Consider the following 72089-nt stretch of genomic DNA (forward strand, 5'->3'; position numbering starts at 1 on the left):
CGGGGATAATTACAGCGTGCTTCAATTTAGAGGGGAAGAAACCTCTCTCAATTGAAATATTTTTATGAGCGCCGCAAGGGGTTTAGCTATCGCGCACATTTCAACAGACGAGTTGGACAGGACCACAGTCCATGTGATTTGTTAGGCAGGGTCCTCAGGTTAATTCAACTTCAACTTCAACTTCGGTTGGAAGGACTGGTTCAAAAACAAAAGAGCCGTTACAATTAATTTTTGGTAAATAATGCGAGAATAGTTTATTGCTATTTGGGATACTTGATGCGAGTCTGGCCCCCACAGAGGCAAAGTGATCGTTAAGAACATGTTTGCGTGATCGACTGGATCTTGAGATAGTTGATCATAATGACGCCTAATTGAACCAATTGACTTTCGAGATCTCTTTTTCCTATTCATAATGCTGTTGACGCCATCCCACGTTCTTTTTGCATTGTTAATATTGTTTTCAAAATAACTGTGAAAATAAAGTTTCTTACTGAGACAAGCAAGGGTGAGAATTCTATTACTTATACGCAACCTTGTTTCCCTGATTGAAAAGTTTCTTTTTAATTTTAGATTTACGTAAGCCTTTGGTAATCCAACTTTTTGACACATCTTTCATTTTATGTTTGGAAATAGGTTTGAAAGGGGCATGATTATTGACAACTTTGTTTAGCCTGGTATAGAGGACAGAGAATAACTTATCAGCATTAGCTTCTCTCTTAAAAATTAAAGTCTGCCAATCAATCTGTGATAGGTCGTGTAAGAAATTTTCCTTTTAAAAGTGTGAGTAATCCGGTACGAATAAAGCATTTCATGTTATTACCAGAGGCCGCGAGAGAACGCACAATACAAAATTAAGTAAAGTGATTTGTAAAATATCCGAAAATACATTGCCACTGATGATATCACCAAGTTTAGTTGTGAATATGTTATTAATTAAAGAGAAGGAGTTGTTATGCACACGAGTAGGCTTGTCAATCGTAGCGATCAAGTTGTAGCACTAGAGGGAAAAAAGAAAGTTTTAAGCATAACTACAAGACGAGCAGTGTCTTAGTGTCACCCATTTGGATGATGCATTTATTTGAGGCGGACAAGTTTTCTAATGTTTCTTGAAAATAATTTTCAAAACGCTCTGGTAAGTTGTGTTGTCTGTAGATAACGCCACAAATTATGTTGGCTGTGTTAAGTCAAGTCTTAAAAAGAGTAGGGTGTTAAATTCATTTTTTAAGCAAGAAAATGCTAGTATTTTTTAATTTGTTTGTAGTGAACTAAAACTGAAAGACTGTTAGTAGACTTGGCTCAATAAAACAATGAAATGGAATGCGTTTGAGCCAAGTAGTTTGTGTGTCCGCTAGATTTTCTTTGTTGGGGAACTTATTAAATTGGCTGATGTAAAATTTAGAAAATAAAAAAAGTTGCTGGAGATGTCAAATAGAGAGACATAAGCTTTTGCCATACTGGATAGGAACTAATTGCCTCGGTTGATAACTATTAGTAAAGTAACTGCGCTTAAGTAAATTTTTTTGCGCTGTAAAGAAAGAAGACCTTATTTCCGTTTAACCTAATTTCAGCCAGTGAAAGATCGAAAGTTCTCTTTTATACCTATTGCTCTTTTTGTCACCAGGAGTAGGTAGGCCCAGAGCCACCCTTGATTCGCGGGTTAAATCCGACTTGTTTGCAAATTTAACGCGGCAGAAAAAGTGGGAATCTTTGCTTTTTCCATACAGAGATCACTTCTGAATCGCCTGTCTTTCTTTTTTATTTTGCGACAACATTGCTTACTTGTACACTATGATAGAACAATTTTTTAAACACCATGTTATCTTGATGACAACATAGTTAAGTTGGGAACCTCTTCTTTTTCTTTTGAAAAAATTACACATACTGTCAGGAATGAAAAAGCTCCCACGATCCTTTCTGTGGGACAGTGTGTAACAGCGAAAGCTAATGCTCGTTACACAGTTCGAACAAGCAGTAAACACTAGAAGTAAGGGTGTCCTGTAAGAGAGAAAAAAAAGGAAACTTCAAAGTTACTTTTTCGCTTCAAGGTGTACTGAAAAGGTATGGGAAATCGAAAAGCTTAATGCTGACCCCTTTCATCTAGCTGTGGTGACTACCGGTTTGTCTGTCGAGTCATCTCTGTTACAAAATTGTGTAGAATCGGAGAGTTCCGAACATAAACTGAACTGCAGCTCCTTTTTATCTAATCATGGAATTATTTTTCTTAGCACATCAACTATGTGTAAATTGGCGCAATTTACCCTTTAAACCCCCAGGAAAGACTGGCTTCTAATTTCTCCTCAAAGTGTCACCTCTGAATAAAATATAAAGGTCAAAATAATACAGAAGAACAACAAAGAGAATCTGGCTAACCTCGTTTCCAGGGCCTTTTTCCTTAGTTGGGGTGGAGTTGGGGGTGGCCCCACCCCAGCTAAGGGAAAAGGCCCTGGGAACGAGGTTGGAATCTAGCCTGTCTTGCCAACACTAAAGTAGGGGCGGGGAAAGTTTTTCAAATGGGAAACCACTTATCTCCAAGGTCTGCTGGAAGCTACACAGAAAGGACCCTTGTGTATTTTCTCATTCCACGCCTGCAACACTGTCTACGACAATTTGATTCCTACCTCAACATTTCAGAATTTTCCTTCAGGGCCTAAACGCACTGTTCAATCAGATAGGGAGGCTATCAATATGTCATCTTCATAGTATTTGTCAGTTTTCTTAGTCCTGTTATCATCTAGCTGAGGTACAAATTGTGAGAGAAGTTTTTTTTTTAAGTTTCTTTTAAAATAAAGAGACTTGCGAAGAATATAGACAAAGCAGTAAAGACTTGACTGAGGTCAGAGCTTCTTCTCCCGGCAAACAATTTCTTCTGATTATTTCTTTTACTGCTCTAAAAAAATTGTTTAAACTAAATGAGCCTGGAAACCTGCAGTTAGCGAAAATCACGCAATAAACTCTGATGATTTATTGTGCTTATGACAAGGGGGTCATGTGACGAAATGTTGAGAGAATGTTTGTTCGTGTTACACGACAACATTCCCGTTTGGTCCTGCGAGATGTATACGAATAGACCACTTTCATAAATGGTTGCCGGACTAATATTCTTTTGTTTAAATTTAAACTAGCCCTTCTAGCCTCGCTTGAGATAATGTATTCTTTTAAATTTTGTATTGGAGAACGAAGCGAGAAGGGCTAATTTAAATTTAGGCAAAAAAATAATAATCCGCCAGCCATTTATGAAAGTGGTCTATGGACTGAGGTTTGCGATCCGCAACTAAGATATTCAGGGGCGAAGAATATCGCAGATTTGTCGAAAAAATATTATAAAAATAATAACTAATTAATTTAATAATTATAATAACTAGGATACTCAGGGGCGAAGAATATCGCAGGTTTGTCGAAAAAATATTGATTTTCTTAAGAATAAAAAGAAGCCCTGAACATGCCTTGTTAATATGTATGTTTGTGAATGACATAAACTGTTATTGATACGGATAATTGCGTCTTGAATTTGCAATTCAATTTCAAGCGTGTAGACAGAGAAAAATTCATCGAATATAAAGCTAAAACCAGTTCAATCCTGTTGTTTATGTGACACCTGTCAGTATTTGAACATAACTGTTGGTAATTTTTAGCTTAAATAACATAAAAACGTTGCCTTCGGTGGTGTAGTTGTCCGTTGTGCACAAAGTCAGCTTTGTTTAAATGCCCAAATCACTTCTGCTTTCAGTTTCACGGTGAGATACGTATCCTTTCTCTTAAATACTTTTAACTGGAGTATCTTTAAGTAATTTCTGGAGAAAAAAAAACGCTTATTACCAATATTCTGATGTTTTGTAGCATGAATCGTGCTCTTTAGGGCAATCTTATTGACTAAATTATCAATGTTTGTTCGAGCGTGTTAGGCAAAGATATTCATATTCGTATTCTGGTTCGGCAGCTTCTTAAATCTCTCTGATCTGAATTTGTTACATCGTTGGATCGTTTGTCGCAATCTGTGGGAGACTTTATCACGTTTTCCAGAGCTGTTAAATTTATGGTAAAGCACAAATTAAACATTTTCATCCTTAATATGAGCCTGTATAATTATTTTGGATGGTTTTGCTTTAGCGTGAGTGTCAATAGTCGTATTACAAGAGACGTAGAAAGGGTATCGTGGTAGAAGGAAGACTCTTAATTCAGAATTCGTGTTTTCGTACGAACATAGAAGTCTCCGAGGTCACCTGCCGCATCGGGTTTGCTCCTGGCCTAGCCATCGTCGAGTGTGAATTTTAAGTTAAACAGCGACACATATGGACAAAAATTGATATCACTCTGAGTAATATGTGAAATTTTGAGGATTACGACTCAGTTTCGTGACTAGTGTCGAAATGTTTTGGTTGTGTTTTGATAAAAGGAAAGTTTAACTTTTTTATCTTTGAAATGATGTCAGTGTTTATTTTGTTTTTGCAGTTTTTTGTATGCCGTATCGTAAGATTTATTTTCAGCGATGGGCGTAATTCAGGAGGAGTGTTTACTTTGTTTTCAGAGGATAATGCTTTGGAAACTCAAGTTATTATAGGAGCACCGTTAGAAGTTGCGCAATGCTTTTCCTTCATAAGTTTACTTAACAAAAAACAAATTGGAAATGGTAAATAACCCTAAGCATATTACTCACACCCCAAAAGACACAACAAATCCATTGTAAACAGATCCAATGTAGGTCTATAAATTTGTGCTATAAATGTAGTCTTAAGCTCGTTGATATCGTTTTAAAGATTTTGGTACGAAGACGTGGTCGTAAATACCTGTAGATGGTAAGTGGCACCAATTCAGTTTAGTTTCAACTAGAAAGAATTAACAATCGTGGGAACCTCCACAGACAAGTAAGGCTCCAGTCACTTGAGTGAATACAGTACTTGTTTCATAACCCAAGTTGATGCTGAAAGGAAGTAAAGAAGTCGGTAGAATGTTTTCAAGTCGGTAGTTGCTAATCGATTTGTCTAGACATGCAATAGTGAACTCCGGTTTTATGAAACTGATTTTTTTGAAAGCGATCTTTGCGGCAATGAAGACTACCCAAGCAGTCTTGTTTTGGGTAGCTTTTTATTACTACAGAGAAGTGCAATCGCCAAATGACAGAATGCCAGTGCTGGTAGAAGACTCTGAATCATAATTGTCTGAAGTAACCGCAGGTTGTGTATGACCTGCAACATCATCAATATGCGAGATTTTTCATAAACTTAAAATTAATAAATCCTGATGCGCAGCAATAATCTTCTCTTTACTTCGTGTGAACAAATCTTGATCATGATTAAAGGCTTTTAAAGAATGCGGTACCTCCTTTGAGAAGTAGCCAAAAAAAAAAAAAAGAAAACACTTTAAATCTGTCGGATGAGAAAAATCGTATGCTTTTACTGGTTTATTTCTTCAGCCAAGCCTCTTTTTTATTCTCTCTGTGCCGGTTTAGTAACACCCCAGTCAATCATTTAGAGTTTTTCATGGTTAGTTTTCCTCCGCTTAATCCTATCATCATCCGACTAGGACACGAACTGACAGAAGTTTTTTTCTTGAATTTTTCTCTAAAAATGAGTTTACTTAGATTTAAAACTTAGAAAAATAAAACTATTCGGGCGAAGAAAGCACACAAAACAGACAAATCTTGACTGAGGCCAAAGCGTCTCCTCCGATACAATTCCTTCTAGTTTTTTTATGAGACTGAAAAGTGCAGACCTTCGGATTCCGCGCTCAGATTCGAAGGTTTGAGGTCCGAAGGTTGGATATTCGGTTCCTCGTGGGGACTCAGAATGTTTTCTTTGTCCCACGCTCACGACAAGACGAAAAAACATCTTCCTATATTCCTTTACCGTGCCCAAAACTTATCATCTTTCTCTTTCTCAAGTGTGGACACAATGAAAATGGTAAGATTATTTCTTGATTTATGTACAACTTCAGGTCTTGGCTTTCCTCCCACAAAGTGTTCAAGTAACAAATCTTGTCTGTTTTACTTCAGTTCAAAGGTATTTGACCTGAACTATGCCACTGAGGGATAAAAGTGCTTGGTGTGGCTTTCTGTGAAATATCTGTAAAGAGATATTTAGGATTTATAAAGACGAAACAATACAATAAGTCTTGGGAATCCAAAATAATAACATAAAATACATATCTTATCAGATGTTTTGTTGTGTAGTATCGCTGAATATTTTTACGGGCCCGTAAGGCGAGTCAAAATACAAATAACGAGTAAAATTACTCAGTGATACTACACAAAAAAACGTCTAATAAGTCATTTATCATCCAACACGCCAAATTGTTATTTCAGTGCGGGCGAATTTTTTCGATAATTATTTACGGGGAGTGCGTGACAGAAGTATACGAAGCGGCGGAACAGAATTGGCACCTTGTCGTGTCGCTGTTTCTATTTTCTTCAATAGCTGAAGAAATTTCCTGGTTGTCTATTTGTTTTTCTTCGTTCGATTCATCTAATAAACTTGCAGGTATATTTGTCAGCCATTCCGACTCTTCGTTGTCAGAAATATGATTCAAATTGTCCGCCATTGTTTTTCGTAACTTCAATAATGATAATAATAATAATGATAAAAGATTTATACCGCGCCAGTATCCTACAGTTCATAGGCACCTACAGAAAACTTTAACATTAAAACTTAAGACAGCTAATATTAATTATAAAAGGCTTTTCTAAAAAGAAAAGTTTTTAATCTACCTTTAAAAACAGACACAGACTGAGCATTTCTAATTTCACTTGGCAAAGCATTCCATAATGATGGTGCTGCTACAGAGAAGGATCTTGCGCCATATGTTTTCAGGTTATAGGATGGAGAAACCAGAAGGTGCTTCAATCCAATTCTTTGCGTGCGTGATGCTAGAAAACCTGTAGAACCGGTTCTCTGAAGTACAAATACCGCGGGATATTTGTACTTGTCTATGGCATTATTTGTGCTCTACGGACTGTAGTTGGATAATAACATATCATATTATAATTACACATAATTTATATAAAACTGTCAGTTAACTTTGAGACAGAGGTATACACAGCATGGTTGCTACAGAAATAGGTTTATGAAATTCCCTGACTAAATTTTACAGTTTCCCTTATTAGCTCCAACCATCCTCTCCTTCCAATTATTTATGCTTTCAGTCAGTTGCTTGCAAGGCAGGAGAATGGACACAACATGAAACAATAGGTCCGCAATGCGTACATGTGTGGATTACGAGATTGAGCTGCTCTTTAGTGTCTTGTGTCTTATTGAGTTTCTGTTTGAGGAGCTAATATCTGATTACCGTTAGATAGTCTTCAATATTGTTACTGTTCAACGATAAAATAATATAACTGGCATACAATAGCCTGAAATTGTTCATTTTCAAGGAGAGGGTTAATGGCCAAACTTTGTTATGGAGGCTTCATTTTGACAGCAAAGGTTGCACATGTAACCTGAGGATTTTAGGAACTAAAAAGTGTCTGCATCATCCCCCATAGTGTCTAATAGATCTGGTCATGATTTTGTTTACATAACTAAATGGAACAGAGTGTTGATATTTTTATGTGGTTTTCCTAGGCAAGTGACGTGAAATTAACTCTAGGGAAGCATTTCATATGAATATTTTTTTTAATTTTGTGTACCAGTACACGAGGACAGAACTTTCCAGAAGGGCTGTAACATTCGGAAAATGATGAAATCTACACTAGAGGCCATTGGGAGCTTGATTTGGTTTGAATGTACAACTAATTTTTGATAATACATACATGTAAAGTAACACAATGCTGAGTGTAGGTTTCTAGTATTCATTAAGGCACAAAGTTCTATTTTCAGTTGGTTGAGAGGAAACTGTTTACTCCAACTATTCTACTTGGGTTTTGTTGCTCTGTATTTTCAATAAAGAACAGAAAAATTTAGTTGAGGTAGATGGATATGGGGTTACAAATGGAAGAATCTAGGGAAAAAAGATTGGTACTTAAGATCAGAACAAATACAATATTTTAATGAATCATATGTTAGGTAGTACTCTGAAGTAACATTACATTAAAACTACTAATAATTTTTAACTCAATAAGATTCACAACTTGACCTGAAGGTTTCATTAAACAGAAAGTTCAATAGAGAGAATTAGTGTCACCATAATAGATTTCAGGAACAGTAATCAGAGACATAACTTAAACACAACAGAGTTCAATGCACAGGCAAATGCATGATGGTATCATGTAATTTAAAGTACCAGAATCTTTCAAGTTTTCTTATTATTGATATAATTGTTATTTCATGCCAGTGTGTTTCCCAAATTCAAACTATTTGGAGACATGAAATAAAAAGGTGAACTTCACATCATCGTGTAAAATGGTCAAGTTGACATGCTATCAAAGTTTGTCCTTCAGCTGAAATCTTACTCAGGAATGAAACTTTGTCAGTGTCTGTCAATATACCTAAAAAATTTAAGCTTTTGTTTAGTTTGGTCAGCAACTATGTATATCAAAAAAATTTGGATATATCAACAAAGTTGAAATGGTAAATTGGCCACCGTAACGATTACAAAAGCTGACGTTTCGAGCGTTATAGCCCTTCGTCGGAGCGAATAGAGGAATTATGGGTTGTGTGTGCTTTTAAAGGCAGAAAATGGAGCTACGTTATTGGTGGGAACATGGCAACGAGAAAAACAAGAATAAATTAGTGGAATGAAAAGCGTTCGTTGGGATTTAGACTGCCGGTTTGAAAGATGAGTTTTTGTTCAAGATTTTTACGGCTTTCCGTGCTACCTAAGTGTAAGGAAAGACCGCACATTGCCATATGTTGCTTAGAATGATTAGGTAAATTAAAATGTCTAGCGACTGGTTTCGATGTGTCCTTGTCATTCCTTTCCACGTCTCGAAGGTGTTCTCGGAATCGGTCACCTCACCTAGTCTTCTGCATGTTTCGCCGATGTATATCTTTTTGCAATAAGTGCAATTTATGCAACAGATTACATTGGCTGGGAGGTGCACGTGAAGCGATCGGTGATCTTAATGAGTCGTTTAGGTCCCGATATTTTATCAGTGTTGGGAATGAAAGGACACGTTTTGCATCGTGCACGAGCGCATTTAAAAGTGCCTGGTTGGTCATTAGTCTGAAAAGAACTTCTGACCCAAAAAACTGCCTATGTTTTTGTCGCGTTTGAATGAAATGAGCGGAGGCTGCACAACCTATTTCGGTGTAAATTTGATTGGTTTCTCATGTGATCTATTGTTGCTGAGCCTACCAGGGGTTTACGTTTGTACTTGAGTGGTTACTTTTGCACTAGTGATACATGAAAAAGACACCTAGCTATTTTCAGCCAATTAAGAGTGTAATTTTTCACGTATATCGGTATTGCGATGAATTAACCAAAACCAAAGAAGTAAATGAAAAGGAGTTGTCGTCTACCACATAAAGACCTAATACACATGTATTGTTGCCAATTTTAAATATTAATGACTTTGTTCATCTGAACCATTATGAAGAGAATTTAGAGGACTGCTAGCTTACAGGAAGTCCAGAAATGTTAAGGTCTGAATAATTTTAGGTATTACTTGGAAAACATAAGAATAACAATAATCACAATAATGATCAACATTAAACTACTTATAGCAATGGAATATAAGTATTGTAGAAAGTCATTTGTGAAAACCAAAACATCACATCATTCCACATTTTGTGTTATCCAAAACCTTGTTACAATAACTGGCAAGTAAAATATTTTTAAATAGAACATCATAAGCATTAAATTCCAAAAAATATCCTTAAAACATGATAAGATATCCTTTGTTTTTACGAAATTGTCATAAAAGCCAATCCTTGACCGGTTTTGTACAATCGAGATTCCCATACTTTCTTTCGTCGTTTTGAAATATGCCTCCGTGAATCCTCAACAGTGCAAGAAAAATGCAACTACAATACAACTTAATTCACTTTATGGCGCTTCCAGGAGGCTTCAGAGAGTTTCAAACACCTTCAAACTCTTTCAGAGACTGAGTGGTGCAACCCGCACCGATAGATCAAACCGATAGTTGCTGGCTTGCGAGAGTGCAACGACTCCTTTCAGTGTAGTCAACTCGTAACGAAGATTCAAGCTGTTAAATGTTGTCTTTTGAGAGCGTAAAAGCTCTTGCACAAGCTGCAGTGATAACGCAAGCCGGATCTAGGTGCGTTGGCCTGTGTGAGGAGAATTGACTAGTCAAACAATCACCTGAAAAAAATTACTCGAGACCACGCTTACAACCAAGATGGCAGACTCAGACGAGTACGCCTTACGACACTAGACCACGTGACATACGTTTGACTCTCGTCGACAAATAAATCAATCAATCAATAAATAAATCCGATCGTGCCATAGTGTGGCTACACACTTTGTGTAAGCCACACAAAAAGGATTGGTTTTTGTTACAAAACTTACACCTGCAACTCGTTAATTTTCCCAAAACAGGTATTTAAACACATTTCTTGCCCGGTTGTTCTAGATTGCAATTCAATCTGGAATTTGATAGATGAAGAGCCCCTAAGTGCATGTGCTGCCACTTACACCGTTTTTTTCAATTCATTAAAACCCAATTTAGTTTGTTTAAATTTCATGTCTTTAAAAACCCACCAAAGTACTTAAATTGATAAAAATAAATCTTTTTCTTTAACTTCCCTGAAAAACTTAAACTTTCCCTGTTTTAAAGTGAAATTCCCGACTTTTTCCTGACCTTAAAGAATATTTTTATTCCTGATCAATTCCTTGACCTTTGGCCACTAGTCAAGGTAAAGAAAAAGCTGTACTTGAGCAGTGCAGCGATAAGAAATCGTGATTTAGACTACAATGCTCGAATGACGAAAAAAGTTTAAAAGCATCGCGAAAGCACAAAATTGCGGTTGGCGACTAAATTAGACTTATATATATGAAGACCACCCCATAAACCTTTTTCTTGCAGCTTGCATCATGATAAATAACAGTTGCATCGAAAGAAAGTGGATTAAAAATAAACTTCATAATTTTTTTTAATTGCGGAAAAAAGCATTTGCTAATCTAAACTTAAATAGACTATGAGCAGTCCCTCCTTTTCGAGGAAGTCCGTCGCGGGAGTTTAAAAAATATCAGTTCAAAAAATAAAGAAAGTTATTAGTGCGCCGCGGAAAACTCTTGAAGTGATGCCGATGCGCCGTAAGAGCTCCATAAGTGAGGCGCTCGAACTACTTTTCGAGCGCCTCACTCACGGAGTTCCTACGGTGTATCGGCGTCACTTCGAGAGTTTCCTGTGGCGCGCCAACAGCAATTTTTTCCTTGAATTTTTTTTTTTAACTCGTGCGACGGTAGTCTACACTTAAGGGCTAATTTCAGCAACATACCTCAATGAAACCTGTCATTTTAACTACCCTGTTACTTCTCTGCCTATAATCTCGCCTCTATCATCCCCCGATGACCATTTTAACTACACAGGAAGGGCAGTTTCTAGTAATTAATTTATGATACAATTATTGGTACATACGACGAGTAATACGGAATAAACAGCGAACATTTCGAACTGGGTAATTTTCGATTTTTGAAATGGTAGTGATGTTTTGGGGTTACGTAATTTAATAACGTTACCGAGCTGTTAAGACATTTTGTTTGCAAAAAAAAAATAAGAAATACTTCTCTGCCCTTCAAAATTTTAACAATCCTAGTTGTCAAAACTAGAGTTATCTGACGATGAAATGCAGCTCGAACATTAGTGAATAAAGTTGATGAATCATCTGTTAGACTTTTTCGCATCTATCGTCAGCGCAAAGTTCGTATGTTTAGGATGAAATTTTTTAAGGGAAGGTCGGCTATATCATGTTTCATGTGATTGGTCACTAGAAGCTTCTGTTGTCACCTAATATATAATCACTTCACTTGCAAAGAACAGAACAGAAAATTTAAATTAACAAATACTTTGAAGGGACCCTACAAGTAGCTTATAGTCCATCGTATCATTGTTAATCTCTTAATTCGATGATATGCAAGCGTTTAAAGATATGGAAATATTGGGAAAAAAATTTTTCAAGAAACTATTGATTCGAATAAGTAAAGATTTGGTAAAACATTTGACAATGAAAAACTGCGATAAAATATTATAAAGCATGACACGACGTTTCGACGTTTCCAGAACGTCATTATCAAGTAAACTAAAATAATAAAATCGAGCATATATATAATGAAGCGGTGAATAAATTACAAAACGTTAAAAGTTAAACAAAGAGTTTAGCTCTAATGGAATCGCTCTGGGTGTTTAAATTGGGCCTTATTGTTCTTATGTACAACATTTCATAAACAAGACAATCCCATTTCGTGCCGCATTTTTTAAGCATTCTAAACTGGCTCTTGTGTTCGTAAACCTACGAACACGGGCCTTTTACTTCACTTTCAAAGTCACACCGATTTGCGCTACAAGAAGTGTCTTATCAAAACAATGGTTCATCGTGCAAAGGAATTGTCCTCTACGCATCAAGCATTCGTCGATGAGTGTAGGCATCTAAAATCTATGTTTCATCGCCTTGGTTACCCTAGTTCTTTGGTGAACTTTATTATCGACAAATGTGATTATTCCTCTACACCAGATACTAAGACAAAATCTGTTGAAACTTTATGAGTCAGTATTCCTTTCAAAGATCAAATCTCAGTGAACATTGCCAAAAGACAAATGCGCGATCTCAGTTCAAAAATTGGCATTGATGTACAACCAGTCTATACCAGTAAGAAACTTGAGCAGGACCTAAAGCTTAAAGAAATCAAGCCACGCATCTTAAATCAGCATAGTGTTGTTTACTGTTTTAAATGTGATTTGTGTGATTCAAATTACGTCGGATACACGACGCGCCATCTGTTTCAACGCATTGCTGATCATCGATACTCTGCCATTGGTCGCCACCTGAGAGATGCCCATGGGAACATTGACTTACTCAATGAGAGCCAGTTTAGAATGCTTAAAAAATGCGGCACGAAATGGGATTGTCTTGTTTATGAAATGTTGTACATAAGAACAATAAGGCCCAATTTAAACACCCAGAGCGATTCCATTAGGGCTAAACTCTTTGTTTAACTTTTAACGTTTTGTAATTTATTCACCGCTTCATTATATATATGCTCGATTTTACTATTTTAGTTTACTTGATAATGACGTTCTGGAAACGTCGAGACGTCGTGTCATGCTTTATAATATTTTATCGCAGTTTTTCATTGTCAAACTATTGATTATAAGCGAAAATGCACTTTCATTTCGTTACTTGAAGTGCTTTAAAAAATAACGCTGTAATAACATAAAGTGCTATAAAACGATTTTTCTTTTGTATTTTTGTGTCAAATTCGTAGAATTCGTTACGAGTATGGCGACAGCGTCTATTTCTACGTATACCAAAGAAACAGCCAACTACGCCCGGTTGTGTCGACTACTGGTGGATATAGGTTCGGAAGTACTAAGAGACACATTCGATAGACTGCGTCCAACAGGAAGCCTTGACAAAGTTTTGAGTACTCCTCCAGTAATTTCTAAGCTTAATGACTTAAGAAAGAAACGAGTTCTCAACCTGCAGCAGTTGGCAATAGTCACGTCATCGTTGGTGTCATCAAAGCAATTTGACATTTCCTTGCTAGCTGTCCTTCTTAAGAATATCTGTGGCCTTTCTCCTCCAGCTTCTGGCTGGAACAGTCTTCCGCATGTGGCAGACAATGCAAAGGCAGCCGATATTGTCCGTATTACAATCCACCGGAACGAAGTGTTTGCCCACGCCAAACAGGCTTCTGTTGATGACGTACAATTTGAATTGCACTGGAAAAATATCAAGGGGACTTTGGTGAGACTCGGAGGAAACGCCTATGAGGCGATCATTGATAAAATGAAAACTGAGGGGATTGACCCTGAGAAGGAGAATTACTATCAACAGCTTCTGAAAGAATGGAAGGAAAATGAAGAAAGTGTCATGGAAGAGCTTGGTGAAATCAAAGGTCATCTGGGGACCATCGATTGCCAAATACAAAAGCTGGGCGAGAAATTAGATTTTGCGATGCCAGTCGTATTATCTGCAGAAGAACATGACGTTCAAGGTTAGCACTAGATACTATTTTCTAAACATTACCGTGAAAACAGTGACACTTAGCACAAATTTAGAAAAAAAGTTTCTGTGTAACATACAAATTATACATCCTCCGCTACCTCCCTCACTTACATTTAAGCTCTTTGTGTGTTCCGATTATGCGATTTATTTGCCGAAGCATTGTGCAGAAAAGTTACTTCCCCTTTGTTAAAAAAAAACACTCTGCTTTCTATGAGCCTATTCTAAAGGGGAATCTCAGCGCATAAGGCGTGAATAAAACATAATATAACTGATTCTTAATTAGGAAAAGAAACGAGAGGCCAGGCTCCGGTTGTTCGAGGAGCAAATAACCCTATCCAACGGATAAAACGCTATCCAGCGGATAAGTGATAGAAAAACGTACTATGCTATCCACCGGATAGAGATTTATCCAGCGGATAGCGTTATCCACCCTTCGAACAACTGGGGCCAGAGCCTTAAATGAGAAAAACAGCCCAATCCTCTCACGATTCCGACGTCCGTTTTCGCTGCTTCACTGCCTTACCTAAGCGCACACCAAGCCACCGGTTAGGCACGCTGACAAGTATTCTGAAGCGTTGTCTTCACTATATAAAGATACCAACATTTTATATTGGTAGGTAGTAACTCGACAAGTGATAAAGGCTCTGCTGATTGAACGGAAGAACGCAAAACCAATTTTACACGAGAAATTTCGGTGAATCATGGGAACACATGAAATTCGTAGCACCTCAGGTACAGTCTAACATATTATAGAAATCTTCTTGCAGTGTCATTCCAATTCGTGTGCTTTTACATTACAGAATATAAAGCTCGTCTAGAAAAGCTCTACATCAACTCAAGCCAGGTTAACATCACGCCTTGGGATCCTGACAACACCGTACACATCGATGAGATTTACACAGAGCTGTTTTGGGTCAGAGATTACCGGAGGCCAAGTGGAAAGAAAGAGAAGAAACTCGACGATTATTCCGACGTCTTAAAAGAGCAGAAGAGCAACTCACACTCAAACAGATTCCTTATATATGGTTTACCTGGGATCGGAAAATCCACCTTTGCTCAGAAAATCGCTCTCGACTGGGCAAAAGGCAAAAAGCAAATCCTTAAGAAGTTTGATCTGCTGCTCATGATCCCGTTGCGGAATGTTTGCGATAGTATAACATTAGGTGATATTTTAATTGAAGCCAAGCTATTTTCAGCGGAAGATCAAAGATTCATTGACGGTCTCACCAGGTACATCCGTGATTGCCAGGATAAAGTTTTGCTGGTTTTGGATGGCTTTGACGAGTATAGCGCAAGCGGGAAGTCGCTAGTGGTAAATCGCATTTGGATGGGGGAGGAGCTCCGAGATTGCTCCGTGATTTTGACGACGCGATCCGTAAAGGAAGATAACACCAAACGATTTAGCCACGCGCAGTTTCAGATCAAAGGATTTGACTGGGCTCGGATTAAAGAGTTCGCGATGAAGATACTTGAAGATGAGCAAGAAGTAGAAATGTTTCTGAATTACATAAAGAAGCACACACTGATGGAGATTGCAGAAATCCCCCTTCTTCTACTGATGCTTTGTTTGGTCTGGAAGGAGAAAGATCGCAAAGTGTTACCGGAGGCGAAAGTACACCTGTACAAAGAGTTCATTCAAACCCTGTTCAACCACGTGGCTGCGAAAGTCAACGAAGGTACGTTTGAAAGTATCCATGACTACCAGAGAGATCTTGAACAAGTGGGAGAGCTGGCATTTGAAGCTTTACTGAGAAATTCTCTTGAGTTTGATTATGAACAGCTTCCTATCGAACTTCTGGGTAGCAAATTGCTAACCGTTGGTGTTATTCAAATCGTAAAGCTCTTCAGCGCAAAGCCAATGAAGAAGGTTGCCTTTCTACATAAATCCATTCAAGAGTTTTTGGCAGCTTGGTTTATCATTCACAGGCTAATTCCCTCCTCCACAGACGATCTCTCATGCATGCAAGCCATAGATTCCCCTAGAAAAGTGGTCGACTTTCTTGAAGTCCTTAAGTTTGTCTGCGAGTGGTCACCGGAAAGTTCGATAGCAGTATTGCAGCACCTTAAATCTTTGCGGAAAGGCCAAAATTCCTCTGAGGTCAAAATCGGAAAAACCCTATTCCTGGAGGATCTACCGGATGATGAAAAGAAGTTGTTACAGCTAAGCTTAGAGTGCTTTATTGCAACACCCAATGAGTCAAAGGCAGATGTCTACCCGTCACTTTTGAGTTCTGTCAGCGGCGTTTTGGTTATACCAGAAACACTCCTGCCTCGAGTTGCCGACAGTCATATTGTTAAGTGTGACGCCCGTCCTAATTATGTTCTCTTCGATTTCCCAAAGCATCCATCTCTGAAAGACCGCGATTACATGGCCTCCATCATGGACGACCTTAATTCAGTACTCGAAATTACTCCAGAGGAAAAAAAGGCATCGGATTTCGTAGGAAGGCAGACCAAAAGCGAAGTATTGGCCTCAATGTTCCTAAAGTGCAAGGAAGATAAGATGTATCTTTACTTCTCTCAGATTTCCAGTGTAGTAATTGGAGCATTACAGGAGGCAACACCACCAACGATGGGTACTTTTCATCAGAAACTCACAGATCATGAGAAATCACGAGACAGTCATGGGGTAACCAAAGTAGATGAGCAGCACTGCTTTTCATTGGCGAAAAAAATTGACATTGGTGAAATACATTGTAAAGCTGTCCATGTTATTACTAATGTTGTGCCCCTTCTTGCCAGACCTCACGAGGTAGCGTTGCGAAGCGTTCATGAACCTTCACAGCCTCAGGAGATTGATGCTCTTGTGTCGGGAATAAGCATAACGGAGTGTCTTCAATGCTTGAGACTCCACAAAATATGCTTGACAGCACAATCGCTGCCCATTCTAACAGCTGGCTTCCATAAGGCTAGTAACCTGGAAAAGTTGTACCTATCTGAAAATCCGCTGGGGAGCAGTATTAGATGCCTAGCAGACAATCTACATCACCTGCAACAGCTGAATGTCTTGGAGTTGTCAAATGTGCGTATGGACGAACGAGCCTTCTCAGACCTTGCCAATTCCTTGTACCATGTTCCTCATTTGAAAGTACTTTCTGTGTCTCGAAACCAGTTGGGAACCTCGATCTCAGGGTTGGCAGATAATTTGGAGTATATTCCTCACCTTACTGATCTGGAACTGAGTGATACCAAAATGGATGAAGAAGGAGCAAGGTCCCTCGCCAAAGGCTTACAATTTCTTTCAAAGTTAGAAAATCTGGATATTTCCCACAATCCTCTGGGAAGTGCAGTTGTTGCGATTGCAGAAAATCTTTTCAGAGCAGCCTGCCTAACTGAGCTCAATATGAATGACACAAAGATGGGTGTCGAAGAGATTACAGAGCTAACTAGCTATCTTAGGTCCTTTCAAACTCTTAAAACACTATCCGTTGGTTACAATCCATTGGCACAGGGAGTGTGTGATCTCATCGAGAATCTCTGCAAGATCTCAAAACTCAAACGACTGAATATAGAGAACGTTGAGATGGGCGAAAATGAAGTAGATCGTGTCAAAAACGTTTGGAAAAGAAACCAAAGTCTGATCATTGCCAACGATTATTTCGTAAGTACCTGATACGTTGCCTCCATAATATAGGCTGAGCATATTAGCTTGCAGAGGAGTTATGAAAAGGAACAGTCATACTGGTGTCATCTCATCGAAAAACGATTACTCCGTCGAAATTCCAAAGGAGAAACCGCAGAAATTCATTAAGTTAAAGCCCCATCAAATCCCCTCATGTCTAGGAAAAGTGTCCCTAAGAGTTTTTTTGTAAAAGAAAGAATATTTTTATGCATAACTACAGCTAACAAACGGTTGTCTGAACATGTAGTCGATTCCTAGCAGAGATTTCAATCATTAACTCCAACAGATATGAAAATTTACTCGGAAAAAAATATGACACTCACAGTGTTCATTTTACATGGTAGTTACTCTTCAATATACCTTCAATATTCCTTTTCGTTTACAGCTTGCAGAATATGGGTTTTCATCATTTTTTGTTTCCTTCAGTCTGTAAAATATCATCCGTGTTTGAACTCAGAAATGTTTGACAGACGTTTTGAGGGAACCACCTTTGGTAATACCCTCTGCGATGAAGAACACGGAGAAATTCATATAACACGAATCCATCCTCGTGTTCTTTGATCGCGTCTTAGTCAGAGGGACGACTTAACTTATTTCGTGTATTTTCGTTACAACAGGATGAAAAAGGAGAGCCGAAAAAAGGAAAAAAGGTGGAAAAAATTGTCTATGTAACTAGAGGAGTGGCAGCCTATGGCGACATTGACGCCTATGATGAGAATGATCCCCGCTATGACGACTTTGGCAACGAAGAACATTATGATCCCATGCAAGACGACTTTGACAACGAAGAAGATGATGATCCCAAGCAAGACGACTTTGACAACGAAGAAGATTATGATCCCATACAAGACGACTATGACAACGAAGATTATGATTCCATGCAAGACGACTTTGACAACGAAGAAGATTATGATCCCATACAAGACGACTATGACAACGAAGAAGATTATGATTCCATGCAAAACGACTTTGACAACGAAGAAGATTATGATCCCATACAAGACGACTATGGCAACGAAGATTATGATTCCATGCAAGACGACTTTGACAACGAAGAAGATTATGATCCCATACAAGATGACTATGACAACGAAGAAGATTATGATTCCATGCAAGACGACTTTGACAACGAAGATTATGATCCCATACAAGACGACTATGACAACGAAGATTATGATTCCATGCAAGACGACTTTGACAACGAAGAAGATTATGATCCCATACAAGACGACTATGACAACGAAGAAGATTATGATCCCAGGCAAGACGACTTTGACAACGAAGATTATGATCCCATACAAGACGACTATGACAACGAAGATTATGATTCCATGCAAGACGACTTTGACAACGAAGAAGATTATGATCCCATACAAGACGACTATGACAACGAAGAAGATTATGATCCCAGGCAAGACGACTTTGACAAACTATGATGATTATGATTCTAGGCAAGAGGACTTTGACAGCTATGAAGAATACGATCCCTGCCATGAAAACTACGAAAAAGACGATCCCATGTATGGCGAATATGGCGGGTGCTTATGATTGATTTTAGGCCAGTCAAAAAATGAGTGAGTATGAGAGGCACCATGATAGCACTGGTATCCCTTAACCTGTGCGCTGGGGTTTGATAAATATTTGCGGGGTAGCTTTTCTGCGAACTCTTTTAAACTGTTTTGCATCAAGACTTGAAGTAGTAGAAAATGGAAGTTAATTAGAGGACGCTATATTCAGGTATGAAATGAATTAGGTGGATCTTTACTTTGTTTATGTTTTTTATACAGTCAGGGCGAAATCAAGTAGGACAACGTTTGTTAGAACCTTACAAAAGAAAGTTTGGAGTCATTCTTTCAAAGGTTCGAAGGCTGGAGTGCTATTTAGGTATATCTGGAAAGGGTATCAATCGGCATAAATAGCACCATGAAAAACAAATATAACTGTAAACGTTTCTTACACGGACATCTGAATTGGCCATGGCTCTTAGTTGAGCCGAAAAAATGAAACTAAGGGACAGCTTCAATTAAGTTAAAAACAAAGATGATACTGATCAAATCATGAATAGAAGTACACATTTTTTCACATCATTGACGGATCTAATCAAGTTATGTGATGCAACACACAGTTTCGAAAAACTGAGTCAACTATAGATTGATTAGGTATTTCAGTTCCAAGTTGTGAAACTCCCTTAGGTCTAAGGATAAAACTTATGAACGGTTGAAATCAGAAATCTGTCCTAGTAAACATTTTAGAGTCTTTTCGACATTAGTACTTGCAGGCAAGGGTCACAGGTAAGCCGACTGAAGCTATCTTTCGTAACTGAATACTTCTATATCTAAGATTTAAGTAAGGACTATCATGCATCACACACTTAAATGGGGCTATTTAATTTTCAACTTCAAGTACTTTCCGTCCAGGGAGATCAGGGTCCAAATACCCGATCGACTGATAGGTGAAGCTCTCTTACTAATTGTGAAAAAATTCTACCTAAGGAATTTAAGGAGCCCAAAAAGAGCTCTATTAATACTGTCTCTACATCAGACACGAAATTAAAATGAACGGTAATTGCTAATCTGACTTAAAAGAAAAAAAAATCATAGAGTCGATGATGTCGTATCATTCAAAGATGAGCTCCCCGCTTGCTGAGTCAACATGCGCACGTAGCAGTGCACTAGCTAGTTTTAAAAATAAGACACAAACGACAGTGACAAACATATTGAACTTGCACATTTTGATTATGACTTGACGTTTCGTATGTACTCAACATACATTTAATTTTCAAAAGCAACCGTTGAAATTTAAAACCGCTCTGTATAAATATAACTAAGGTGAGGGGACTGGAACCAAGATTAAGCAAAAAACTTAACAATAAACAATAACACTAGAGAAGATTGATAGAGCAACAGCTTTTCGCTTCCGACGTTCACGTTGAAAGCTGGCTCGAGTTCTTGAATAAGTCAAGACTCCTTGATTTTACAATGGTAGTCTGTTTTGCCCTTCGCCAAAATATCAAAATGATCCCACTTGATATTATGTCCAGTGGCCTTGAGTCAGTCCCCTCACCTTAGTTATATATATACAGAGCTGTTTTAAATTTCAACGGTTACTTTTGAAAATGTATGTTGAGTACATTCGAAACGTCAAGTCATAATCAAAATGTGCAAGTTCAATATGTTTATCACTGCTGTTTGTGTCTTATTTTTTAATCAAATTACGATGCCTCAAGAACAAAAGTATTTACACTAGTTTTATCTTTGCTTAACTATTTTCCCAACAGATTATTATACACTGAAGCATTACTGTGGAATCTTGTGTCAAATGAAATAAATTGTTTTCTTTCGTTTTCCCTTCCCACACATCGCGGCATATTTTTTAAACGATAAAAATACAACTATATTTAATCTGAAACATCGTAAGGGTTTCCTTCTATTGGTGTCGGGAAAAGGAATGGAAATATTATATTACTTTGAACCAATCGAAACAAAAATTATAAAAAGGTAGATTGATTGTTTTCTATTCCTATTGGAAGTCTTATCTTAAAGGTAGAGTTGGTCACGTTTTCCTCATTATGATCGTGAAGTTGACATGGAAACAGTTGTTCAGTTTCTAAAATAATTAGAACTCGCGATAGTGTCTTGGGAAAGCTATCTTATAAATTAAGTTAATTTCTTAGTCCAGGAAGAGTGAATCTCTCTGGTAAAAAGGTCGCGTTCGACACCTAGAGGTGACCTATGGTGTAAACACATGATACCCTTCGTGTTTGGTAACTAGATAGTTATTATGACTGGCAGGTAGCAACTTAGGGGCGGTACTTGTGAACGCCCCTTCTTCAACTCTTGTGATCATGTTGTTGTTATGTAACGGTCTTCTAAGGTAATTTTCTCTTAAGATACCCTTTCAGGTGTGAATAATATTCTGTCAATAGGTTAGTCATGACTTTTATATTACCAGTCTCATTTCTGTTCTGGCCGATCTCGACTGTAAGAATAAGAAATTTAAGGTAGAACGAAATGATTTTGTAACTCTGCAAATAACTCGAAGGCGTATGCCTAGTGAGCAGGAACTGTCATACGTAATCTAACATGATTCGCAGTCTGATATGGGACGATGACGATACAAAGAAGATTGACAGCTTAGTAGTGTCATCTGCAGTGTCACCTTTATAAACGGTGACCCTTGCTTTCCTCATTAGATAGATAGAAGCTAGACCCCGTTGTAACAACTTGAGAAGAAATGAGATTAAAGAATCAACCAAACAAACAACGAGTGTTCGAGATTTTACTTCTAACACAATCTTCCCAGATTATAGTATGAGTACCCTCTTTCTATTAGAACGTGAGGGAAATCCTGTCTAATGAGAGTTTAGCCGGCATATCTATATTCTGTTCAGTGCAGAAAAATCCTTTGTCTCATGGTCAGCACTCTTGATGCTGAGTTGACCCAGATATGCAAATACATCTCAGCAGCAATCTCGGAAACGGAGGAAAATGTACGCTAAACTCAGGAAAATAAACAGAGCATTATAGACTGTCTACACGTTTGAACTTGATGAAGATAAACATTTTTTTTTGGGGGGGGGGTAAGGAATACTCCCCAGAATCTCTTAATTTTCCACACTATTTGAACACTTTATCCCAGAGAAATATGCGATCTAGCTGTTTTAGTTTAGTTTGTGTTTGTTGTGGTACCAGAAGATCTGTACTGAGCTATTAATTTTTTGCTTTCCCGGGTTCTAAAACAAATTCTCATGTTTGCAATTGCACCGATAAAACCCCTCAGTTTAAAACCAAGGGAGTTTGTAAGACTGAACCGATGAAAATATGGGTCATGTTTGTTAAGGCTTGATTTTCATCGATGAACAAGGTTTGTTGGTTGTCACGATTAGATGAGGTTTACGGAATTTTGACGATACAGACCAAAAACCGGGAGTTAGATGTAAATTTCACATCAGCACGAGTTATGAAATCAATTGCCCCAAAATTTTATTACTGATTTTGGTAGTCCAGTGATGACTTTCACTGCCTATGTAAGAATAATGATGATCAGAATTCGATGGTCATCGGAGGTATTGAGAATGGGGGGGGGGAGGGGTGGGGGTCCCGGTGGATTTGGTTGTGTTGCGACTAGGTTTACCTGATCTCCCATAAGGCTTTGTGATATTCCAATCGTTGGCAATTAAGTGGCAGTCGATTCTCCACAGTTCCACCTTTATAATCTGTTGACAACTACTGACCCCGCAACAATTTCCCTTAAAACCATATAGAAGTGTACAGTGTGGAAACGAATGAGAGTGATGTAATACACTCGGGAGCTACAGATTTGCCTGTAAGTATATTGCGTGTATTTAATTTATTGTAGTAGTTTTTTTTTTTCGGTTAAGAGTAAGTTTGTAAGGGACATGAATAAGCGGTTTCCAACTTAACTTCGGTATACTACACATGTGATCACAAAGTTTCTAAGGTCCTCCCTCCCGGCGACAAATGACAAAAGTCCTTTAATGTGACGCGCAGATGAAAGAAATTAGCCAGAAAGAAAGTAATAATTATTATAATAATCATAGTATAAGTTCGCAAACCTTGAATAGTGGGAGCGGAAGCTAAGGAAAATAAGTCGGCATAAGGTGCAAGCGGAGAAAACCTATATTCCTGTAAACTCGTTTTAGTGTCTCATAAGTTCAAAGTATTCTTTTATTTTTATTTTTGCGGTCTTAATAAGATTACATCATTTGTTTCCGGGTTTAAATAAGCAGAAATTGTATTCACGGCTTGGAAGTGCGTTCAAAGAATTTGCTCCATTTTTTCGGCATTCGATCAGTTCTGGTTTGCGAGACTGCATGCAGCGAAAGGTGACCAAAAGAGATTAAGAAGAAATATATTTTATGGTCTCTTTCATTTTATTTCATTTCAAGTGGTTTGTTTTTCATACACAGCTCTCTTCATAGCGAATAACTTACAACTGTAATTTTTCAAAAGTAATCAGCAGTAGGATACTCGTTTACAATGATCTAATGATTATGAGTGGTAATTTGTACAATCTTGCCAACTTCTCTTTGGAAATCCAAATCGATTTTCCTAACTTCTCCCGGAGACAAACTGTGAAAGGCTAGACAATCATTTACCCGTCCTTGATTGTGAATACCGCAATTTTCTATCTGCCTCACCCGCGAACAAAGGGGAGGGGGTGCAGGGATTTATAGCGATGTGAAATGCCTTCCCCAGGGTTTGCGTGGGAGCTACACAGATCCAAATGATCTGGCGTCGAAAAAATCTAGTTTTTCTTACTCCCCCTTTGAAGCCAACGACGGCCTTGCAATTTTAGTCTCCGCATTTCAGAGTTTTCATTTAGTGCTCTAAATCACCTTTCAATCACACAGAGAGGCCAACAATATGTCCTCTTCACTGTATTTTTCAGATCCCTTCCTCTCATTTCTATCACCGTACGGCTGAGACACTAATTGAGAGAGGAGTTTCTTCTTAAATTTTCCCTCATAAATGAGGTGATTCTTCAAAGTCTTAATCACTCGTCGGTGCTCATGTGCCATTGAACGGTAATAATAGAGTAGGCTCAATACCCCTATCGTAATGGGAAGGAGGAACGCCGCTGTGCGCATGAATCGCAGTGTCGCGTGAATAAACTCGGGCCACCCTGAGACCACGTAGGATAATTCATCAATGATAAATTTCTCTTTGCTGCATTCAGTGTTTTTGAACGGTCCACAATAAGATGTTGGCACTCTTGTCACGCCCCAACCAACGAGCCCTATGGACATCAAAAACGTGACGAGTAAAAGAAGCGCGAAAATAGAACTCAGTTTCGCGCCTTGGAAAGGTTTGTCAGGCAAACGATTGTTGTGAAACAAGCTTAGTTTCTTAACATAGAAGAACACAATCAGTTTTAAGACGCCGATGACGGGGAGAATGGGGCTGAAAAACGTTCCGATCAGAATCAAACACTGCCCATACGCCAAATCGATGACGTTGCGGGAAATGTCGAACTGTGCCATTCCAATTTTGCGAAAACAGCTACAGTGCTTGTAGAGAAGCTTTCTGAAAGTCTCGAAGCCGAGGGTAATGAGCAACACAACAAAGAAATCGACCCAGACAAGCATGTACATCTGCGCTGCAATCTCGTTTTCCCAACATTGTTCGCAATGCGCTGATAGCAGCACCGAGTCATCCTGGATCCGATCACCAAGGTCCTTGTACAGAAGAATCATCAACATCGCAATGGAAGGCAACTTGACGCAAATTCGCCGCAAAAGATTCAGCCCCAATTCAAACTTCGGACCCCAGTCCTCAAAGACGGACAAGAACTCGAACAATGGCGGAAGAACAAGGTTCGGGATTGTAATAGCTAGAGACAGAGAAGATCGAATTAACATTTGCTCAAACTGGTTCCGGCCTTTTTCGGTGACTTTTTTGGAGAAGATGACGCCGAACACGAGCACGAATGACACGTACCAAAGAGCTGGGACTATGAGAACATTGATGGTGATTCGAGTTGCATATAAGACCATTTTCTGCTTCTTTGTCCGGTTTAGAGTTCGTCTCAATCTTTGTTCCTCCTCCAATTCAAAGCAAAAGTCCTTAGCGATAATCTGCTTTTTGTGCATAGCCGCACTCCGTTCACAAATACAGTAATCCCACGCAGAAAACAGCCGGTTGCAAAATGAGTTAAATACGCCCTCGCTTTCGATGTAACCTTGTCTTAAGCCGCTGGATGCATTCTTTACTAAGGTAAGGAGACAGAATAGGAAATACGCGCCCCCAGTCAACAGGTAGGCCAGCGGTAAGAGGTATCTCACCCCTTCTTGGGATATGATAACATCCGACGGGTAAGTACTGTAGAACATGATTGTGTTACTGATCCAGCCTTGCCCAGTAAAGAAGTCTAACACCGCTGTCAGTATGCCGCTGTCCGATTTATTCGAAGAGGAATAAGCAGAGTCGTATCTACAGCTTGTCACGTTGGTTGCGTGACCGTTCGCGTGATTCGTGGGCGTGCCAGAACAGATTACTATGGTTGGCAGAGAAACAAAGCCGAACTCCATCACAAAGACAAATAAATTTAGTAACATGAGCCAACGAAGAAATACAAAGTACGAGACTACACCGCTGCCGAACTGCCCTTCAATTTCTTTGAGATGTCCGCGCCAGAGTTGAAGAGAATAAAGGCCTTCTTTAACAACGATTTCAAAGCGAGTCCATGCCATGGTTACGCTCATCAGCAGAGCTTTCCCTTTCGAAACTCTCTTAGGAGCTCTTGCCTGTAGAGAATCCTTAAACCGGCGTTTAAATGACATCGGTAAAGGGACAGCTTTGAAATTCACTTTCTCTAAGACTTCTTCAGGGAGTGTAGAAAACCCACAGTCGATCATTTGACGGTCGCACACAGGCCCTGGCGAAAATTCGTCGAGCTGCCCTTGCAAATTCCCATCTCTTCTCAAAGCGTCCGTTCGTTGAAGTGTATTTCCAACGCTTCTCCGCTGCATAGAGGCTTGACTCCTCATAACTGTCGAAGCGGAATGGCGAACTAGACGGCTTGGAAGGTCTTGCATGTATGGTCTAGGTTCAACTATACTTTCACTGTTTCCCATTGGATGCATCTCAAGCGATATGGTCTCCATTGTACAGAATTTTCTCAAACTTTAGCCCTTGATGCCGGTTCAGTTGACTACGTTTGAATGCAGAGGAAAAGTATTCACAAAATATGTCATTTGAAACCAAGCAAACATCAGTGATCGCCAGACGGGTAAAAAATTAACTCATGTATTAATTTCACTATCGAATACAGGAAATGACGTGAGTCGGATCACCTTTAACAACAAAAACACTGATTTGAGAAGGAGTAATTGTTTTCGTTTATTTGTTTGTTTCTTTTCTTTGTAATTTTTTTAATTACTTTACGTGTTTCATCAGTATCGAGTACAGTGTTTTTTTTCCTTCATTTTTCAGTTTTGGTGGCTACTAGCCTATTCATTTCGGCTTGATGCCTTTTCTTGGCATATTTCCCTCTTCTGTAGATTTAAGCAATCTATTTCCTTATCTTGGTTTCTATGGAAATATTCCACGGTTTCCAATTGAATATCAGAGAAACCTCCATGACCCCTTCATGATTACAAAAAAAATGGAAAAGGACGGGTAAACATTTAAATTTTTTCACTTGTAATCATATCTTAAAATTCTTAGAAGATTATTTGAGTGCGTGCAAACCATATTATTATGTTAGACTTTTTTCTTGAGAGGAGACTGGGAATAGAAACAGAGTCACGCTGCGCGAGCATAGTTTTGCAACACACCGCTGCAAACCTTGTTTATTTTTATAAACGGTCGTAAACGACACGGCGAAAGCTATTGCCGTGAACCTGTTGGCGGTTTTGATATGCAAATATGGCGGATATAAAAGCACTAGAATACTCAACCTTGAAGGTACGTATAAAGAAGCTTGTAACTGTTCGAGAAAAGTTGTCGCTTTTTGTCTAAGTGAGCTTCATTCGTGCCTGCGATTGTAAAAAAGCCTCTCGAGATGTCGACGCGTTATGATATTAATTCAAAAGCATTGCCAACCGAAATAACGCCAAAAACTCTGATACAAAGTATCGCTTAAGTAAGGGAATTTTAAATTGCTGCTTGTAGTTAAACACTGGCGAATGTTGTAATGTCGATGATGTGATCCATGTGTACATTCTTCTACAGTTACTCTTGTATTTCGCTCGTCGGCGCGCAATATGATGCAGGACTTATTCGCATTGTTTGTCAAAGGCATTCTAGTGAAGTTGGGAAGAAATAATATGCACAAAAAAAGCAATTTTACGCTTAAAGATTTGCAATTCCCAATTTTTTCCAAATTTTACGATAAGTATTTGATGAAAGTTGTTCATTATGTAAAAATTAATGTCCTCTCTAAATCCGAGCCCAACAGGCCAGTGGAAATCGAAAACCAAAAGCCAAAAACTGAGATTGTACCAGTCTGTGGCTAGTTGGCTACCGTTTGTGTCAAGCCCTGCAATCTAAACTGTTTTTTTTCTCACAGTTTCAACTCTCTGACATGTTCCTAGCCAATCAGCTGGCTGAATTTTTTTTTCATACGTACATGTCTTTTTATTGATGAGCAATAATTGTATTTATCTAAATCTTTTTAATTTCTACCTTCAGGTTCCATATGAGATTCTTAACAAAAAGTTTCGAGCAGCTCAAAAGGTGATTGATAGGGAAGTATCACTAGTGGTCAATGCCAGTAATGATTTGACCAATGGTCTCGGCTCAGTGCCAGTCAAGGTGGGCGAGATCACTGGCTTCCTTGATGGAGTTGTACAAAAACTGCAATCACTGAAAAGAAAGGTGAGATGAACACCATGGCGATTGTTACTAAGTCGGGGCTCAACATTAACTTTTCAACTTAGTAGCCATTGTAGTGGCAAGTGACAACCTAAATTTTACAACAATTTCAATTTGTTTATAGCCAAACTGGCTGGTGAAAATTAAAAAGCACTTGCCAAAACTGAATTCCTACTAGTTTGTGGCTAGTTGGCTACTGTTAGTGTTGAGCCCTGTAAGTGCTTGCTACTGGTGAAATTTGCCAGGATAAGAGGTGATTTTCTAACCGTGATTTTTTTGTTGGGGATTGGGTCAGTAAAGCACTGCAGGCATTCTGAGGTTATGCAGTTACAATAATTCCATATTAGACACTATAATTATTTGCACCACCACATCCGAAATATCAGCTGGTAATTTTGCTGGTAACAACCCTACAAGTGTTGACTAAAATAGAACATTTGATCTAAATTTTCATTTACCAGGTGTTAGGGTTAAATCTTGCCTCATTGATATCCCATTACTAAAAGCAGTATGCCACTATCCATAAGAAAAGTAACTAAATTCCTGGAAAAGAAACTCTGAGAAAATGGAATTCCACTACACATTGTACAAATTCTTGCTGATAATCATTTGTAACTGTAACAATTTATTTTATTCTATGTGCATGTAGCTGCACAACAATACTCTGTAAAGCAGAGACTGTAGGAATTTGATTACATTTTGAAGAGTTTGCGAGGTTAATTACAATAAGCTGTCCAAATAGAAAAACAAAAATACACTATTTAACGATTATTCCATGAGTGCGCGTTGGATATGAGATGATAGATAGCCAACAAGGCGCATAGCACCGAGTTGGCTATAATCATCTCATATCCAACAAGCGCGAGTGGAATAATTGTTTTATTAAAAACGTTAAATTAAATAAAATTTTATTCAATTTTTAGCTCCCTTTTAATTTTAATCTGACACGTACGCTTGCCATATTTGTAGATTATGGTATATTGGCTGATATACCATAATGGCTAAGCCAATAAATAGTCTTGAATTGCATTATCCAATGATCTAGTTTTTAATAATTACTTTTAGTCAGAAGAATGTCTTTCCCAAGAAGAAGCTTGTTTACGGCACTGTCGTGCACGTCTAGACCACATCAAAGAGCATGCCAATGGAAGAAAGAGTGCTGAGTTAGTGTGGAAAAAGAAACGACTTGATCGAATGTTAGTGGATCATTGTCTTAGATCTGGGTACTATGAAACTGCTATAAAGCTCGCAAAAGATTCACAAATTGAGGTGAGCTTGTTACAGGGGTCAATTCATTTATATACAAAAAACAGAGAAAACTTTAAGTGATTAAAACATGCCATTCCATCAAATAACACTGTACTTGTATCTCTGAGTCAGTGAAGTAACTTTCCAAAGTCAACAATTTTCAAAGTTATAAAAGGTGAAAGTTTCTAAGGAAACTGTGGTGCTGCATTGGTGGGGGTAACAAGGTAATTGGTTATATCAACTAAGTTTAAATTGTAAATTGGCCACCGTAACAAGTCAAAAAACTAATGTTTCGAGTGTTAGCCCTTCATCAGAACGAAAGGCTAATACTCGAAACATCAGCTTTTTAACTCATTGCAGTGGCTGATTTATAATTTCAACTTAGTTAATATAATCAATTTCAAAGTTGTTATTTTGTAATGTTACCTAATATGACATGATTGCCAGAAAGTATAGTTTGGTCGTGAATTTTCTTAAAAGAAAACAACAAAGGAAGAGTGTCATTAAGGTTGTCGTTGTTGTTGTTGTTGTTATAGTAAGTTGCAGCAGTGCTACATGTATTTGGAGTTAACAGTACATGAAAATGTATCTCATTAAGAGCTCTGCATTTACATGTAACCACTACATGTGAATGCTTTGAATAAGCTGTATTGCTTTATGTAAATTTGTGCAATATATTAATCAGTTTAATTTCATCATTTTCAAGGAATTTGTGGACATTGAGTTATTCCTTATTTCAAGGAAAGTAGAAGAGTCTTTATTGAGGAGAGAAATTGGACCTTGTTTAGCTTGGTGTTATGAAAACAAATCCAAACTGAGAAAATTCAAGGTACTGTTTGTTTCATGAATAAATTGTGATTGCTTAAACTGTTTCTTTGGATTGTTGTATAAATGTACAGCTATAATGCTACCCAACTTGTGTACCTCAGGTACCTCTACACATGACATTGATAAAGAAATTACATTAGAACTTGACTATTTATGAGATGAACTATTCATTTGCCATGAAGGAAATGGAATGAAGAACCAGAGTTCTGGATTTAAAATGTTGTCCAACATTAATGTACATTATCAATTCCCGGTTGATATTGCTGGCCCTGTGTTGAGCTATATGTAGAGAAAACTGACTGTGAATTACTGAAATTAATCAAACTGGGCTACAGCAGTTGTTTTCCGTGACATGCATACTGTTAGAGTTAGTTGATTGTGAACAGACTTATCCTTCTATGCTTACCTAAGTTTCAGGGTTGCCAAATAAGCTCACAGCTGGTGCATTTCACCATCTACTCTGAAAAATGTGCCAGTCATTCCAAATGCCTGTATTCAATTATTTTGAGCCTGGAGACATGACACTTGTGACCCCATAGTGCTGCAAACTTTGTATCACAGTCTGGTTACTTAAAAGTCTTTTTGAGAGTGTTTGTCAGTTCTTGTTGGTTGGCTAAGCACCCCATAGTGCTGCAAACTTTGTATCACAGTCTGGTTACTTAAAAGTCTTTTTGAGAGTGTTTGTCAGTTCTTGTTGGTTGGCTAAGTACTGTTAAGTACTTTGTAATAATCATATTTTGAATTTGTTTGATAGAGTAACCTTGAGTTCAATGTTAGGATGCAAGAGTTTATTGAACTGGTGAGGAGAGGTGACAAAATGGAGGCAGTTAGGTAAGACTTGGAGATCTAGAATGCAAATCTACACTTTATTGTAAATGTCATTGCTTTTAAATATGTTTGAGTATAGTTTATGAGCATGCTCTGTAATGTGAGACTAGATTCTTGAACCTCAACTCTGGAAAGTAGTAACTGTAAAGCAACATTTCATTTCCTCTGCACTCGCTCTTCACGAAGTAAGATTTTCATTACTGGCTTGTATACTGCCTAAGGCATTGTCCAGGAGCACTTATTTTTGGTGTATTATCAGTTGTGCAAGCGTAGATCAAGAATCAGATCATAAAAGTTGACTATGGTGCTAATTTGTTGTCATCAACCTTTTAATGAAATTATACATTTAGAAATTTACCGTAAGTATACTTGTACGGACTATGTCCACAACCAGATCAATATCCTCATAATTACTCTTTAGGTCAGGTTTAGAAAGGCTCTATGACATTTAAAATGTACAGTATGTACACTGTATTTTTTTATGTTGCATGCCCCACGTTTCAATCAGGTATGCAAGGAAACATTTTCCTCCAGCAAATGTTGATGGCACCATGACAAAGGAGATTCAGAGAGCCATGGCTTTATTGGCTTTCAAACCAGGAACAAGCTGCTCTCCTTACAGGGTGAGTTACAATCCTTCTCCTGGTTTTTACATCTACATGGATGTCATCTGGCAAGGCACATGTTGGTGCTCAAAATGTTTTTTTCTTTTTCACTGACTAATTTGGGATTCCCTGCCTCTGTCTATTTTAATTTGTTCTGTCCTGTTTGTACATGGATATAGCTGTTGCTTTGTCCATCTCACCATCCATCTGTTTTTGTTCCCTTCTGTGTCATTGTAGTGTCTATTTATGAGTAACAAAGAGGTGTAGTAATATAAAATGATTAAGACCAAAATGATTTTAATCAAGACATGTAGAGTTAGTTCTTCCAATGAAATGTTCTAATGCTTTTAACCTGGATAAACTACTGTAATATAGTGTGAAACCATTTGAAGATAAATTTTATTTAACTTACAACCTGTACTTTTTTAAATTTTACTGCTGCTTCGAAAAGTAATTTTGAACTTAATTTATAATTATCATGATAGTTAATGCTGATCTCTCATTTTTTTTCTTGTGCTTTTGAGAATTCAGTCTCAACAGAGTTCATTGCACTGTCAATAATATTATTGTCTCTTTTCTGTTAATTTTTTTACAATTTTTTTTTTTTTTTTTTTTTTTTACGTGTATTTCTTTACCCTTGAAACATAATTGCTTGAAAATGTTTATTTACTGGCAGGAATTATTTGATCTGGAGAGGTGGGCACAGCTGGTAATGCAGTTCAGGCGAGAGAATTTCCAACTTCACCAGCTTAATGATCAGTCTGCTTTAGCGGTCACATTGCAGGCAGGATTGTCTGCTCTCAAAACACCGTATCTTTTTTTACTTTTGAGTTTTGTAGAAGAATACTGTCTTTGATATCCACTGTTTTGCACTGTCATGTAAGCTTAGCATGTATAGTATGACCTTGCCATACCTTTGATATCCAGTGTTTTGTACATGTAAGCTTAGCATGTATAGTATGACCATGCCATACCTTTGATATCCAGTGTTTTGTACATGGAACCTTAGCATGTATAGTATGACCGTGCCATACCTTTGATATCCAGTATTTTGTACATGTAAGCTTAACATGCATAGTATGACATTATCCAAATATATCCTTGCTTGTTACAATGATAGGCTTTCAATTTTTTAGTAGCAAATGCACTGTGGGAATGTGCAGGAAAGTTGTGTTTGTTAAGTCTGCCTGTGAGACCAACTTGCCTTCAATGCAACTGCCAGAGTTCATCTTAGTTTCTACAGCCTGGAACAACAAGGAGTAATAATTATTGCTTCCCCTCCTGGTCAGCAGGTTATGCTTTGAACAGCAACTCTTTACCTCCTAACATCAGAATGTATATTCTCCGTACTGTTTTCTATAGACTTCCTATGGTGTTGACAAGGAGAATTTGGTTTAAAAAAAGCAAGGGCCTCTTTGGCTGGTGATCATTTTCTTCATTCTCATGACCTTAATGTTTGATTTAGCAGTGATATTGTGAAGAGAAAATCATTATAAGCTTGTCATTTTAAAGCAGTAAACGTTTATGTCCCATGTGATTTGTACATGAATGTTGCCCCCCTCCCCCCCCCCTCCTTTACAGTGCCACCATTTTTAAAATTTGTTCCTTTTGGACAGCCTATGGATTCCCTTGTAAATTTGTGCCCTCCCTAATTAAAAACAACGTTGCAACCCTTCAAACTCCCATAAGTGACCAAGACAGAATTTCTTCCCGTTACAATATCAATACAGTATCAAGCACACAAGTGATGAGAATAATGGAAAAATAATATCAATGAAGGGACAATTGGTTGATCCAATACCAAATTCTCAGAAGTAACATCATGAGAACTGTATGGCAAACAGTAAGGAGAATGACTCGTGAAATCTTGGGTCAGGGAGTGAAAAGGTTGACAATGTCCTCTACCCTCTGTCCATAAGGTGGCTATTTCAGAGATTCAACTAACGGTAGCCATTTCTATGCATGAAATTTCATACCTTTGGAATATGTTATGTAATTCTTGACCCAGACGTTTGTCAGTCACTGTTATCAAGAGGGTCACAAGAGCTCCGAGTGTCCTGTCTGTAGCCATCCTCTGAACATCTTGGGGCGTCCTCTTCCGTACGCCCACTGTGCTCAGTCCAGACTGGTGTGCCCCATGTCAGGGCATATTATGAACGAGAACAACCCACCCATGGTGTTACCCAATGGATACGTGTATGGAGAGAATGTAAGTTTGTATATGTTCGTGATTGCCGTCTGAACTCAACAGCCAAAAGCACTCAGAGTTCTTGAAACGAAAAAGGACACTTTATTCAATTTTCGGGACATACCTTTCTGCTGAACACACTGCTTGCCTTTGAAATCGGTAAGAGAAGCGAAAACAAATCGAAATCTAGGTAGGTAGCTATCTGTGAAAGGAGACAAAAGTAGCGAAGGGAAATTCGAGACTTTTGGAATATAATGCTTTTGGATATCCTGATGATTTACCATTCTGTTTAGTGCTTTACCAAAGAAATTGTGCGCCTGCAGAACATCCTGACATGTTGCTTCTTTAGTTGTTTGTAACGCGTGTGGGACAACTTGGTTCTGACAGCCTGAAAGCACGTGACCTAGTCATGCAAACATCCGCATATGCGCAGATGTTGGGCTGCTGTGTTTATGCTATTTGGAGCTTCACGCAACTTGTTTAGGCTTATCACTGGTTGTCTCTAACAACCAAGGAAGCGCTACTCAGCCATTGTTATTTTCATGTAGCATGCATAAACGTCTGGTTAGTTTATAGAATGTTAGCCTCTCTGTTTTTTTTTGTTTTTTTTTTTTTTGTTTTTTTTTTGTTTTTTTTTGTTTTGTTTTGTTTTAATTGTGTAGACTCTTTAGTATTTGTATTATGATTTGTTTTTTTTTTGTTTTTTCTTTTACGCTTTCCCTCTCTTTTTAAGGCTTTACGGGGAATGGCGAACGAGAACGATGGCCGTGTGACTTGTCCTAAGACAAAGGAGACTTTCCGTGTGGAACAAGCTGACAAAGTTTACGTTATGTAAGCAAAACAGAAGAACCTTTTCTTCAGAACTGTCAGGAGTGACATCAAAATACTGCAGGGTTTTGTAATGCTCTCGCTGTATCACCTAATTTGGAAGAATGATCAACTCATCCAAAGAACAAAGTTTGAAGATTGTCGTGGACAACTGCTTTGACATGAAAAGAACAATCATACTTTAAAGAGCTACGCAATTAATTTTAGTCGTACCAGCAGATGTTTGTACAGGGGTTTTCAGAGGTTTTCATGACCACTTTTTCCTTAAGCGGCCGCCGCTGGCTTACTAGGCGGTCGTAAGGCGAAACCCAAATACGAAGGCCTGCTCATGGGACTAAACACACGATGATAAGAGGTTTAGCGGTAGACCATCGATTTCTGACCTTTCTTGAAACCCCTTTTTTATGTCCATGCCTTTTTCTGTGAAATTTTTTTTTCTTCGAGCTATGCTCTTAACCCTTTCATTCCCAAGATCTTTTTAGTAATTCTCCTTACTGTCTGCTATACAATTCTTACAATGTTAGTTTGGAGAATTTGGTATTGGATCAACCAATAATCCCCTAATTGATATTTTTCTGTATTCTCATCACTTGTCTGCTTGATATTGTATTGAAATTGTAAGGAGAAAGTCTGTCTTGGTCACTCATGGGAGTTTGAAGGGTTGATTGTAAAATGGTTTGTTGTTATTTGTTTTTAGCTTTTAGTATTGTTACCATCATCTTTTCAAATGAAAAACTTAACATGTGCCGGTGACTTTCGTCTATTTGAGGAGCGTAAATTTAAATTTGCCGGTAGAAAATGTTATACCAGCAGGTTAAGGTTGAAAGTCTCATTTCATTAAGGAATTCTTCAGGTTTTGTGATAATCAAATGCAGGAAGGAAAGTTGAAAAGACTCGGGCCTTAAAGGGTGGTTTTAACCGAACCTCGAAATTGTACCAATTGCTGTTGACTAGCTAGGATAATTTCGTCTTAAAGTTGTATTCATGCCTTGAATTATTTTAGATTAAATTAAAATTGAATCGAAATGATTTGTTCCAGATTTAGGTGCTGACCATTTAACAAACGTATTTGAGACTGCACCAATGAAAGTCCTTTTTCTTCTCAAAATTCTAATATTACCCTGGTACGCTACTCCTATTTTTACAACAACGGAATACTTCTCAACGATAGATATTGTAGAGGTACGCGGTGGAAAGAAATAGGTGAGCAGCGCAGTAAAATAAACACTCCCATGGTTGGGGGTCCGTTTGTCAACCATTTAGACGCTGTATCATAGGGGCGACATCTTTTTTTTTTTTTATGGTGCGCTGCCAAATCAAAACAGACTAACGAGAACGTATATTCTCTACATACAACTGTGCATAATCACATGCCTTACGTGAAAAGTTCATCAAGAAAGTAGCCTAGGGCTGATGTGGAAAATTCAAATCTTTTGTTTACTGACGAATTTCCTTGTTTGTATTAAGTACAAACTAATCATTAACTGTGAAGATGTCGGTATACTATTGTGTTAGGCGAGGTTTTAACATCGGATGTTCACAGTGGGTTAGTTAATTCGAAGAACTGGCGTGAAGCTTTTTTTATCTCGACGTGCGGTGGCCACGACCATAACATAGCTCCATTTTCTGCCTTTAAAAGCACACACAACCCACAATTCCTCTATTCGCTCCGACGAAGGGCTAACGCTCGAAACGTCAGCTTTTGTAATCATTACGGTGGCTCATTTACCATTTCAACTTTGTTGATATATCCAAATTATTTTCCTTCAAGTATCTTACTCAGTTAACGACGTTTAAGCATTTTTGATAACGATAGAAATTAAAGGCATCTTTAAGCTTCCTGACAATCGACCAGCTACCTAGCCTCCTACGCAGACGTTCTTTGGGCTCGTCAAGATTGCGTGACGAGCCTAAAGAACGTCTGCGTAGGAGGCTACCAGCTATCAGGCGGCTTGTTTTCTCAGTTAATAAAGCACTGGACCGGTATCACAGAAGTCATGAGTTCAACTTATTTCCACTACTTCTTAAGTAGTGTTGATTACTGCGATGATCAGTCATCTTTACTCATTGATCCCCGTTTCTAAGACGTATATGATTTTCATATATTCACAGTCGTTCCTTAATCTTCAGTCGTAATGTGATAAAAGCGCGCTCCCAAGGCCTGGCGAAGCGCGGCGAGAACTTAATCTAGGCTAGCAAAATTCAACCTGCAGTTCCAGTTCCCTCAAGATTAACCGAGTAGACCCGATTTTACCACATCCCAAACAGCAGTACGTTCATTCCCCATACTGTTCTCTACAGACTTCTTGGAGTTTGAAGTTTATTTATTCATAAACACATAGCAGTTCAAAAAAAAGAATTGCGTATTATTTTACTCACATAATACAGATAGTAAAATTAAGTAATTTAGATATTAACTACTCAGTTATTAAAAGATTCAATCGGCTAAAAAAAAGGGGGAAAGCTAAGATGAGTTCGCTTTAAAACATGAGGAAATAAAACTATTCTTAAAACGACTGGTTTTGATGCGTTGTACATTAAAAGGTCGCGCACGCCTTACCAAGTAGGTAGTTTCATGCGCTGCTGGTGTTATCTTTTGAAGACGGTGATTGTTGTCATTTACAGTTTTGTCGAAAAGTGGCTCACAAATTTCGTCGTGATGGATGGCTAATTCTTAAAATTTCATAATATTCAAGGCCTCATGATAGCTATGACCTGGACAGATGATGGACATTGCTCTCTTCTGTACGTGTTCTAATTCTCGCATTAAATATTTAGGCAAACAATAGTGAAAAACCGGTACTGCATAGTCCATGATTGATCGAATGCAAATAGAATAAAAGAGCCCTAGATAGTACGAGCAACTTTGGCTCTCTTAAGTTGAATCAAGAAATATAATCTCTTAGAGGCTTTTTTAACTATTTCATTAATATGGGTATTCCAGGTCAAATTACTGGAGATATTAAGACCCAAAAGCGTTACATTTTCTACCACTTCTAAAGCATCGCCATTGATGAGAATAGGCTCAAATCCTTGCTGGAACTTTGAAAAGGATATTCGCATCTCTTTACAGTTTTCATTGCTTAATTGGACTCTATTTTCCAGGGACCATTGTATTACTCTATCTGTATGACGCTGTGCGTTACTAAGCTCCCCTTTTGCAACCTTCTCGGAGATGGTGGTGTCATCTACATATTTCCATAAGCGAGCATTTTCGACACTAGATCGTTGATCATAATTAAGAAAAGCCAAGGCCCTACTGATCCCCACTCAGATAGACATCTCTCACCTAGTTTGATTCTTTGAGATCTGTCTGACAAAAAGTCAATAACCCAATTAATTACGCTATTTGGCACGTTTAACTTACGTAACTTCTTTATAAGGATGCTATGGTCAAACAGAAAAGGAGAATTTGTTCAACACTTAAGAGCTTCATTAGATGGCGATCATTGCGTTATTTTAATGCGAAAGGGAAGGGTGAAGTGGACAGTAGGATGGGTCTGATCTGTGCCCGCATCATAGAGGTCTTACTTTATTGTGACATTTAGGCGATAGCGCCCCTACTTACAAGCGGAGTAATCTGTGTTGGTCGTGACGCCTTGCTTGAAGCTTTATCTTTAGCCATAACCGCGGGGTAATTCGTCATCGCCTGGTGGGGCAACCAAAGGGTAGCAGCGCCATCGTATGTTTCCTGAAACGGTGACTCTGCCAGCTGTATAACACAGGATTAATTGCAGAATTAATAGTGACCAACACGATGCTTGTCGTGTGTACGGCGGAGTACAGTTGCTGTGTGCTGAATGAAGAGAAGACGTATACTATCAGGACCGGTGACCAACAGATCGAGTAAATCACGCTTACGGTGACCACAAGTCGAGCGGAGTTCTTGGTATAGCGTAGCTTGCTCTGTTGGGTTATTGCCGATGTAACCGAAGGACGAAACCACAACTTGTAAACTAGCTTAGAATACAAGTAAGACATGATGGAAATCGGTAAAACACCGTACACAACGGCACATAGTGGGCTGTGAACTTTCGCGAAATTCGCAGTAGGCCATCGGAACAAGCAGAACTCGCTGACAGGGTCATAACGAGCATACAGGAAAAGGGGAAAGTTCCATGATGCAGCGAACAGCCAGCCGAACACGACAACATGTTTTAATTTGGCAGTTGTGACTCGCTTGCTCTCGTCGTAGGGGAATTTAATTACGAGATAGCGCTCCAGCGCTATGCATACCAGGGAGAAAGCGGACGCAAGAGCACCGACCCATACAAATGCTTCCCCTGTAAACAATTGGCACACCAAATCACCGGTTCTTCCTTTCGGATGCGTGAACAGAAGAGGGAAGATGTAGCGCACCGCGATGAAAATCGCCACGGTTATATCCGAAGCGGCTAGGTTGACCAAGAGGTAGTTCATTGGGGTACGCATTATTCGGTTTCGGTAGACCACCAGGCAAACCAAGGTGTTGCCAATAAGGTCGGCAATTACTAAGAAGCAGAAAGCGGCAGTAATACCAATTTGCGCGGCCTCTGAGTATTTGTAAAGCGACATCCTCGTAGCTGCGTTTCAGCTAAAGTTTAAGAACACAGACTTACGTTAGGGAAATAATCATTTATAGCGTACATGTTACTGGAAAGTGGAGCATTGATTTAACATAAGATAGACAAAAGAAAGTTCGAATATTGGACTAACATGCGTAGGAATATTGAATATAGGCTACCCCTAGCACTTGTTGATCAACCTTTTTAATCAAAGTGCCTTACTAAAGCTTGAAGAGTCAACTGTTGTTGTCTGTTTTGTTCTTTGTTTGTTTTTTTTTTAAAGTCACAAATAATGCACAAGTTCCCTCTTACGACGAAATACGTATTTTTTTAATAATATGATGTTTACGTGTGCATAGCAATTTTTATTTTATATCTGTGAATACGCAATTCAGTTCATGCTGCGAAGTATTTACCAATAAAGTATCTGTCTATCTATCTACCTATCTATCCATCTATCTATCTATCTATCTATCTATCTATCTATCTATCTAACCATTGCGTAGTTTTTTTGGCAGATTTAGTTACAGTTTTGAATGATTGGTAACAAGACTTTGTTTCGTCCAATTTTGTCTGTATATACCGTGTAATCAAATATCGCCCTGCGGTCGTCTGATTTTGTTCATCATTCGTTTGATTACAAACCGAATTAAGCGAAATGAGGTCCTATTTATCGTTATTAATTATTGGCTTCGCTGGCAGGTACGTTTGTTTCAAGCTAAGTAAGTACTTTATTTATTTGCACTTATCGCGCCTAAAATGATAAGATAATTTGTTTTTTTTCAGTGACTGTGGAGTGAAATTTGAGTGCCTTTTGATCAGCTGACGTTCTTTCACATGGTTTGAATTGATCAGCTTTTTTTCTCATCCCCCTTTAAGAGGAAAGCAACAACAAGTGAACAGCAAAAAAAAAAAAAAAAAAACAATAACAAATTGCTTGTGATGACTGTGATCGTAACGTATATTGTAATTTGATTATTTGATGCAATTTTGCTGAAAAGACATCTGTTTTAATCATACTGATTAGCGGATGAAAGCCAGGAAACCGGCGCAAAAGAATTGTTTGATGTCATCTCTCGATTAATGACCGACGGATTTCATTCATAAGATTTGAATATCTTAATTTACGTTTGTAATGTTTAATTTTACATAGGGTGAAAATAAAAATGTTTATCAAAACCATACTTCCTCCATTTCACAAAGATCCATTAATGTTTCTAAAAAGGAACAAAAAGAGGTGATAAACGAGGAAAGGAAGGAAAAGAAAAATACTAGTCTAAATTTTATCAGGAAGCTTCAGTATTTCCCCAGCCATGTGCTTGAGATTCACGAACAGGACAAAAGCCGAGGGTTTTAAATTAGGGTTCATTTTGATTCATCTGCTGAAATATAAACCCACCTGCAAGTGACGTTCACGTATCATGATCACAGTTATGAATACTCATGAATCACGGTCTAGCGATGTAGAGTGGGTTCTAATCGTCAGATGCATATATTTCACCATACTTCAGTTCATTAATGATATTAAAGACTGAAAAATCATAATTTTGTCACACTGCCCTCACTTGCAGTTGTGATCTAACCCCTTTGATGAATCGAAAACACCGTATAAAAACCCTTTTATCTTCCTTTATACTGAGAGAAAAAAGAACGCTCTATTCTCTAAGATATTAGTAAGAACAGAAAATACGGTGCGTGGGAGTACCTACCGGCCGTTGATTAAGAGATAAAAGCAAAGTACAGCCTGCCTTCGACAGAGTTTGTAAAATATGCACGGCTTTCCAAAATATACTATAATTTGGCTCAGTAAAACGAAACATCTACTTGCCTAAGACTTTTTCTGAAATCTGATCCTTTTTGACAGACACCGGATCTTTGATATCCAGTCAAATTAATTGCAACCAACTCACCTTTTGACAATTTAGACATTTTAAAGTCATCGTACGCATCCTGGTAATTAAAAATGTGAACGCGTTCACATTTTTAATTACCAGGATGCGTGGGAACGTAGTTATTGAAGGGTTTAGAAGAACACATTATGTTAATAAATTCGTTGCAGCCAACTGAATAAGCATATCTTACGTTTATTCGGCCTTGCGATTCTTGAAAATTTCATTTTCTCTTATGTTTTTTGCTACGTCAATAACTTGAAAAATGTCGAGTTCCTTCCTGACCTAAAGTTCATATCGTTGCGAAAAGAAATGAAAAAAAGATGGCAAAACGTGCTAATTTTCGTTACAGAAATAATACATTTCCAGAGAACATGAGCTCATTGTCTTTTTCTATATCTAGTCTCCATTACTGGGGCTTTGAGGTTCTCACGGTTACTCAGACAAGCTAAACAATGCTGCCTACGTTGGAAAACAACGGTACGTTTTCCATGAAGCTCTAATTAAACATCGTTTAGAAAAAATTTTTAATTGAAGAGAGAATTGAGAAAGTTTTATATCATTGTACCTGTATCCGTACCTCCAGCTTTGATTAACTCTTGTCAAAGAAGTTCTGGTTAAAAGTATTTTTTTTTCCTACCTTCATCTATTTGGTTTCGTTGATAACTTTTGCTTTTAAGGGCACCTGTCTTCTTTGATAACAGAAATGATGCCTGTCAAGATTATTAATGGTCTACCGTTTGTTTTTTGCTAAGATTTTTCGCCATTTTCTGGGTGCGATGGTGCATAAATTTATTTACTTGCAGAATTTCTATGCAAACAAACTGTCACTGGAAAAAAAAAGGTATTTGAATACAAATTGTTAGTATTGAGATATTGAAAATTTATGGTCGAGTTTGATGTGTCAATTCATTGAGTGTCTTTTTGAGACAATTGCGAAGGAGCAAAAGTTCTGTTTTAAAATTGAGTTCAGGGTCCGAGAAAGCTGGGGAGAGAAGAGTCCAAAAATTCTTAGAACTAATCGGCAGGGTGTGAAAAAACCATGGATATAATTAGGAAAGATTTCAGATGTTTAAAATACTCTCCGTGTTAAGCCCTTTGTAGTCACCCTTTTCAACAAAAGCTTTACCACTTTCTAATTCGTGCATCCTTGATTAAGCGATTAAAATGTTTGTGCTCATTCTATTTCGCGCAACAAGAAAGTAACTGGAAATTATACGTCAGTGGTCTGTTATGTGTAAATCATCCTTTTTTTCTGTCTTCTCTTCTGTCCCTTTTTTCTCCTATGTTCTTTAACCTGATATTGAGACATCTACATAATAGAGAGATTTAGCACCGCGTTTACATGAAACGGCAAGCCCTTTCACGCGCGTTTCACATAAAATAGCGTGAACCTTGTTGCTTCAGCTTCGAGTAAGCTCACGTCATGGTGGATTTGAAGGCGCCTCTGTTTGACTTACAAGGAATATAGTCTTGGTGAACCTTTTCCGGCAATTAGCTGCTAGTATGAGGGAAAAAAGTGGAGAAAATCTTACGTCCACAGAAAACGCGAAACAGGTTACTTTCACGTAGAAACGGGAAAGTGCAACCGGAAAACGCGAAGAAATGGCGGAAAAAACACGGTCACGTGGTCACTCTTGCCGTTCACGTTTCATGTAAAGGCGGTGCTAAATCTCTCTATCATTAAGAACAGCTTGTCTCAGGAGCAAATTTCAAGCCCTTTCACGCGCGTTTCACATAAAATAGCATGAACCTTGCTGCTTTAGCTTCGAGTAAGCTCACGTCATGGTGGTTTTAAAGGCGCCCTCGTATGACTTAGAAAAAATAGTTTTTGGCGCCCTGTTTCCGGCAATTTTAATTTAAGTTAAAAATTCGTAACGCTACTCCTGTCTGAGCCGAAAAAGGGAAAAAAAATCTTACGTACGCGTCAAACGCGAAAAAGATTACTTTGACGTAGAAACGGCAAAGCGCAACCAATAAACGTGAGATAGATAGATAGATAGATAGATAGATAGATAGATAGATATTTAAATGGCCATATACGTTGCAGCCCGAAGGCATGAATTGCATATATACAAACCGGATTAAACTGAGATAATGGGTACATAACATTAAATACTTACATATGATGCACGATCCTCGCAGTAGATAGCGCTATTTAAGCAATAGCGAAAATCAGACCTGAAACAAGTCAGGCCTGTACGGGATTCGAACCACTGACCTCTGCGATACTAGTGCAGCGCTCTACCAATTGAGCTAACAAGCCAACTGGGAGCAGGCCGTCAAGTTGATTCGTAATAAACCGTAACGTAATAGAACGTAATAAATTAAATACTTAAATATAAAAGTATGTGAAAAAGGGATAAAATACAATAAAGGGACTTAGAAAAACCTACGTATTAATATCAACGGTACAGGATTTTATAATAAAACTGTTTCTAAAACGATCTGTCTTGCATTTGGGTACGATGAAGCGCCTATTGCACCTCAGGGTATAACGTGACGAACCGCTAAGTTGAATTAACTTGTTCAGACGGTGTTCAGGGTCCTTTATAATGGTGTCGAAAGTATTATTACATAGCCCCAAGATGAAATCTAGTTAATAATACACGTGGCGACTAAGTTTAAATTTAAGATAAGCAACTAATTTAAATTTAAACTGTCACTTCTGAAGGTGTATGTCGAAACATACGAAACGTCAAGTAAAGTTTACTAATCTTGTTTTCCAACATGCGTTTTACTGTCATGTTTGTAACTGCAGTTTGTATGCTATTTCTTGTCAAGCTACGATGGCCAAAGAGAAAGAATGTTTATGATATTCTGAGCTCCTTACACTTTTCGCGATTGAGTTTGAATCTATTCAGCAGGGACCACTCCACGACCCTATCCGCGATATCCTGGGCATTTAAAACTGCACTTGCTCTTGGTAACGACTTCTGATGCCGTCGTATCGTCAACGTACTTCTATACATTTGCTAAATTAATCATCAACGACTAAGTCATTTAGAAGTACAAGAAACAGCCATGGGCCTAATTTAGTTCCCCGAGGGACCCCGGAGGAGTGAAAAGAATGGCGGCAAACAAGGTCACGTGGTCACTCTTGCCGTTCACGCTTCACGTAAACGCGGTGCTAAGTCGCTCTAATAATTCCTAACAATCGAGCGCAAGGAAAGTACTAGGGAATATTGGCCTGCGATCGTGGAAGTGCGGACCGAGCGCAGCAAGGTCCGTACAAAAACGATCGAGGGTCAATGTTCTCCAGTACGTCTCGAGCAAGTGAGATTAGGAGGTGTTTTATTACATGGCACTCAGACCAAACTTGTTTATTTTGAATTTTTCGGCTTTGCGAACTAAAATAAACGGCTTACGACCGTTACCGTGGAAACAGTCCTCTTTTCAAGATACGGACCAAGCAAGAACCAATCAGAACGCTGGGATTTACCTCAGGACTAGCTTGCATTGCCATCTAGTATGTACATAAAGACAAAGTTGGAGGTCCGGACAAGAAAATATTTATCTCGAAGTTATGATTTTGATCAGGGATCAACTTTACAGTGCTTTAGTTTTCGCTCGCGTTTAGGAAAGTAATGATATTATTATTATTATTAGTAGTAGTAGTAGTAGTAGTATTATTATCAGTATTATTATTATTATTATTATTGTTCTAGCTTAAAAAGAATAGTTTATTTTATCACAATAAAAAATATCAGATATGTAGGTTTAGTTGCTAGCAATAAATATGTAAGTATTAATGCGTGTCTGAATTTACCGAAATGTCACAATCTCGCCTGGCAACCATGTGATGCTTCTTGAGCACGTGCTATATTCAAGATGGCGGCGTTTTCCAATGTTCCCATCGTATTGATGTGAATCTTCGTTCGAAACAGAATGCTTCCACATATAAAACAACAACACTGAGAACCATACTGAGAACGATATTACTAATTTTCTTTTATTTTCGGGTTTTATTTAAGGATTACTATCCGTGATATCAAACAACAGCGAAATGAACAACCTGAGTCTCACGAGTCAACATTTTACGAGTTTATTCCTTGCGATTTACTCAAGATGTTACTTTTTTTCGAGTTTAAACACTCGATAAAGTCTCGGGCGACATGACTTAGGATTTCGGGCGACATGACTATGAATTTCGAGCAACATGACTCTGGTTTCAGACGACATGACTTCGGGCGAGATGACTTTCCGACGACTCGACCGTAAATCCTCTCCGCCATAACAATAGCATACATATTCTCTATATTGTTTTCTATAAATTCCCTAAAGTACAGAGGAGGAGAATTTGATCAATGATCAATGGCTGTTTTAGCTGGTGATGCTTTCCTCTCCTCTCGTGACCTTAATGTTTGATTCAGGGAGAGAGGACACTTTTTTTGAAATTTTTTGTTCGTGTCAACTGTATTAAGCTTGATGAAAGTTACTAGTTCCTTTTTATTTTAGGTGATTAGTTAATTAAGCCACGTGAAAATCGAGCAAGGAAAAGAAATGAACATAAAAACCTGATGAAATAATTATTTAACGTTAGTTCAGAGCCCATTTTAAACTGTTCCGGGAAAGTCACATATGAGACATTCAGGTGTTTCCTCATTATTGCACTGCGCATTCTGTGCCGGGCATAAAAATCAAGTAGTAGGTCGAACAAGCGCGCGCGCATTCTGAGAAAATGGTATCGTTTCTCAATCAGTGGACTAGGTAAAGAGGTACGATGGTCTCTTGAAGGGGCAAGGGGACCTATATTTTTTATTGCATAATTTTGGTGTAAAAAAGATTCCCTTGGAATTGGAGAAATTAAAAACTTAATCTAAGGGAAAAAAAGATATAGCTAAAAGCTCGCACGAAGCCCGTTACTTGAGGATGCAAATTATGACCTTGAAAGCAACGACTCAAGGAACCTTTTTTTATTGATGTCTATTGAAACTGCGTGATTTTCCACAAAACATATACCAAATTATTCCGTACGTTCGAGGCTTCCTACCCATAAGGATTTTTTTAAGTTTTGCTTTAAAACCCTTGCTTCTAGCTACCGTAAAATGTACCGTGAGCCGATGAAATGACGCGCGTGATTAGGCATAAATGGCGTACAGGCATAAATGGGGTAATTTTGGCGCATCATAGGTCCCAAAGAGGTACGGTGACCGATCATTTTTATTGTATTCTCCGAAAAATACATTGTTAGGGTACAATTAAAGAAAATTAAAAAAAAAACTGTTCAAGAATTGTTTTTCCTTAGGAATCACCTTATGCAACGCATGCTTTTAGGAAACTTTCCGTAAGGGCTAAGTCATCGCAACATCTAATTAATGCAATTGCAATTACTAAGATTTTAATTTGATGTTCTTTGTGCTTCACAAGCTCATGTACTTCTCGACCTCTGTGAATCATTAGAGAGCTTAAGCACCAGACGTTCCTGAGGTAACGAAGGCCTACCGGAAGTCATTAGAGGAACTATGTACATACTACGCATGTCATGACGTTCGCGTGGTCACGTCGCAGACGCCAGAACGCCACTTTTCAGGTTGAAGGTAGGACGCCACAAAAATATGCTGTTATTTTGTTTATAGGAGATCAATTGTTGACTCAAAACCATAAAAAGCTCTTCTGCTTTTCATTAAATGATTAAAAAACGTTTTCGTAGCGCGTAAAGTGGTTTTTGCTTAATCGATAGATTAAACGGGATTCGACAATGGCAGACAATTTTCTCGCCAAGCCTGGGTGAGTTAAGTCATTTGATTTCATGTCCATTTGAATCATCAAATGCAGAACTAAGATTTTTTTAAACCGGGTTTAAGCTTATCACAAATTACTTTGAGCGATAATTTAGAATTAAGACACTTAAGCGACATTTAGATACAATAAAAAAGGGCAAAATGAGATAGATGATTGTCTTTCTGCATCGGTTGTGTTTTGTAACTGCACATTGTATATCGTATGCATCTATGCTAGGTTTTGAGCAACCTACTACAAACATAAGAATAACAAATCTCGCTGTGATTGACGAATTTAGAAAAAGAGAAATGGTCCTCTAGGCATCCAGATCATGCACTGAAAACTTCATGCTCGCTCGTTTGTTCGCATTGTTTACAGAACTATGAAGTGGTAAATTTCAAGTCGCCTAATAAATTGACGAATTATTCATTCTGTCAAGAGAGTGGGGTAAAGAAACTTATTCCCTTGCTCATTAAGGTCATATCTCTAGCATCTTTTAGCAAAGACATGTTAACACGGGTAGAAGTCCGTGTCTGAAAAACGTCGACTGCTTAACCTTCCTATTTCGCGCCAAGAACGAAGGCCTCGATCCAGTCTTACACGGCTTCTCTGCCGTTCGCGTTGTCAAGAACGTCTGGTGCTTAAGCTCTCTATTGCTATTACATTAATGACGGTTTGAGTATATCAAAAGTTCTTTCTTAACGATCAAAAAATTGTAAATTTTGAAAACGCAACTGCAAAAAGGTCTAGTCCACAAAAACAACAAAACTATTTACAAATGAATAAAGGCTGAAAGTTTCTAAAGAAACTGTGGTGCTGCGTTGGTGGGGATAACAAGATAATTGGTTATATCAACTAAGTTGAAATTGTCGCTCTGACGAGGGGCTAACGCTGGAAACGTCAGCCTTTTTGTTCGTTACGGTGGCCAATTTACAATTTCAACTTAGTGTGTAAATGATGTAAATGGAGTATAAAACGAAAGCGATAAATGATGAGAAGGAGCAAGTGATTTCGTTGCGGTGGTTCGCCTTCTTCACTTTTTGAGTGTCCTAAATTGTTGCAACATAGGTATCATACCGATTATCGTCAACTTCATCGTCATCATAGACACTCGGCCATCGATTATTGGCAATAACTTCCTCTTTTTCATTGATGTAGTTAGGAACATGATTCTCACAATCACTTTCGTCATCTACAAGATCACTGGCGCAGTGATCTTTAATTCAAAGTTATCCTCTGTATCACTGTTGTCTGGGAAATTGTCGCGATCATTATCACAGTCACTTCTTAGTCTCCTTCTCGTCATTACTGTGAGGGGAATAACCTCCTTCATAATTGTTTGCAAAAAGTTCCTGATCATTCTCGTTGTAAAAACCTCCCACGTGTTGGTCATTACTGTCGTTGTCATCGTTGCTGTTGTTGGAGAAATAATCTCCAAAATCGTTATCTGGAAAGTGGTCTTAATGGTCATCAAAATCATTCTCTTAGTACAAAACCTCCTCGAGTTCGTCGCTACTGCCGTTTTCGCTGTCGCTGTTGTTGCAGGAATGATTTCCAAAACAGTTGTCGGAATATTGGTCCCGATCGTTATTAAAATCAGTGTTATCGTACAAACCTCCCAAGTGTCCGCCTTTACTGTCATCGTCGTTGTTGCCGTTGTCGGGGGAATGATCTCCCCCTTAGTTGTATGGAAAGTGGTCTTGATCGTTATTAAATTCAGTGTCGTCGCACAAACCTCCTAGGTGTTCGTCATTACTGTCGTCGTCGTTGTTGCTGTTGTAGGGAGAATGATCTTAAAAATCGTTGTCTGGAAAGTGGTCCCGATCGTCATTCAAATCGGCGTAATCGTACAAACCTCCAATGCGTTCGTCATAACTGTCGTTGTCACTATTGCTGTTGTTGGGGGAATGATATTCAAAATCGTTGTCTGGGAAGTGGTCCCGATCGTCATTCAAATCAGCGTCATCGTACATACCTCCAAAGGGTTCGTCATAACTTCTGTTGTCGCTATTGCTGTTGTTGGGGGAATGATATTCAAAATCGTTGTCTGGGAAGTGGTCCCGATCGTCATTCAAATCAGCGTCATCGTACATACCTCCAAAGGGTTCGTCATAACTTCTGTTGTCGCTATTGCTGTTGTTGGGGGAAAGATCTTCAAGATCGTTATCTGGAAAGTGGTCCCGATCGTCATTCAAATCAGGATCATCGTACAAACCTCCAAAGGGTTCGTCATAACTGTCCTTGTCGCTATTGCTGTTGTTGGGGGAATGATCTTCAAAATCGTTGTCTGGATAGTGGTCCCGATCGTCATTAAAATCATAGTCATTATACAAACCTCCGAAGTGTTCGTCATTACTGTCATTGTCGTTGTAGCTGTTGTTGGGAGAATAAGGTAGACGATTGTTGTCTGGAAAGTTGTTCTGACCGTAATCATCGTCGTCATCTGGAATATGGTCATCAGCTTTCTTCTGTCGTTTCTTAGACTCTCCTTTTTCGTCCTGTTACACCACAAAAATTGAGCACAAAAAGACTTTGAGTACAAAAAGTGGAGAATGTATCTTATGGATTAAAAGAAAACAGAGATAGTAAAGACACCTGGAGTACAGAATCTACTTTAAAGGATCTACTTGAAACGAGAGGGGCAACAAGATAAAGGTAAGCCAACTACAAAACGGTGCAACTAATGTCGCGGGTGTCACTAGGACAAAACGAAAATTTAGATGTAAAGAGATTTACCAGAGATTTACTCCATTGAGCCAGCCGTGCTTATCATGAGATTAAAGCATGGAAGGAAGATTACGTGCTAAAGACGTTTTTCCTTAAATTATTTTAGGAATGCTTAGCCATTAGGGTTATTCATTTGTTTTTGAGTCAAAGGCAATTAAACAATGGTGGCGACTTATTGATAAGTAATAGGCCAGTTTTATAAACCAATTTCAATGATACAAAGGACAGTGTCGAGGCTACGAACCATCAAATAACTGGCGACTAGAAAGAACGAGATCAACTTAAGCCACCTTTTACTACCCCCTTTAGAGATTTTGATTAAAGCGGGAAACTAAGGGGGAGGGCTCATTCGAGAGTTGGGGAAGGGGCATTACTCGATACTTAACCTTCAAGACAGAGGGTGATTGAGTCTTTACGATAATGATCACTTTCATATCTGCCAAAACTACAAAGATCACTTACAAGATAATCATTAACAATGGCCAAGCTTTGGAGCTTTTTGCAGGTTTTCGCCACATTGTCGACCTCCTCCTCGCCCATCTCTACGTTCTCCATGTTAAGTCGCTTCAGCTTTGATTTTTCAGAGAGATGCCAGACGAGATCACTTACTCCTTGAGCCAGTTGATTGGATCCAACTGACAGTGTTGTAAGATTTTGAAGGTACATAAGAGAGCTAGCAAGTGCCGTGGCCTCCTTTGCGCCCATTTTTGTGTCAGCCATATTGAGGTCAATGAGGCAAGTAGCTTTGCAAAGATTTTCTGCAATCACAGCAACTGCGCTTCCCAGTGGATTGTGAGATATATCCAGCAGTTCTAGTTTTAAAAGAGCTTGTAAGCAGTCAGAGATAGCCATTCCTCCTTCTTCGTCCATGTGGGTTTCTCTTAAATCCAGTCGAGTCAATTCGGGAACATATTCCAAGTTTTCTGCTAAATCTATGATCGACGTTCCGAGTCGATTTCGAGACACAGAAAGTTCTTCCAAGTGAGGAACATGGCGCAAGGCATTAGCAAGGTCTGAGAAGGCTTCTTGTTCCATGAGAGCATTTGACAATTCTAAGATAGTCAGCTGCTGTACATGACGAAGATTTGCTGCCAGGCACCTCACACTGCTACCCAATGGGTTCTCTGATAAGGACAACTCTTGCAAGTTACAAGCTTTCGGAAAGGCGTTTGCTACCACGGGCAGAAATTTTTCCGTCAAGCCTATTTTTTGGAGTCTCAAGCGTTTGAGACACTCTGTTATGTTCATTCCCGACACCAGACCTTCCGTCGCCTGAGACGCAAAGGATTCTTTAGTGCTTCGTAATATTATCTCTCGCGGTCTGCCAAGAAAGGGCAAAACATTAGAAATAACGCTGATGATGTCGCCTTCTAAGTCCTTGACATCAATTTTCTTTGCAAGAGAAAAACAGTGCCGACGAATTAGTAAATCCATCTTAGCTGCCCTATCACCGACCTCTCGGTCTTCATGACTTATACGGGCTTGAGAAAACGTAGCTGGTGCTGGTATCGCAAGCCTCTTCAGTGTTCCAACGTCAATGTTAGTAATCTGAGAAAAGTGAAGATACATCTTACTTTCTACGCGTTTTACCAATAGAGAGGCCAATACATCAGTTTTGCCTTGTCTTCTAACAAAGTCCGTAGCCTTCGTTTCTTCTGAAGCACTTACAATTACCGCGTTAAGATCGTCCATTATGGAGGAAATGTAGCCACGATCTTCAGGAGAAGGACGCCTTTGAAAATCAAAGAATACACTCTCAGGCAGGGATTCGGACTTCACAAAATGCCCGTCGGCCACCTGAGACAGGAGTGTGTCTGGTATTATTAAAACGCCAGTGAGAGATTTCAATAGTGACGGGTACACTTCTGTCTTGAATTGAATGGGTGTGGTGATAAAGCACTCGAGGCTCAACTTTGATAATCTTTTGTCATTGCTCGGCAAATCCTCCACGAACGGTGTTTCTGTTTTAACGTCTTTGAGAGGATCGTGGTTTTTCCTCAAAGACGCCAGATGCTGCAATACCGCTTTCGACCCTTCTGGCGACCATTCGCAGACAAATTTGAGGACCTCAAGCAAGTCGACAACTTTTTTTGTTGAATCTATGACAGGTATGCAAGTAACATTATCTTTAGCGGAGGGAAGTAACTTGTGAATGATAAACCAGGCTGCTAAGAATTCTTGAAAGGATTTATGAAGGAAGGCAACCATCTTCTTTGGCTTTGCGCTGAAGACTTTTACAATCTGAATTACGCCAACTCGGATCAATTTGCTACTCAGAAGCTCGTTAGGAAAATGCTCGTAATCAAGCTCAAGAGAATTGTTTAGTAACGCATTAAATGCCAGTTCTCCTACTTGTTCAAGATCGACACGGTAACTCTCGATGCTCCTAAATTCTTCATCGGCGTCCTTTGCGGCCATGTGGTTAAAAAGAGTTTGAATGAACTCGCTGTAAAGATATACTTTTGCCTCTGGTAACCCTTTGCGATTCTTTTCCTTCCAGAGTAAACAAAGCATCAGCAGAAGCAGGGGAATTTCTGCAATTTCCTTCAGCTTGTGGACCTTAATGTAATCAAGAAATTTATGCACTTCCTGTTCATCATCTAGAAACTTCATTGAAAACTCTTTGATCTGGGTTTCGTCAAATCCTTTTATCTGGAAATGAGCGCTGCTGTATCGCTTTACATCATCTTCCCTTATCGGTCGCGTTGTCAGTATCACAAAGCATTCCCGGAATTCTTCCCCCATCCACAGGCGGCCAACAAATGGTGTCTCCTCGCCTGCACTGTACTCATCATAACCATCCAAAACCAACAAAACTTTATCTTTGTGCTCAAGGATGTACTTGATGAGAGTATCTACGAGCCTGTGGTCTTCAGCGGAAAATAGCTTAGCTTCAATTAACATGTTACGAAAGGTTTTAATATTGGAAACATTTCGTAACGGAATCATGAGTAGCAGATCAAACTTCTTTAGGTTTTCCTTTCTACCTCTTGCCCAGTCGATGGCGATTTTCTTAGCGAAGGTGGATTTTCCTATACCGGGCATACCATATACAAGGATTCTGTTGCTTTTTAGCTCTTTCAAAATGTTGGAATAATCATCAAGTTTCTCCTGTTTCTTCCCACGTGGCTTTTTGTAGTCCCTGACCCAAAAGAGCTCTGTGTAAATTTCGTCGATTTCTACAGTGTTGTCAGGATCCCAAGGTGTGACTCTGACCTGGCTTAAGTTGTTATAGAGCTTCTCCAGACGATCCCTTAAGTCTGTAATGGATAAAAGCACCCAGAGTGGCGATGGAGTTATTAATTTATTATCAGTATTGGCTGTATTAACATTTAGTACAACTGATCCGGCAATCATAAAGATGAGAGCGCACTGATTGGTCGAGGATTGCGTCACGTCTTGCCATAATCACCTCGCACGAGGTAGTTATAGCAGCAGCGCTAAATTTCCTGGCTACCTCGCGTTTTGGCGAGTAGGAAGTACTTATCTCTATACCTTTGTAGGCAGAATCTAAAAAATTCAAAGGCATCTGAGCAATTATACTGCGACAATTATTTGCCACAGGTTAAATGAAAATTGTTGAATAGTCGATATTCAATTTGGCTTCGTTGCATAATTTTTAGTTTGATTTGACCTTATCTGCAGTCGAGCAGGTTGATATCAAGCTTAGTTTCCCGGTGCAGTACAATTAAAATCAAACTATTTCGGGTTAAATGTTTCAAAGTCAGAAAAGTCCTCACCTTTTAGGCAGAGATCTTTCGCGGGGATTGCCGAAGGTAGCATCATATCTACTTTCTCCTCTAGCTTTTGTATTTTGCAACTGAATGTCCCCAGTTGTTCCTTTATCTCACCAATTCCCTCTGAAATGACACTTTCTTCATATTCCTTCCATTCTTTGAGGAGCTGTTGATACCCTTCTTCCTTCTCAGGGTCTACTCCCTCAGTTTTCAGGTTATCAATAATCGCATCGTATTTAATACCTCCTAGTCTCACCAAGGGGTCCTTGATATTCTTCCAATGAGTATTGAATTGTACTTCATCAACAGAAGCCCGCTCGGCGTGGGCGAAGACTTCGTTCCTATAGATCTTGATACGGGTGATATCGGCTGCCTCTGTTGTGTCTGAGGCGGGTGGAGGAGTGTTCCAGCCAGTTGCCGGAGGAGAAAGACCACATATATTCCTAAGAAGGACAGCTATCAGGGTAATGTCAAAATCCAACGATGAGACTGACGATGAGGTGAGTTTGGTCCACTGTGCCGGGTAAAGAACTCGCCTCTTTTTCAATGAAGTCAGCGTGGATAATACAGAAGGAGTGTTTAAAACTGTATTAAGGTTTCCTGGCGGGCGCAGTTTCTCGAATACATCCCTCAGTACTTGTGAACCCACATCTACTAGCAGGCGACACAATCGAGCATAGTTAGTTGTCTCTTTGCTGTAAGCAGAGATTGTCGTCATTACGAACAAAGGAATCCTATAAGAAACACGTAATACGGACTCGTCATTTTAAGAGTTACGACAAAAATTTAATTTGCCTCTTTGTCTTTAAATTACTTTTAGTGTCAATTATGGGAAGGGATGCTACATTAATTTGCGACTAAACCACTTTTCTGTGCATTATCACAATTTTCCAGGCCAAAAACGTTTCGTGGAGAGAGAAGGCGGGTGACGCCAAATACTGCCGACGTCGTAATTAGAGTTTTCTTGGGGAACAAGAGCTGGGAACTTTTATCTGGGGTCAGGCATAGACAACGCTGACTTGAAACAACCTTTAAAAGAGCTCATACGAGGCATTTAATGCATGTCAGCATTTTCATAGACCCTGAATCTATTTCCCCCACAATTATATATATATATATATATATATATATATATATATATATATATATATAACTAACTGCAGACAGTACTGTTTCGGCCTTCTGGGCCTCATCAGTGCAGTGCTAATGCTAGGATGGGGGAGAACCGAGTCGGTCACCCCAAACGACCCAACCTTTGTGGTATCGTCTAAGCCATGCCAGAGTGCTCAAACTAGAGTAAACCAGCGAGCATGCGCTGTGTAAAACAGTGTAAAACGATGAAACATGAAGCAAACTTCTAACTGTTCCAGCTTTAATGTGGCGACGTTTCGGCCTTCGGCCTTCTTCAGGTGGAACGTATTTACATAGAAATTAAAAACGAAACATCCTAGTAGGATTACAGAATGACCTGAATTTATACTAAACGTAAGAAATAAAAATAGTATTGCGTAATGCATTCCAAACCTAAATAATGGGATATAATAATGAGTAAAAGGCAAGAATGTGCAATAGGCGAAATAACCACGAATGGTTGCGAAGAACTCAATTACATTGTGTAAATGATGCTCTAATTAAGTATTATAGCGGACAAGATTTTTGGATCTGAATTCGCGTCTTTTGTTAAGTTCATGGGGACTTAGTGTACATAGTTGTGCGGTCTTAACTGATGAGTGGATCAACTTTTGTTGGTCTACGAAACAGACTGTATTAAAATCCATATGTGCGTCACTCGAGTAGTCCATTTGCTAATATATATATATATATATATATAAACAGAATAAAAATGTTAGTAGAAGCTTGTAAAATATATATATAAGCAGAAATGTAATGGTCAAGAGGCCAACTCCAATATAGCTTTGTTGGTTTATTAGCTCGACGTTTCGACCGTCTCGGTCTTCCTCAGAAGCACACTAATTACATCCTAATGCTCCTGAGGAAGACCGAGACGGTCGAAACGTCGAGCTAATAAACCAACAAAGCTACATTGGAGTTGGCCTCCTGACCACTACATATCTGCTTTTATCATGATTTACGTTATTTCAAGAGTCCACGATCGCTTCAGTGATCCTCCAGGCAGCGCGTTTGAGACTGATCAGCATTGTTTGTGGGACCCCTTACAAGCTTCTACTTATATATATGTATATATATATATATATATATATATATATATATATACATACATATACATAAGTAGAAGCTTGTAAGATATAGCTCTTTGGCATACGATGCTTTGCTTTCATGTCCAAATTGAGCACTCTATCTAGGATGAGTCATTGCTGTTGCAATTGCGCATGCTCGCTAGTTTACTCTAGTTTGAGCACTCTGGCATGGCTTAGACGATACCACAAAGGTTGGGTCGTTTGGGGTGAGCGTCTCGGTTCTCCCCCACCCTAGCATCAGCACTGCACTGATGAGGCCCAGAAGGCCGAAACAGTACTGTCTACAGTTCGTTATATATATATATATATATATATATATATATATATATATAATATATAACTGCAGTTATATATATATATATATATATAACTGCAGACAGTGCACACTGTTTCGACCTATGTGGGTCTCATCAGTGCAGTGCATACACTGGGCCAAGCTCTGGAATAAACCATTGCCTGGGCGCTACACTTGTGGGACCAAGTGCAGACACGTTGCCATGCGCGAGTGCTCAAATCACAACTAAGGTGATGAGCTTCGCCCGAAGGCTAAGTGCATGGCAACCCCAGTGTAGAGTGCTCAATCGCAAGGTAGCCAAAAGGCACATATATATATATATATATGTGTGTGTGTGTGTGTGTGTGTGTGTGTGTGTGTGTGTGTGTGTATGTGTGTGTGAGTGTGCAAAACAATTTTAACGTTCAACTAGCACAAAATCTCCGTGTGCAGAATGTGACAGTCTCTACAGAAACGTTTTTATGGTAACGACAACCAAAAAAACTCATTTTCATTAACGAGCATGGAAAGTGACGTCAGGTAATCCAGAACTCCTAATGGCCTGGCAATGAAACAGTGATGTCTTACAGTAGGCAAGAAGAGTTAAAGTGGAAGTACACGTTCGTTATTACATACGATGTAACGTTGTGGACCTTAAATACTGTATTCACGCAGGTGACTGGAGCCATGTATGTCTGACGAAGAAAACAAGATGATCAATAATTCTTCCTTGTTGAAACTAACCTGAATTGGTGCCCCTTACCCACGAGTAGTACCCACGGCCATGACCTTGCACTAAAACATTCACAACAATATCAGTGACCTTAGATTATATTTCTATCACATTTTTATATACTTCCATTGGATCCGTTTACAATGGATTTGTTGCTACTTTTGGGGTGTATGTAATGTGTTCTAGGTTATTCAACATTTACTCTTTTCCAGGTGAGCGAATGAAGCGAAAAACTGAGTGTGCAACTTCTGAGGTTATCCTACAGCCACTTGTAATTCTAGGCAAGCACTCCTCGAATTGCTCGAATTACTGAAAATTAATCTTGTAATACAACATACGATGAAATAACCGAGAACAAAAACTCTCTAAACCATGAGAATATTATTTTGAAACTTTTCTCGTATCAAACACAAACAATACATTTGGGCGCTATGAATCCAAGGCGTAACAGTAACGGCCGTTTGAAGATTCTACATAAAATTCAACGGGTGGCATCGTCATTTGTTCATACATATCGCTTTTTAACTTGAGACTCACCCTCAAAGATCCCGATACAGCAGCTGTCTTTATAAACTTCTACAGCGGTATGTTCCTATGGATACACGAATTCAACTCAGATAGCTATGTCACGCTTTGTTTTTAGCAAATTTATCAAGTTCTTCATCTGCAATCTGTATTGCTCTTATCCATCCTTAAAAATCCTCGTGTCTTTCTTGGTTTATTCTAAACCACAGCTGCTGGTGTTTATCTAGATCTTGAAGCAAACTGAATTAATAGGTCTTCCCTCTACCTTGATAACGTGACGTTTCTTGTAATACGATTCTCAACGCTTACGCTAATGCGAAACCATCCAAATAATCCTGTATCAGATCAGATTTAAGATGAAACTGTTTAATTTGTGCTTTACTATCTGAATGTCACAGCTCTGGCAACCGTGATGAAGTTTCCCACAAATTACGACAAGCGATCCAACGATGTAACGAATTCAGATCAGTGAGACTTATCAAGCTGATGAATATGTATATCTTTGCTAAAGTTTGCCTCGCTCGAACAAACAATGATAATTTTGGCAATAAGATTGCCAAAATAAGCACCGTTCTTGAGACAAAATATCAGAATATTGGCACGTTAGACGAACAAGCGTTTGTTTTTCTTAAGAATCTACTTAAGCTGCTCGGCCAGTTAAAAGTTTTCTTCAAGAACATGGATACAGCAAGTCAGAGTAGAATTTAATGTGCATCTCAAAGTCAAGACGAATTAAGCGGAAGTGATTTGTGCATTTTAATGAAGCAGGCTTCGTACACATTTAACGACTCACTACATTATTAAAGGCAACGTTCTTATGATATTTCGGCTAAAAATGACCAGCGTTTCTGTAAAAGTACTGGCAGTCGTGGAGTACACATCTGGATTGAAGTGGTTTTCGCTTTACAATACATCGATGTGTATTTCTCTGTCCCCTCGTTTGAAAAGGAATTGCATATTCAAGACGCAATGATACGATTCAATAACAATGTAAATCATTGAAAAGCGTAAAAGCTAAAATTGCATGTTATGGGCTTTCTTTCTTTCTTAAAATTATCAATTTTTGGCCACAGACCTGCGATATTATTCACTCCCTTAGTAGCTTATAGTGCGGATAGCAAACCGCGGTCCATTCGGTTACATCTAACATGACCAAACGGAAATATGATCATGTAAGAAGAACAAATATTCCCTCAGCCTTATGTCACATGACCCCCTTGTCACAAGCACAATAAATCATCAGGTTTTATTGCGTGATTTTCGTAGAAATGAATATAATGTGTTACAATACGTTAACCTGCAGGTTTTCAGGCTCACTTAGGGCCTACTCTGGGACCTTAAGTTGCCTAAAGTCGCCTAAAGTCGCCTAAAGTCGCCTAAAGTCGCCTAAAGTCGCCTAAAGTCGCCTAAAGTCGCCTAAAGACGCCTAAAGTCGCCTCAAGTTGCCTTAAGTCAATATTGGTTACGCAATGTTATAAGGGCTCCACCCTAATCCCAATTGACCCCAATCACCCCACTTTAATCATAAGGATCAGAGGAAGAGGCATGGTGGCTGAATGGTTAGTACACTGGACTCGACATTAGTCCAGTTTTGGTGTCTAGAGTTGGAGCATTGCATTTTGTTCTCGAGCAAGATACTGTAAGTTCAAAGTGCCTCACCTTTTCCAGGTGTAAATATGGATACTGGTTGGCAGTGGGGGAGGTAATCCTGCAACGGACTATGAGTTTAATTGTTGTTATTGTGAGGTCGGCAATAGCGTCCATATACATAGAAACTCCATCTGAAAATAGTCATGCACCTGTCTAACCCCTATGCTGGCATGGGTAATTCCTACATGTAGACAATACTGATGTATCTATTGATTAGTTAATTTGGTTTGGCAGGGGACGTTAAAGAACCCACTCACGAGATTACTGTGATGGGGTCTGACCTGTTTACTGGGAATTAATGGGGGGGGGGAGGGGGCATCTTTAAATAAGTTTCCTTCGATTGGTTGTAAACTGCTGATGCAGTCCGGCCAAAGTCCCCCGAAAAGTGTTGTGATGCGCATTTGATCATATCCACATATTAATTTGCGCAATATAAATATTAAATTATTAAATTATTATTATCATTATTATGTAAGAATCTGAAAATGTATACTCTTCCATTTTCTTACTAAAACAGCTATCTGTTTCAACAAAGTTTCTGTCTTGTATTTCATGATGAAAAAGTTGCTAAAAGGGTTGACACTGTATTATCATCAGGATATAATAAATATTGAATCACATTAAACCTACAGTACCAGATCATCAAGATAAAACGATAGAAAGGCATTCTGGAGAAAGGCTCGATTCTTGCCACTCACTTATACTTTAAGCAGTATAAATAACATCAAAAGTCAACTAAACGTAACTGAAGCTAAATTTTATCCACTCAACTTACCTAAAGTAAAATAATGACAAAAGTGGGCCACTTCTCCAGCATAAACTCATTAATCTGTATTAGCTACTTCCAACATAGTATTCGACCAACTGAAAACATTCGAACTTTGTAGCTCGACGAACCTACTAAAGGTATAAATATTTATCTGTTGCAGTCGAGACTTTGATAGTCTTTTTGTACATTTCATCTTCGTCAGTTTGATGATGAACATACATGAACCACTTCTAAGCCGAGAAAAGCCTTTTACGGCAAACATGGCCACCAGAAATATTCGATCACGTGACTTAAGTTTTGTCCCGTGACCAAAGTGCACGAGCGAACAACACGCACGCGAGCCTGCTGAAAAGTGTACAGAGAAATAATTAATTTATCTGTGCAAAAAAAGTAATCAAAAAGCTGTTAAAAAATTCAGTCTGAAAGTTTAACTGGGCGACCGCTTCAATGAAATGGGCGTACTTGGCGAGAGAAACCCTATAGTGTTGTCCCGCTCCTAACTTCGAAGCATGGAAACTAGTTAGGGGCGCAAAGGTTGCTAGGAGAATTAAAATGACGGAGACTTTGTGAGGTAAAAATGAATACTTTGAAACCTGTGATACTGCCACCAGGCTAAAAATAAAACTTGAATGCTCGGAAGGTCCTGCTGATCCGAGCAACAGTGGAGAAAGACCTTAGCATATGGTTCTCAGTATGGTATTGGAGTGTTTTGTCTAACTGAGACAGGAGGAGAACAAATTGGTTGGGTCCTTGAAAGGGACCGAGCAATTTTGGATGCTGTTGGAAAGGTATGCGGCTTTCCAAACTTTTATCCCAAAACTGACTGTGCAAGAGGCAAAAATATGGGAGACAAGTTTATAAAGATAACAATTTTTATAATTTGTGAGACTTTGTGAAATAATTAAATAATCAAGTTATTTTTAATTAATTATGTGGAAATTTATTGATAGTTTTATGTAACTCATGTCTCTTTTCCTAAATCAAAAACGTGTGTCTTTATGTGTAAGCTCAAGTTTGTCGTTGCACCTGGCAGTTTTCACGCGCTAGTTTAGGGCCCAGCCAAAGAAATAAAATTTAAAAATGTAAAACTATGCTTTAATACAAAAAAATTCCATTCTTTTGTAGTCCAAGAAAGAAATAAAAAAAAATAGAAGTAGACTAAATACAAGTGAATAAAACTATTTTAAGGAAATGACTCAATGGAGACTTAAAAGTCTCCATTGAGTCATTTCCTGGCGATTTATTGCTAACGTTTCTAAATATCGGGATCATTGCGCAATTGCATTAAGCCTTACGCAAAGATGCGTGGAAAGTTTACCGGTTACCACAGGTAACAAAAACTAACACTTCCCTCGTATGAACATTACCTAAATCCATTATTTATGATAAAAAAACGCGAAAAAGTAATGATATGTCTCTAAAAATCACGATTACCGGAAACTTAATCATCAGTAAGAGAGTTTCACTTATCGTTCGATCTGACCCTATTCTCCTTGTATGGAAATTACTTAGAGCTGAAAATGAAATGACCTCATCTAACGAGTTTGCCCTCAGCATCCACTCTCGCTGTTCAAACTTGCTTTATGACTATTCTAATTATAATTGTTTTCTTTTTGGCTGTTTTATTTCATCTGTACGTTACATTAAGGGACACTTTCAGGGACCCCTAAATCCTTCGGGAGAGACCCCAGAGGATTTAGGGGATCACATGGTTTTCAGGGGGAACTTTCGTTGCCAACAGAATGAAGGTGGGACTCAGGATTATCGACTGTCACTTAACTTCCCACGAGGGAAATATTACAGAGCCCTTTGGGGGAACCGGTAAACTTAGTTCTGACAGAAACAAATCCACCGAGACCCCGGGGCCTCCCCATCCTCAACGATAAATAATAACCGGGTCCTAGAGATAGGAAAAGGGATGTCTCAAGCCGAACCTTAACAATTTGAAATTCGTACACTTTTTTCTCTCAAGCTCAGCTTGCAAACTTGCCGGCTCATCAAGAATTACTTTTTGTAACTCGCTTTGATAATCTAAGAAGGCCTCTTAAATTCGGGTGGATTTTGCTAAGACATTGCAATTTATGGTTAAAACAAAAGAAACGCCCTTTAAAAACACGTTCTCTACAATTAGCCGGGAAAAAGTGCACTAGCTCAGAGGACGTGCGGAAACCATAAAACACGACGGACGGAAGGAAAGAAGTGTCAAAATAAAGTAAGGCAACAAATTCAGCAAGTTAATTAGCTAATTAGTTAAGGAAGAAGAAAATAACTGAAATTATGGAGCAAGCAATTTCCTGAAATATGATCCACAGTTTTCATTAGCTTTTACAAGGTTCGTCATATAATGAAAAAAAAGTGAACGGGTTCTTGGATAAAGATGCAATCCTATCAATGTTTTATTTTCCTATTTGTTTTTTTTAAACCTACAGAAGCTTTTTGACTGAGATTGGCTTGCTTGAAACAAAATTGAAATTTTCTTTTCAATTAGTAATATATTCTCATTTGGGTGGAACTTCCTCAGAAAGTAATGAGTAAAACAAAAACCGGCCTGTAATGAGTTAGCCGCCTGAATATAGGATTATCTATTTTCTCCATGGAAAAACAAAACTGTCAGTAACAGCTTATTACAGTAATGCATGCTTTTAAATAAGATTGTTTGGCTTAAGTGCTGCTCATTCTATTTACAATACCGCAACAGTAAAGCATATACTTTCTTGTAAGTTTGTGCGGCTTAAGTGCTGGTCAGTTTACTAACAATATACTGCGACAGTTATTAAATTAAACTAATTAAACTAATTAGATATACTCTGTGCCTCACAAGAACAGTTGCCTTCAACTGACTTAAGGGGAACAACGCTGTTGCATTAACAAAAAGTTTGAGTTTATGAAAAGCCTTCCTTACCAATGACAAAAATTGTCTTAGGTCCTGGCCTGAAATGAATGAATGCTGTATGTGATAACACGTTTCATCAGGTGCCGTGTTCTAGGCAGTTAAAGAATGGAAGATCTATTATTACGCAGAGTACGATACTATATTTTACAATAGATCAACGCCATGCTCTTTTGTGACAAGAGTTTTGCTAATTTCCCTTATAATAGCATCTGCATAACGTATTAGAGAGCTTTGTTGAACGAATAGAAATGTTATAAAGTCGTTGTTATTGTTTTTAATTTTATTATTTAGTGCCACATTCGTTCAATAAGTGCAGTAGAACAGTTTGACCATAATAACTCTTTGCAGATGCAATATCCTTCAAGTTAAAGCGTATGGGTGTCTGTATGATGGAGAGGCGAATTCTCCTTTTTCTGGTGATGGGTGCAGGTGAGAAAAGCTCAAGATATGGGGAAATTAAGTAGTCTTTGAAACGAAAAATGAGGTCGAGTCTATGAGGGAGTATCGAGTTGTTGCTGATAAGACGGGGAGGGGGGGGGGGGGGGGATTTTTCTGTGTCTCCCAAATAATTAAACCTCGCACTTGGGATCGAGGATGGCTCCCAGTTAAATTTTGATATTTTTCAAACCGTCTACCACAAATTATCCAAAGATACGGTATTGCATATTGTTATCGTGTTAATCAGTTAAAATCCATATTTCCAATAACCAAGTCCACAATGTAAAAGTTTACTCTCCTTTTTTTTATCTTTTAGCGCTGCTGAAATTTGTTCAGACGTACGGTAAGCCAGAATGTATTATGTGTAAACATCTTTGTGTTACCTTTATTAGGAAGACTAGATTTTTCGAAAAAAAATATCAATATCGAAAAAAAATTGTTTTGATTTGAAGTCTCGGATCGATAATGGAATATATCACGGAAGAAGAAGCAGAACAATGCGAGTTCACTTAACAGTACTAGTGCCACCAACAAAAGCCCCTGCTACAACTCTGAGCACAACTGATGAAATAGGAGCAAGTAATAATGCTAGAAGTACTCAGAGTGCATCTGATAGTTACAGTTCCTCCAAAGAGAAATTTTTGTCTAAAAGCACGCCATCAATCGCCCAGGTTCTAAAAAGTACAGCTTCAAAACTCCCAACTACGGTTATCATTCAGGAAGATGATGACACAAGCGCCTTCTATAAGACCACTCAGTGGCCACCAACAGCGGTCTCTGTTGGGAATTCATGCGTTTCGAGTGATACTTGTTTGAATACAACCCGAGCTACACCTTCAAAAAACGACAAATGTGAGAATAACCGCAAATGATAACATCGCTAGCTATAGCAAACATGATGAAAGTCAAACCCGTCACAAGACCCAGGTATGATTACTTGGACGATGATAAATTATCACGTATGACTATAAGTGTTACTTAGCTAGTTTCTACACCACCATTATATTTCATGAAAGAAAAACAGAAGGAAACATGAAGAGTGATGCATGTATCAAGCCTGGTTACCTTTTTGTTTGTTGTTTATTTTTTCGTCTGTCGAATTCAGTTCGAAAATCTTCATTCTCAGTATATCTTAGCGGAAATGTCTTTTTCATCAGTCAAATGGAGCGGGAATTCAAAAGATACAAGAGTTTCTCCAGACTAAAGGATGCTTCTCAGCGTCGTTTGACGAGGTAATAAAAGCATTCAGAAAAAGGCTTGCTGCAGAAGTGAACGGCAATTTTACCTGTACCTTCTCTGATTTGTATCTGATAGCAAGAGGTATACATGTAGTTGGTAGTAGATATCTTTTGTTTATGACATTGTTGAAAACAGTCTTCATATCTGTTTCTGGAAGGTAGAGCGCAGAGCTAAGGACATTTATAATAAAAACTATCTTCTGAACAACAGAAATCAGGAGAAATCATTTTAAAGAGCCCTTCAAGGACAGAAGAATCATTGAAGCACGACCAAGCTCTGAACAACATTGAGACAACACTAATGAGCATCTCCGTCACAGCAGAAATAATTTCCTTTGCATTTCTCTTATTTTTTTTTTTTTTCATGTGATAGAGCTTCAAAGTCGGAGCGGATTTTTGCCCACAAGAATCTTCTCGGGTATCGCTGGCGTTTAGACATACGGTCTACATTCTTGACATTAACATCTTTCCATCAAGGAAAATGCACCCTGTAAGTACAGAAAGTAGATAATATTGTTGAAAAAGACGGCTCTTAGTGACTTGTAAGTATTTTGCATCCAGATATCCTGTCGCGTTGGGCTTAGATTCTATTGGGAGTAACAGAGTGGTATTCAAGTTAATTGCTGAATCATAAACCCAGTGACAAAAAGCCTACCACATTTTCTTTATTACGCTTTAAAGTGAGAAAATAAAAAAAGCATTTCATAGGCCTTAGATTTAAGACTAAGACTAAAGAAAGTTATTTTGGGAGAACGCTTAGTAGCTGAGGCTCTTCCTCTGCCATTAAGAAAATCAAAATGCCCTTGGTGAGGAGGTTGGAGAGGATCTGTCTTTCTTAACTGAACCGAAATAAATCTTCAAAATGTTTCAAAAAGGATTTAGCTCGCTTAGGCCCCGTCCACACATATCCGGATATTTTTGAATCCGCAACTTTTTCTTTCCGGATACGGCTATCGTCCACACGTATCCGGCGAATTCGCAAGCAGATCCGGATATTATTTAGTCCGCTCTCCAGAGTCAGGAAATTTTTAAATCCGATAACAGTTTTGGATACGTGTGGACGGTCGAATCCGGATATTTTCTGATACGACGACCTCACAAAATTGGCGCCAGTGTTTACCGCGCAAAGTTAAATATGACCGCCGATCAAAGGCAAATAGTGATTTACGAAGCGATCTAAAATATTGCCATATTTACTCTGGCACGACTCCCAGTCAATGTTCTCCATAGATTTTGCAGCTTTGTACTATATTGTCACGTGTACTAACAACTCTACCTCGTCGTCGCTCCATATGAATGATTCTGGCTTGATCCCCTCCTTCTTCTTAGCTTTCTTGCCTGATTTCGACATGTTTTTAACTGTTTGAACTGGTGCACGTAAACTGAAACATCGAATTCCCGCGGCTGCTAAATGCCGTAGCGCATGCTCCGTAACCAATGTATATGGAGTCATCCTGGGTACTAGAGTGAATCCGGAGTGAATCCGGATACGTGTGGAGGGGCGAATTCGATTTGAATACGCTGTGATCACATAACGTGTGGACGCGGATATTTTCGTATCCGGAAAGAAAAAGTTGCGGATTCAAAAATATCCGGATACGTGTGAACGGGGCCTTAGTATCTTCAGTTTGGAGCTTATCGTGAGTCTACACCCAAATGTTTCTGTTACATCATCCGTCGACTTCCATTTTTTATCTTCATCTTAATTAATTGCGATCGGTTTTGCTTTCCAGACAACATGCTCTGTCATTGCTGCTATCCAGCACTATCTCTATACTTCTCTTTACACTTGGATGTTGACTGAAGGAGTAAACCTTCACTTGAAGATGGTGAAAGTTTTCTCTTTTGGGAAGCCATATCTCACTTACACCTTAGTTGGATGGGGTAAAGTAAATAAATCAATTATAGATAGGAAAATTGCTTGTCAGTACTGAGTTATAATCTGTGAAAAACACGTTACTTAGGTTTTCCGTGTTGCTATTGGCTTTAGTTGAGGTTGTGCTCGTCATTCGTGATTGCTCAGTTTTAATGAGTCGATCTTTTTATTCAATTCATAAAAATTTTAATGTTTTTTATCACGAAACCCGCGTGTCTCTGTTGAAACGGGACCGAAGCTCTGCGTGACGCCGCACTAGTTTGCTGACGAGATTGACGGGAGTTAAAAATAATAACTGCTATTGTGGGATTAATTGGCCACAAAGGTGATGCTTTTATTTCACCCGACATCAAGAACATTGGTATAATAAACCGCGATCACGCAATCTCTTAAGCAAAAGTAAGGTTAACTATCGGCAAAGAGTCACATACGTATAAAAAGGCAACGGAAGCCTGAAGAGAAGGCCGGAGCCTGGGGAGGGGGCGGGAAAATTCTTCTACAGTACCGAAAATGAGTGTTCGGATGTTAACATTATGGGAATGAAGGCGAGAAGGACCACGAGAGAAACGGACCTTGCCTATAACCTCGTTGCTATTTGATTTGACCTCATTTGATCGGCTGAAAATCAGTGATTGACAACACTCCTTGCCCCATGGAAAGGCACACCTAAATACTTATCTCTATGTATGACGGGCCTCGAGATAAAATCACATTATGCTTATGTCGTAATGTTGGCCTTTTTTTCTCCCAAATGTATAGGCCTACCAGGAGTCATCGTTGGTTTGATGGCCGCAATCCAGCCTTCAACATACGACATGAGTACAATTTTGTACAAAAACATCACGTGTAGAACGCTCAAAATCACTGGAATAGAGGACAGAAATAGGTATTTTACTCAGTTGAAGTAAAAACTATATTTGATTAAAACATTACTTACATTAAGTCTGTGATGAATCGAAGTAATAATTTATAACAGATATAACTAAATTAATATTCGTGCTTTCACTAAAGAGATGTTGTAACGTTGTGAAGCTCGATTGACAATCGAATGAAAGAGAGTCAAAGGACAACAGTTAGTTGTTGTAGCAGAAAAGGAGTAAAATGTGACGAAAATGTAGTTTGAAAAGATGTTTCCAAGATGCCTTCCTTGTAATCATTAAGACAATTGTAACATAATTATATGTCTTTGAGTATATGAGTTGATATTCTATCTTGGGTTTATCTTCATTTGGCGAAAACATTTGCTGGCCTCTAAGGCTCATTGAAACCGAAAATAAAAATCCCCATTAAACTTTATGCCAATTTAACTTCCATGTCTTTATAAGCTGATGATTTTAATCCTTATTGTTATAGATGTTGGCTCAACGGAAGTAACTGGAAATTCAAAGGACCCGTACTGGCAATGCTTCTGGTAAAATTTGAAGTCATTGTTGCTTCCATTTAAACAAAATTTAGAACTCAAAAAGTCTACGGGCTTTTTTTTTTCGTCGCTTTTTAACTCTCCATGTTGTGGACCAGTTTGTTTAATGCCTGTCAATTTCTTTACTTTGTCTCAACCATAAAACAATCGCCTAAGAAATATTGAAAACTACCTTGAGAAGTGAAAACAAACTTTGCCAAAACTGTTTTCAGGCCGGACATGTTAAAAATTAAAAAAAATTAAGTCTCCTCCTTTCAGGATTCTGCAAATCAGCTTCGAAAATTCATTAAAAAGATTAGGTATTTTTAAAGGTCGCGTTTTGCTTTGCGAGCTTTGTTTCCAAATCAACTGCGTTTGAAATTTTGAAATAACTTTCAGTCTTCCATGCATCTCAGCAAACATAGTGCTGGAAAGCAGGGGTAAACTAGCTCGAACACCATGTGCAGACGGGAGGCCCCTGGAGTCTGCTCTAAAACTCTATCTCTCTTATACGACTTCCGCTCTAAGCGTACGCTCTTAGGCACTCCATCTGTAGGCATGTTTGGGCTTACGGGACAATCGGACTTGGCAGATTAAACATATTTTTATAATGTAAACCATACCAATCTCACAAGACATTGGAAATTAACAGCAAAGTACTCAAAAACTACTATCGTGTGAGAATTTAACTGTGTCAACGGTCAAGGATTCATTGCCAGAAAGGTAAAAAAATAAAAATGCGTTCTTGCAGCGCAAGACAAACCAAGGCTCACAATACTCTAAGGATTTCACGATGATCTAACAGGTCTAAACAATTCCTAAGCAATTAGCCACAACGTTCCTAATTTTAACAGTTGCCAAATACCTCTAATTTTAGTAGTTCGTGAAAATTGCTTAAAGATTTGTTGACGAATTATGAAACTTGGATATATCCGCTGGACCCAAGGATTCTCCGTGCACTTTAAAAGAAAGCTTAGTTTCCGACTATTAAATCACTTCGAAAGCAGGCAATGAATGTATCTTACTGCAACCGAACCGTACTTGTCTCCAAACTAAAGTGAGTGAACATTTTACTTGTAAAACCCGATTACTACGTCTGAGGCTTGTTATCTCTTCATAAGTGTAGTCTTTTTTATCTAGAATTGTGAGTACAATTTGGTAAATCATTCTTTTCAACTTGAATCGCAATTACACCGATAGAGAAAGAACTTCAAAAAGCATCGCTTTGTTCGGCCCGCGAATCAAATATTACTTATGCCTTTACGCCAAGTCCACCATGATCATAATGACGTATATATGGAGAGATCTGTGCCCACAGGACCACATCCTTCTGGCTATTTACACTCCACTGGTAAAGTCCATTGAAAAATACGAAGCCAAATAAAAAATAATATGTGTTTGGTAAAGCCAAAAATTCCAAAAATTGACATCGTAATCAGACGTTTGGAAGAAAAAGTAAGCAACCGGCTTTTCACCATTTGAACTTAGAATGACAGCCATCTCTAATCTTCACATGTTTAGTTCTAACATAACGGTATGACTTCTGATTCTTGTCTCCTCAGGCAAACCTCGCAGTAGTTGCTATTGTCCTGCGAATAAGCTTCAAAAGAGTTGAACGCACAAATTATGTGCAGACCATCAGGTAAATATACATGTAGGTAGGTCGCTTAATCTTATAAGAACATTTATTTTTACGAGGATTACGTTATTATTCTACAATTTTAAACAAAGTGAAGGGTAAAGCTTTTCTCCACAGCAACTTTTTTACCAGCGAAATTGTCAAAAGCAGCATGGGAAAGCGAGCGAAAGGCATTTAAGTCATGCGCATGTGTAATACGGTTTGCTCATTTATACATTTCATTCGACGCGTTCATCGACTTAGAAGGTAAAGGAAGAGCTTGCATTAAATTCAGTGTTTGAATTACATCCGTGGGAGGTAAATTCGACGAATACACGGCGTAAAAACAGGGTCTCAGCTTAACTTTCCAGTTTCGAGTTGTAATCGAATTAACGCTAGATCTGGGATAAGTTGCTCCTTTTTTTGTAACTCTGAGTATTCCAACTAGAATGCGACGAATGAACCGTGACAGGCTCTTGTTTCTTTCTTTCCAAAAAAGGACTAAAAGCTATTCTCTCTTTGCTTCCATTGTTGGGTGTGACGTGTATGCTAGGCTTCTTTGTTCATTTTCAAGTTGCTGTGGAGTATGCCTTTGTGTTATTAAATTCAGTCCAGGTAAACTGCATAGCGCACTTGAACAGTGTTGTTGTTATTGATGTGGTTACTTCTTATGAGACGTTCTTGTCGGTAAAGTGGATGGAAAGCAAAAGGAAGAGATGCAGCAATAGAGAATGAAAGAGGATCAACGATATTAATTTGTCACAAGTGTAAAATAAAGAAATAAAAGAGATGCCACAGTGATTCGAAATCCAAACAAAGGGAAATTTACAAATTCCTTCGCATAAAAGTATAAACGAGTCAACCAGGTGCGTTTCACAAAGAGAATACTTAAAATACTCCATGAAATCTTGAAGGATTGGATATAGTTACTGGAGTGGATCTAAGGGTGCTTCAGTCGAACCCCCTAATTTATCCTTTAAAATGCTGGAAATAATGTTTCCGAAGACCTAATTATCAAAATATTCCGGGGGAGCATGCCTTCGGACAATTTTCCGAACTCCCTTGACTAAATCCTGGACCCGCCCCAGAATTACAACATAACGAAGCGTGTGCATTTTGCGCGAACCAATATAACTGCATTCTTTTCTTAAATGTGAGGGTTTTCTGTTCTTTGTCTGTCACTGAGCCCTTGATGACCAGGTAAGTATGAACGCTGCTATTCATTCTAATTTTATCCTTATTGTCAAATCGGTGGATCTTGAGCGAGTTGGAATGAGATATATTCTAAAGGAAAGAACGTATAGGACACCATAGAGAATCTAGTACAAGAACATGCAAATTACTTAAGAAGTGAGAAAATGTTGGTGAGCTAGTGGGACACGGGTAACGTCCTAAATCTCATTATTAAGAAAAAGATTACGAGTTTTCTGCACCAATGAGAGTTCAAGAATGACGCACTGCGGGTGATTTTCAAAATTCAACTGAGATTTTCTTTTAAAAGCTAGAAATGAAACCGTGGTTAGGATTTCCTCAGCCTTTTTTCAACTTGGAACAAAGCGTTAAATCTCGTTACTTTTGAAAACACTTTATAAGAGGCGAGAGCGCCAGTGCAAGTATCCACGGTGCTTTGTGATTATCTTAGTCGCATATTCATTTGAAAATTGAATTGATACAGCTTCAATTTATAAAAACATTCTAGGTTTTCGAATGTTGTATTTAGCTACGGCCTTTTCATTTCGTGAGCAACCAAGCCATGGTAGGTTGTTAACTAATTTGGCATGATAACTAAATATGGCATGTTAACCAAATTTGGCATGTTTCCTCCGTCGTCTTCGAATCCGGTTGGCCAATACACACCCTACACTATAGAAATTTATGTCCCTTGGAATAGGGGAAGATCAACTAATTAACACTTCTGATCTTTGGATAATGCTTTTTAAAATTTTATGTTCGTGATGCCTTGAATAAGATTTTGCGTAAAAGGAATCGAGTTCACAGTCTCCTGCGATTCAAACGAGAGCCCGGAAAAGAGACGGGGGTGACTTACTAAACAAATAAATTACATTTCCCCATCTTTGATGCATCAGGTAACTACCATATACGAGAATTTTCGTAGACTCCTCGTAAACCTGCCTTTGTTGATAAAATGATGTATGATAACAAATAAGTCGATAAGCTGCTGTGATTAACCACTCAATGTTTTAACACATTCGTTAACTCTTTAAAATTGATTATAAGTTATCAGATAATTGCTATTAGTATATTGTTAAGGTTTGTCCACTCATTAAGTGACCAGATTAAATCACAAGTACTTTCACAAAGGAGAGGGTAAAGTTTATCAGACTAACAAGTCGGGTTTTCCTCATCAATTGCGCTGCGCTCATTTGAACAATTATCACAGCGATGACAATTATTGATAAAAACGTTTATATTCTCGTAGGCCAGAAAAGTGTAAATAAAGTCTGTCCAATTATGGACCAACGATGAGATGAGCATTGGGTGCCAAACGGAGGATCACAAGTACTGAAAACTGATTTGTTTCTGAAACAAAACGATCTTTTCTTAACTCTTATGATAGACTTAAAAAAAATCATTTTGCACTGGCATTCTACTACTTTTGTTAACTTTGCCAACTTTTAACCGTATTACTAACAGTTCGAGGTTGTACGTAAATAAACCGTACAGTGATAACTTTACTGAAATAAATCAAGCATTAACAAAGGAAACGCGTTATCTCTTTGCTTGAGGAAAACAATGCAGCCATCTCTCGCTATGAATCAAAAGATACCCATTGCCTTTGGAAATCAATACATGTAAATCATCCATGGAAAAGGAAAAAAAGTAAGTAAATGAACGATAGTAAAAAAAAAATTATTTAACATCACACGTTAGTGTGTAAAGAAACTTTGTACAAAAAACTTTGAGAATCTACCTATTATCGCTGGCAGAAATAAGTTCTTCTTGTTGCATTTGTGTATCTACATTTCAGTTTGAGGAGATAACCAAAATGTTAAGGCTCAACTTAAATTGAAATGTCGATACGTGAACTGCATTGGCGATACAGAGGTGTGCAAAGATTACTACTTGTTTTTACCCACAATCTGTCCTTAAAGGAAAGCAAAGTACGATGCGGAACGTCACAGAGGCTGTTGATGAGGAATGTTGAAAAACTTTGGATCTTACAAAACTTTTATCAGATCGCGAGAAATAGTCATTCTTTGCCGTGCCTTTATATTCAACAATTCCTTTTAAAGTTCAGATCAAAGTCAAGCTGAACCAAGTGTTATTACTTTAA

The 72089-nt window shown here is 38.5% G+C and overlaps 4 protein-coding genes and 1 pseudogene across 4 annotated transcripts; 2 read left to right on the forward strand and 3 right to left on the reverse strand.

Moving 5' to 3' along the window:
* Positions 1–12314: 12314 nt before the first annotated feature.
* Positions 12315–21930, forward strand: LOC111330347 (NLR family CARD domain-containing protein 4). Its single transcript, XM_088759668.1, has 3 exons — positions 12315–14046; positions 14858–17658; positions 18297–21930. The coding sequence occupies exons 1-3, from the start codon at positions 13329–13331 to the stop codon at positions 19113–19115; spliced, it is 4338 nt and encodes a 1445-aa protein (XP_088615794.1). The 5' UTR covers positions 12315–13328; the 3' UTR covers positions 19116–21930.
* A 1418-nt stretch (positions 21931–23348) lies between these two features.
* On the reverse strand, positions 23349–26579 carry LOC111330306 (transmembrane channel-like protein 7). Its single transcript, XM_022935144.2, has one exon. The coding sequence runs from the start codon at positions 26303–26305 to the stop codon at positions 24041–24043; it is 2265 nt and encodes a 754-aa protein (XP_022790879.1). The 5' UTR covers positions 26306–26579; the 3' UTR covers positions 23349–24040.
* A 399-nt stretch (positions 26580–26978) lies between these two features.
* Positions 26979–34685, forward strand: LOC111330330 (E3 ubiquitin-protein transferase MAEA). Its single transcript, XM_022935171.2, has 9 exons — positions 26979–27107; positions 27834–28019; positions 29082–29285; positions 29971–30093; positions 30847–30923; positions 31429–31543; positions 32202–32335; positions 33545–33734; positions 34447–34685. Exons 1-9 carry the CDS (start codon positions 27069–27071, stop codon positions 34546–34548), a joined length of 1170 nt encoding a protein of 389 aa, XP_022790906.1. The 5' UTR covers positions 26979–27068; the 3' UTR covers positions 34549–34685.
* Positions 34686–37959: 3274 nt separating this feature from the next.
* On the reverse strand, positions 37960–39193 carry LOC111330327 (neuropeptide Y receptor type 2-like; annotated as a pseudogene).
* Positions 39194–48014: 8821 nt separating this feature from the next.
* LOC111330325 (NLR family CARD domain-containing protein 4) lies at positions 48015–58089 on the reverse strand. The gene is made up of 6 exons (XM_088759699.1): positions 57989–58089; positions 56926–56980; positions 56400–56450; positions 53166–53896; positions 49888–52685; positions 48015–49196 (listed from the first exon to the last, which is right to left on the reverse strand). Exons 4-6 carry the CDS (start codon positions 53878–53880, stop codon positions 48492–48494), a joined length of 4218 nt encoding a protein of 1405 aa, XP_088615825.1. The 5' UTR covers positions 53881–53896; positions 56400–56450; positions 56926–56980; positions 57989–58089; the 3' UTR covers positions 48015–48491.
* Positions 58090–72089: the final 14000 nt, after the last annotated feature.

This window comes from Stylophora pistillata, chromosome 1, assembly GCF_964205215.1.
Source record: "Stylophora pistillata chromosome 1, jaStyPist1.2, whole genome shotgun sequence".
Taxonomy (NCBI): Eukaryota; Metazoa; Cnidaria; class Anthozoa; order Scleractinia; family Pocilloporidae; genus Stylophora; species Stylophora pistillata.

What these genes read in the sequence shown, in the direction of transcription:
- LOC111330347 (XM_088759668.1), top strand. Translation starts at nt 13,329, where the DNA reads ATGGCGACAGCGTCTATTTCTACGTATACCAAAGAAACAGCCAACTAC. An exon ending in AGAAGAACATGACGTTCAAG is followed by an intron (nt 14,047 to 14,857) that starts GTTAGCACTAGA and finishes TTTACATTACAG; the next exon opens with AATATAAAGCTCGTCTAGAA. An exon ending in TCATTGCCAACGATTATTTC is followed by an intron (nt 17,659 to 18,296) that starts GTAAGTACCTGA and finishes TCGTTACAACAG; the next exon opens with GATGAAAAAGGAGAGCCGAA.
- LOC111330306 (XM_022935144.2), bottom strand. Translation starts at nt 26,305, where the DNA reads ATGGAGACCATATCGCTTGAGATGCATCCAATGGGAAACAGTGAAAGT.
- LOC111330330 (XM_022935171.2), top strand. Translation starts at nt 27,069, where the DNA reads ATGGCGGATATAAAAGCACTAGAATACTCAACCTTGAAG. An exon ending in CCAAACTGAGAAAATTCAAG is followed by an intron (nt 30,094 to 30,846) that starts GTACTGTTTGTT and finishes TTTGTTTGATAG; the next exon opens with AGTAACCTTGAGTTCAATGT. An exon ending in TTGTCTGCTCTCAAAACACC is followed by an intron (nt 32,336 to 33,544) that starts GTATCTTTTTTT and finishes GACGTTTGTCAG; the next exon opens with TCACTGTTATCAAGAGGGTC.
- LOC111330325 (XM_088759699.1), bottom strand. Translation starts at nt 53,880, where the DNA reads ATGACGACAATCTCTGCTTACAGCAAAGAGACAACTAACTATGCTCGA. An exon ending in GAAAGATCTCTGCCTAAAAG is followed by an intron (nt 52,686 to 53,165) that starts GTGAGGACTTTT and finishes TATCCATTACAG; the next exon opens with ACTTAAGGGATCGTCTGGAG. An exon ending in CCATTGTTAATGATTATCTT is followed by an intron (nt 49,197 to 49,887) that starts GTAAGTGATCTT and finishes GTGGTGTAACAG; the next exon opens with GACGAAAAAGGAGAGTCTAA.